The 50,525-nt window shown below is 41.4% G+C and overlaps 1 protein-coding gene and 1 long non-coding RNA gene across 2 annotated transcripts; one reads left to right on the top strand and one right to left on the bottom strand.

Annotated features, from left to right (window-relative positions):
• Positions 1–7,977: 7,977 nt before the first annotated feature.
• LOC128029285 (zinc finger SWIM domain-containing protein 5) lies at positions 7,978–47,805 on the top strand. The gene is made up of 14 exons (XM_052616980.1): positions 7,978–8,603; positions 34,887–35,243; positions 36,386–36,534; positions 36,957–37,107; positions 38,271–38,447; positions 38,534–38,710; positions 39,117–39,263; positions 39,459–39,596; positions 41,065–41,322; positions 41,903–42,038; positions 43,070–43,227; positions 43,341–43,504; positions 43,820–43,901; positions 44,301–47,805. Exons 1-14 carry the CDS (start codon positions 8,105–8,107, stop codon positions 45,161–45,163), a joined length of 3,456 nt encoding a protein of 1,151 aa, XP_052472940.1. The 5' UTR covers positions 7,978–8,104; the 3' UTR covers positions 45,164–47,805.
• On the bottom strand, positions 46,411–48,801 carry LOC128029293 (uncharacterized). Its single transcript, XR_008187334.1, has 2 exons — positions 48,392–48,801; positions 46,411–48,307 (listed from the first exon to the last, which is right to left on the bottom strand). It is a non-coding gene; the product is annotated as an uncharacterized LOC128029293 (long non-coding RNA).
• Positions 48,802–50,525: the final 1,724 nt, after the last annotated feature.

Consider the following 50,525-nt stretch of genomic DNA (forward strand, 5'->3'; position numbering starts at 1 on the left):
AACCCTTGTCATCACAAATGAACAAATGTGGAAAAACGTGTTCACTTGGGCTTCACACATATACACCATGAAATGTTCCAAAATATATAATATTTAATATGTGATTGCACATGTGAAGTTCAGTTTGTGGTTTTTCTGTAAGGGTTGAAAATATGTTTTGAAGTGGAAGAACACAGAATGCATTACCTCTGTTGAATTTCTTTAAATTACATTCCTTTTCCTGTCATCCAAACACACACACACACACACACACATACACACACATATATATATATATATATATATATATATATATATATATATATTTTTTTTTTTTTTTTTTTTTTTTTTTGACTAAAATTTTTTTCTTTTTTTAATATGGCTGCTTAAAATGTTGCTGGTGCACTGTAGAATGACCAGTACATGTCTGACAACACCCAGACTCAGTGCTTCCTCAGCAACAGCTCTCTCTCTCTCCTGTCAAACCGTGTTTCAGTCATGCAGCAGTGAAGAGCAGACTCTCAGCAGGATGAGACCTCACTGAAAAGACAGCAGAGAGCTGGAGGTATCAACTCAGAAGGTTTAACAATGGCTGCCACTTGAGTAAAGAATGTGTTCATAAATTGCACATCCTCACGATGACGAATAACAGTTTCTTGTAAAGTACTGGCAGGTTATTAAAACCACATACATCATCAGAAAAACCTAAAATGAAGCACTTCAGCCTATAAAGATGACAAAACGGTACAGAGAAATAATAAACACACAGTTTGAGCCATAGCACTAAAGGCAGCTGCACTCAAAAAAATGACTCTTTGGCTGAACATGATTCTATCATGGACAGTGGTTCCACATGTTTGTACCATGTTATTTGGACATTAATAAATCAAGTTATAAGGACTTGTCTACCTTTAGTTGAGTTTACTCAGTTTGCTTTAGTTCATCCTACATGAAATATCTGAGTAGAGATAATATGTTTACATCATGTAGAACCACTGTCCATGCAAGTTTAGCCAAAGTGTTATAAAAACATTAGCAAGTAAGATATAACTTTTATTTACACATGATGTTAATTGTTTGGAGTTTAAGGATGTTACTATGTGTACATCATACACTAGCACTCTCATTAAAGTTGCTTTTTTTAAAATTAAGTATTTTAGACGTTCTTTCAACCAGGTCCTCAACCCAACCACCAGCTCCACACTTCACCACAATGGTAACTCGCACAAAATACACCAATATAAAGTCTTTTAAAATGCCCACATAATAGAGCATTATACATGAAAAAGTCTCCTTATTATCACATTTTATTAAAAACTGCATAAAATAACACTTTATTTCAACATTTTCTCTCCCCATATCCAGTCCTGTGCAAAGCATGATGGGAAGTGTAAAACTTATTTTGAGGGACTTGATTGAAACATGTTCTTTCAAAATGAAAACTTTATGTTAAACCAACGAGAGACAGGTTTAAGTCAGTTTAACATGACACAATCATGTTGAAATGAAAAATAGCCAAAATGGCATTAATTCAACATGAATTGTTCAGGTAAAGTGAACAAAACTAAAAATTCATTTTTTTTGAGTGTGTGGATATATTAATTAATATGGTATAATTTATTCATTTTTTCAATATAAAACCAATAAAATAAATAATAACTATAACTCTCTCTCTCTCTCTCTCTCTCTCTCTCTCTCTCTCTCTCTATATATATATATATATATATATTATTATTATTATTTGGTTTTATATTGGAAAATTAGTGAGCAAATGATACAGATTTAAATTGAACACAAAAGAAACTTCAAAACTCTGTTTAAGCTATTAATATTAATTACAACGTACAGAAACAATATCTAGATGAAACATCCATCCATCCATCCGTAAATCCATTTTCCAAAACGCTTGTCCTATGTGGATGTTGGGAAGACTCAGCTAAAAATACAGACAGGAACACGAAACCTGTGTCTGTGCTGTGAGCAGAAGAATGAAGTCAGGCAGACAATTCAAAAGAACAAAGACAATGCTAATATCCAGCAGATATGTCACTGTTGTTGTAAGTTCACTTTCATGGTTATATATCTGCATTGTATCTAGTCGACTGGTATCCATAGAGACAAGCTTTGAGGATCAAGGTGATATTCCAAAGTAATATCTTCAACAACCTGATCTCATTGTCATTCATCTATAGCTTTGGCCTTTTGGTGGTATTTATTCTATTGTGGATTTTGACTTATTTGAACATGCAAATGAGGTATATTGTAGACCTGGGTCTCTGCTGTGCTCAAATACACACATCACGGTTATCGGGATGAGCACCCACCTCCCCATAGACTATCACGCTAGTCATCTAAGCCTCTTGGATTGCATGGAGGCAAGTGAGGCCTAGAGGCCTGCTGTGCGTAAAATCACCCCTAACACCATTAGAAGCATCCAAGCAATCACACTACATGGGCGTGAGACAGACAACAGTGCTTTCTGTCCATGCCATTTTGAATTTGAGGGAGAGGCTCATTTAGGAGACTGGCCATTTCCATTGACTGTTTCCTGTCTCAAAGAAGCTTGATTACTGAGAGGGAGACAGACCGTACAATTCACATGAATGTGATTGTTTTAGGAAGACATGATTTAGGAGAACTGATTAAAGAGAAAATGAAAATATATAGGCACAATTTGGGCTGCGAGGCTGGCGAACACTGGAGTTAGGAGTCTAAAAGGAGACTTAAGTTATACTTAAGAAACAGTATGGATATACTGTGTCAACATTTTTATCAATTAAAACTAAGTAAAATTAAAACATTTATTTTTACTTTAACATGATAGCCATAATTCCTTTAACAATAGGAATATAAAACAAATGTGCATTTTATGTTTTTATGCTTCAGTTTTAGCTTGCTCACTGGGGTTGGTATTTATTTGTGAAAGGCACTATACAAATAAATGTAAATGTTATAGAAATGGATTCTGTCTCAAATATTGAAATATTAAAATCAAACATTTCAAGATTTTTTAATTATAAAATGTTGTACATAATATGAAGTCTTTATAATTTCATGCTTAATTTGATCGGACAGTATAAATATGTCTTTATGCATTAAAATATATACAGTATTTAAATGTAATATTAGTTTTAAAATTGCTATTCACATTAAGTCAACAATGGTTACAACAAACAAACAAACAAAGACACTAAAATTGTGAAATATTTTTTACAATTTAGAATAACTATAATGTAATAAAATATATATTATAAATATATTTATATATTTATATAAATATATTAATATAATATATAATACATATATTTAAAATATTTATATATTTTAAAATATAACTTATTCATGTGATGGCGAAGCTGAATTTTCAGTAGCCATTACTGCACTCTTAAGTGTCACATGATCCTTCAGAAATAGTTTTAATGTTGATTTTCTACTCAAGAATAATTTCTTATTATAATCAATCTTAAAAACAGTTGTGTTGCTTAATATTTTGGTGGAAACTAATGCTTTTTGTTCCAGGATTTTTTTTTAAATAGGATTGTTTTTTTTTTAGAAACCTGATTGAGTAAAGTGATTTCAAAAGCCCTTGAGTAAAGTACAAACTCCCACAAATAATACTTGAGTAATTGTACTTTGTTATTGTATACCCAAGTGCTTTACACACCCCTGACTGGAGGATTCCTGTGGACAGGTGAAAGGGGGGCGACACAAAAGCCTTCATCCGTGCTTTTTCCTGCATCTGCATGCTCAGCACAGCCCAGAAGGACATATCAGTGCCTCCACAGTAAACACTCCTACTATTGGTCCAGGGCCATCTCATGAGACCAGCTCCATCCTGCACCCTTAAATAGCTTTAGGCCACAACAAAGAGTAAGGATTGAGGGAGGAAGAAGATGAATGAGGGAAAGAGAAGGAGGGCATGGCACAGAGGAGGAAAGAGGGTGAGGATGTGTGAAGAGGGCCTAAGAGCTTCTGTCACTTCTGGTGTGAACACTAAAAAACCGGCCAGCGACGGGGGGTTGAGTGGGCGAGGATGGACCCGGTAATAAATTTAGCTTCTGTGAGGCTGAGTGAGGGAATACACAGACAAAAGCCCCTTTCACATTGCTTGTTGGTCCCGGAAAATTGCCGGAGTGCCTTCTGTGTGAATGCAAACACGTCCCAGGATTGATTCCGAAATCGATCCCGGGTTGGGGACCTAGTAACATTGGCGGGTTCAGTTGCGGAATGAGCTCTGTGTGAACAAAAGCCAGAATCAATGCCATAAAACATTTCGCCACAAATCTGGGAACAATTGCCAGGACACATTACCCGTGTATCATCCAGAATCTCAGTGTGAAAGGGACTAAAGAGGCATAAAGGAGGTGACGCTGGCACACTTGTGGGAGGAAGCAGTTAAGAAGTAATGGCAGTTATGCCGGACCCAATACACAAACACCTAATTGACACCAATGTCTCAATCATCACACTATCAGCACAACAAATGTTCAGTCTGACCTGACCCTGACAGACATCTTATCAGCCCAATCAAACAGACCAAATGAGACTTAAAAACCTCTCACCACAGGAAACAAAGAGGCTGGGCTTTATACGTTTTGCATGCCAAACTACATGCTGTCTTCTCTATTGTGTGGGGAGAAGGCTTTGTGAAGAGATCAGCATGCCTTCAAGACATTAGCTGAGCCACACTCTGTGAGACAAAAGGCTTAGGTAATTCTCTTTCTTTCTCACATGGGTGACTTGGGCTCTCCTCTTTTGCCAAAGTCTGACTCCATTTAATGAACGCTGCAAAGAGTGATGACAAGAAGGGCCTGGGGGAGGGGGGGGGGGGGCGCCACACCACTGCAAAGATAGAAATCTGGCCCTACAGGTGGAGCTGGGTTCTCTATCAACAACGCCATTGTTCCCCTCCCCAACCGCCGCGCGGCACAGAGCCACAACCTGCCTCGATCTCGCTGACATCATTGCGTACGAAGAGGGGAAGGCGGTCAAAACCTGATACATACATATGTTCTTGCTTGTTTGGTTTGGTTATGCTGAAAATGACTGTCGTTACGCAGTCTTAATAAACCCTAGAGGCTTCTACGCATTCTTAGACACTGTGTCAGGATGAGCAACACCCCGCTTGAGTCTGCCAAGTCCAAACAGAGCCTAGAAGAAGAAGCAGACTAAAATGAATGGAAAGGTGTATTTTGAAAAAAAAAAAAAGCATGTTATTAAGTACACCTTGCTAGTACCAGGTTGGACCACCTTTTGCCTTCAGAAGTGCCTTAATTCTCTGTGGCATTGATTCAACAAGATGTTGGAAACATTCCTCAGAGTGTTTGGTCCATATTTACATGATAGCATCAAGCAGTCGCTGCAGATTTGTCGCCTTCACATTCATGATGTGAATCTCCCGTTCCACCACATCCCAAAGCTGCTCTATTGGATTTAGATCTGGTGACTGTGGAGGCCATTAGAGTTATGTCATGTTCAAGAAACCAGTCTGTGGTGATTTGAGCTTTGTGACATGGTGCATTATCCTCCTGGAAGTAACCATCAGAAGTCATAAAGGGATGGACTTGGTCAGCAACAATATTTAGGTAAACTGTTGCATTTAAACAATTCTCAATCGGTACTAAGGGGCCCAAAGTGTGCCAAGAAACTATCCCCCACACCAAGAGCAGCCTAAACCACTGAGACAAGGCAGGATGGATCCATCCTTTTATGTTCTTTATGCCAAATTCTGACCCCACCATCTAAATGTCGCAGCAGAACGTCAAACATTTTTACAGTGTGGAAGAAATGGAATTCTGTATCTTTTTGTATACTTTCACATGACGTAAGACTGACAGATGTGCTGAAGACATTGAATTGGGCCTGAAAATAGATGGACAGGAGGCCGCCGATGGCTCGAAAGGATGCAATACCCTTTATTGTATAGTTGTTATTCCCAGAGAGACCTCTTTTGATGGGGTTTTTTTCCACTCTCTTGTACCCCATCAATCTTTTTCCAATTACCTGTCTTGTCTCCCCCAAATCTGTCACAATTGTTGCCTTGGTAACTGGTAGCGTCCAGCGCCATTATATTTTGGTCCACTGTTCGATTTGTGTTGATGTGGCAACATTTCCCTTAGACGAACGATCCTGAGAAGAAATCATGGTGCGATCAGGTTGGGAAGCTCTTGAATAAGATGTAATCAGTACTATAACACAACTGCGCTGGCTTAGAATGAAAATGTTTGATAAAAATGTTAGATAGCAGAAGAATATTGCCTTCGATTCATCTCCATAATAACTGTTGTGGTTAGCATGTGGTCTGCTGTGCTAAAAAAACAAAAACACACAACAACAACAACAACAACAAAAAAAAAAAAACAATGTCTCTGCCCTCAAGGATGTTTCCCTACACTGGGAGCCCAGGGTGCTTTGAAAAACACCAGAAGTGACAAGACTCCCTCTTCCAGACTGTCATGCACATATGTATACACATACACACAGAGACTAACACACTCACACAGTGGACTCGCAGAATGCCATTAGATGCCTGGTATCCTGTGTGGTGAGCTGTCAGCTTGTCATCTTTCAGTCGGTGCACTCGACTGGACAGCAGCGAGCATGCTGGGATGTGACAGCCAGTAAAATGGAGTCCTGTCATTATTCTCCCCACACCTGCTGTTCTGGTTCCCTAAGAGGCAGCAGACAAATAAACATATAAACAAACAAAGTAACAGACATTCCCAATGTTTAGAGCCAAAAATGAAAAACATGCCCTTGTATAAATAAATGGACAGGATGTCAAGTTTCAGTTCAAGTTTTTTTTTTTACTTAATTCTTTCATTCTCGGGTTGGAATGTTAACATGACACCTAACGAAGTGCATGTCAGCAGAGTTAGACAAGATACAAATATCAGCAAGTTGTCAGTGGCCCTCAGGCCATTGTTATGTGCATGTGAAAACTGCAATAAATGCTGTGGGCAGCATTAGTATCATCTGAACTCTTGATGGTCTTTGTCTTGCAGATCTCATAGGACATTTCTAAAAACAATCCAGTAAAATTATATAAAAATTAACAATACAACATATCATTGGCCTGGAGCTGCTAAGAGAGGTGGGAGACGACAACAGCTGGCTGCAGGAGTCACTGTTATTACAGGGCATGAGGTGAAGTTCCTTAAGTGTGTCGATTAAAAGATCATGAAGGTAGCATGCAGAGAGAGAGAGAGAGAGAGAGAGATGGGGGGGGGTCTAATGAGGTGAGAAATAAACTTGCAATACAAAGGTAAAAACTGGAATGTTATATCATAAAGATTTACCCTAGTGAATACTTCTAAAGGAGCTTTTCTTTTTGAAAAGTCAATTTATGTATAGATATACTGATTTGCTGTTCAACAAACATTTCCTATTATTATATATGTTAAAATTAATTGTATTTTTGTAGAAACTGTAGAAACATTTTTGCAGGTTTCCTTGATGAATAGAAGGTTTAAAATAATTATTTGCAATCGATTGTTTCGATTGTCACATTAAATGTCTTTACTGTCTGAAATTCATTTCTAATTATGATAAGATAGATGGATCTTGACAGCACCAATAAACTGACATTATATACTTGGCCACCAGGGTGGGTAGTAGACATCTGAGTTACTTTATCATAGAAACATTTCAAACTTTGTCACACCATACTCAAACGGCAGCTGGAGAGTTCTCCGCATTTTTACAATGCTCGAGGGGAAAAGAACATGCAATGCACACTTCTTGTACATTCAGAGACTGTAGACTGTATCGTTATGATGACACGAATATGTGCCCTTTTAAAAACAAACGTCTCTGCGCTTCTGCTGGCCTTTGAGCCAACGGTAGATGTTTAAAAACAAAACACACTGCAACAGATCATATATTTAAAGTGCACGAGTTGTAAATAACAAGAAGTTTGTCACAAACGGTCCGTCCTATCAACACCGTGCCTGTCAGTTCAGCGTACACATGCGCATCTCCTCGTTGCAGCGCGACCTCGCGATTGGCTGGAGCGCGTTTGTTATTGGTAGTGACGTAAGTGAAGTGACGACCCTCCCGTTGTGCGGTGCCTCCGTCTGTGCGCTTCTAGAGACACGGTCCTCACTTCAGTGTTTATTTGGTTGTCATGGCGGAGGGACGTGGAGAGCTATTGCCTCGGCCGCCGCTTCACCTCTCCTTACCCCCAGCCAGCAAGCGTCCGTGCTTGCGTCCCGCTCCTCGAGGACCGGGTCCGGGGCCTGGGCCGGGATTTCCGAACTCTCGTTTCCGTTGCCCGGAATCTCTACTGGACTGCGCTGCGAAGGCCGTAGCGGAGAAATGGGCCTTCGAGAGGGTGGAGGAGCGCTTCGAGCGGATCCCGGAACCGGTTCAGCGCCGTATCGTGTATTGGTCGTTCCCGAGGAACGAAAGGGAAATATGTATGTATTCGTCGTTTCAGTGCCGAGTGGCGGGGGAAGAGGGCCCGGTAGTGGGCTCGAGCTCGTCCGTTGGATCTGGTACAGTCCCCGGAGGGGTTACGAATACAACAGTCAGCGCAGGGACGGGGGTTACCGGAGATGGACTGCCTTTTCGCCGGGGAATCCGGCTTTTGGAAACTGGTTGTGTGGACAACGTCTTACAAGTCGGTAAGTGCCGCTTTAACCGTCCAGAATACGTTGGAAGTTACATCAGAAATATTTGTTTCACTTTTCCAGTGAACGAAGTTTCTTGAGAAAAAATGAAGTGGTATCGATTAGAAACGGTAATGTTGCAGCTTTGTTTCTACAAAGTGATTTCTCGCTGCCAGAAAGGGAGCGTTTAAACGCTTTGCGAAAGAAACGGAGCGCACGTTTTAAAAATTAAAGGGCTTCTTCCCGTTGGGTATGTTGCAATGGCTTTAATGTGGAATTACTTGGAATCGGTGGCTGCAGTGTTCATATAACACTTAATAAAACACGTATTTGCATTATAAGATATAGAAAAGACTAAAGCTTATGCTTAATATTGTATATTTGAACGAACATAATGAGGTCTGTCGAAACGGAACATTCTTTCCCAGGTCGCGAGGGAGAAAAGACTAACGTGCTGGTCACAATGAATCTCTGTTGTAGGACACAGAGCTGCTATTTTGTTGCTAATGTTTCACTTTAAAGTTGTTTTCGGAGAATTATTAGCTTTTCTCTGCGTATGTGTTGTTGTTTGACGGTTGTTGGGTCTCTTGATATAATTAAGTCCAGGTTAATCCGCTTGAATCCAAATCCCACATCTTTTGTTTATTTGCTGGTTAGTCAAGACAAAGGACTCGTATTTGCCGTAGTAAAACGACTGATAAAACACGTATCTAGACTTCATCTAGCCCTCTGTTGTTCCATTTCGAAGACCCTTCCTTGACATAAGCGTTAATATGAGTAAAAAAAAAAATACTATTCGGTTAAGTATGTCGTTAGGTTATCCTCGTAGAGGCTACAGCACAATAGCTCAATGCCCCCTCACATCGGGCTAGTTCTTCTGTATTAGCCGCAATGGCAGTATTTATTTATTTTTTGGTACGTAAAGATGTTTTTCCAAACCATAGAAAACCTTAAAAAGCATTTTCAAACTTCATTGAAACGTACTAAATCGAAAAAATTGTCAAAGTAACTCGAAAAGGCTTTGGTATTTAGAGCACGAAGGCAGTTTCAATGGCTGCCCAAATGTCTATACATTTTCCTCCCCCACTCGCTCCACTTCAGTAAACATACTGGCAAAATACTATCGTGAAAGGAAGGTTAAAAAGTGATTTTTAAAAATACACACAGACAAATGCATTCTTCTAAAGCACAAAATGATCAATTAAGTGCTTGTTTGAAGTCGCCCCAAATCTCCTATAATTGTAGGTGTTATGAGCGTAGTGAAAGTGTGTGTGTATATATATATATATATATATACTTATTAAATAACTAATTAAATAAAGAATCCATGATTGATTTATTCTCACAAAGATCCACTGTGTCCCTTTAACATGCCAGTGTTAGTGGAAACGTGATAACCTAGCTGTAATGAAATAACATAGGCACTTATTTAGCAACCATGAAAAGCTCCCTACAGGAGTCAGTGTAGCCTCTTTTTTTAACGTTAAACAAATCTAGTTAAAGTTATTTTGTGTTTTTAATGTTACAAAAGTTTCTAGACTTTGCTGTTTTCACAGCTATTATGTTTTAAAGGCCTCTGTCTCAGTTTTTGTGTTATTCTGCATACATTATTTTGATAGTGTGACGTGAAGTAGTTCTAGTTTATATGTTTAATTCTGATGATAATAAGCAGATGACAAAAATGCACAGCATTTCAGCTTGGTTTGAGTTTTTAAACAGTAACCTTTTACGTGTGAATAACCACAGTCTTTTGGATTGTAAATGAAACAATGGACAGAATAGATCCTTGATAGATCAGTCATCTGACAGTAAGGGCATGTCACAAGTTGATAAACTCAGATAAAGCAAGTTTAATTGTATCTGTTTAGCTCTGCGTGTGTAGATTGTGTTCATTTGGTTTTGATGCATTCAGAAACTGCATCTGTCAGGGGAGTTCATTACTTTTTGTCCTTAACCATGAGCAATCTCAAAAAAGTGCAGTGTGGGTGTGTGTGTGTGTTTTTTTTTTCTTCTCACCAAAACAACTGCAAGATTCACCCGTGCATGCTTCAATATATTATTATTGTTGTAGCTTTGAGTCATCAATGCCACAGTTTCCTTTAGACCTGTTAAAAACCCTCAAATGCACAGCAACGGTGTAAACCACTTTTAACGTTTATTTGGCATGTTCTCCAAAATGCAAGCTCGCAAAGGTTCATACACAGACACTTACTCATAGTAAGCCAGGCGTACTCTGAAGTTTGCCAGAAAGTTCACAACATAATTTCTGCTCTTTCCGAAAGCCATAGCCATAGCGAAGCATCAAAGCCTGGGGATGCTTTAGATGTTAAATTCATCGTTAGCCCATGAATGGTCAGATTTTCTGCCCCAAATATTAAGGGCTGGACAGCTTGTTACAAGAAACTGATTTGATAAGAATAATTAATTCTTGTTTGTGTAATTCAGCCACCCTACCCGGCCCACAGTCTCTGTCTTATAAAGTCCTTAGAGAGTAGGTTCTAGCTTTGAGTCAGGCTTGAGGATTATTGGGTCATGCCTTGTTACCCAGCTGTAGAGCCCCCCCTTCCATTCACCGAAAGGTGGGGGGATGTCGCTGTGTGTGTTTTGGGTGGTTTAAGAGTATAGTTTTTCACAACGATGCACAAAGCTGTGATGTGAAGCCTTTAGAAAACCTTCGAGGCAGAAGTTCGGTGGAATTTTGGCTGGAAGAGCTACTGAGAGGTTGTTTAGTCCCCTTAGTGTCTCTGTAAAACCTAGGCAAGCATTGAATTGAGTTATGTTACTCTTCAGTCAAATGACTAGAGGCTTAACGTTGTTTTGGAGACTTAACTCCACCAGCTCCTTCCGCGACTGGACACAGTACAGTTCACTGTCCTTTGGTTTTAATACACATATATTACAGTATTATAGAAAGTTATTGTGGAAGATAGATTGAAACCAGTTTGTTTGAGTTTGGAAGATTGCAGCCATTAAGCATTAAGCCTGTGGCTGCTCTGTGATGTCACTAGGCCTGTTTTTAGCTCTTTGTCTCCTTTGAGTGTTGCCATCATTTTGGGCTTTGTAATCGGGACACATCTCATTCAGCACCATACAAGTTCAACAAGGGACCGCTAATTCTGCTCTATCTTTCATCAGCCATACAGACAATATTTAATCAAGGTAATTAATTCCATGCCTGTAAGTCTCAAAGAAAATCACTTAAACAAATCTCATTTTCACACTTATTAGCACTCTTAGTTTTGAAGGACATGGCCATTAACCCAACCCCCCCTTGTCTTTATCAAAGGAGGGAAATTAATTTGGAAATAGGGGAGAGGGTGGTTATCTGCCTTGTCAGCTAATCAGCAGCGACTCGAGCAAGGAGAAAAACAACTCGCCACATTCCAGGACAGAAGACCTGTCAGAGACTTTGATCAGGTCTTTGTTTCCGAGCACTGAGCTCAGACTTGATTAAAAAAAATCTGCGCAGTCCCAGATATGTTTAGTTTTTTGAAAGTACGTTCATAGAAAAGCCTGAATATCACTATGCTATATGTGTTTTTCATACAGTGTGATGAGTGTTTTTATTCCCTCAGTGGATCTGGCATCCGTCCAGGCTCAGGAAATCGATTGCGACCTTGCCCTCTTTGCATTTTGCTGCAGCCTGCTCCATACTCTTTGGTTTTAGTTTATCAGCGATGCACTCTTCAGACACGGCCCTGTCTGCTTCACAGCTGTGTTTAGGGCAATCGGTTTAGTTCAGTAGCTCTGTTCCTGCAAAATGGAGCTCCGATTTTGAGCCAGGGGCAAGGTTCCTGTCCATATCCTACCCACGTGCAGCTGGGCTTGTGAGCTCGCGAGCTCGTCTCCCTGCTGCGGCTTATCTGTGTTTTATTGGAAGTCGTTGAGTTGCATGCACACACGCTCATTCACTCATTATGCGTTATTGCCCCTCACAATCCTAGTTTAAAATTGCTGTTAAAGGTCTCTTATGATAGAAGCTTTACCTCTTTGATCTCTGCACACAGTCGGCTGATAATTTTGTGGATATTTCGTCATGAAGTAGTTGCTTTAATGGAACTTTTATGCTTTTATGCACTGGGAGGAGTGGAATATGGTTGCCGAGCCCTTAAAGCTCTGATTTACACATGATACACATGTTTCCAAGCTTTTGGAAGTGCTGTTAACCTTTTTTTTTACTTCATCGCTGGGAGGGACTTGCCCCTTTTCTCTCTCTTTTTCCTCGCTCCTGCCTGCTTCTCTGTTTGGGTGTCATTGTCACAGATAGAGGCCGCTGAGAGTTGCTCCTCTTTTAAGAAGGGGCCTCCAGACATGCCTAATAGGGCCTCATTTGGCTGTAATTGCCTAACAAATGTAAGAGAATTCCAGAGGAAACAAAAAGAGAGAAAGGAGAAGGCAAATCAGCCAAGCGAGAACAGAGGAAGGGGGAAAAATTGGTTTGGAGGTGAGACCGTGCACAGGAAATGGAATCATATACTATGCCATGCTATGTTTAGGCAGGCAGAAAATAGAGGACGGCCCCTATCTTCAATTTGTAAAGACGTGAAGGAAAATCCTTACATCGAGGGGCTGTAACACTAAACTGGGAGTACAGGAAACTCAAGCAGCACTCAGGCAGCTACCCTCCCCCACTGAAGGCCTTTCATCCAGCTGAGATTTTGTGTGCGGGGAGTTTTTGTGGCCAGTTCACATGGAAACTTAATTTTCTCAGTCTGGACGAGAGGGGAAGGATAATGTGTATTGGAGATGAGGTCAAATATCCTGCCAGAGGGTGAAAGAAAGAGGCCCCAGTCAGTGGCAGTTAGCAATGTGCAAACCTCTATGCAAATGTCACATGGGAGGCTGTGGACTTTTTAAAGCCATCACTTCATATGTGTGTTTATTCTAGCCATACAAACCCTTCCATTGCAGTTCCTGTTTTTAGCTTGACTCGATGCCAGCCACCAATCACACTGAAGGCCCCACAATTAGTGCTGTGTGCTTTAAAGGTCTTTGCGTGATTATTGATTCTAAAGTCATTTTTTCTCCATTATTTAATTCTGCATATTGAATAGCTTCATCTTGTGCTATTGATTTGTACCTGTCTGTTTCAGCAACCTTTACTTTTTATTCAGTTGGCGTCTGGCCAAAGCTCAGTCACGGGTTGCTTTCTTGTGATCTTGTTCACAGAGTACCATATTCTTGCTAGTATAAAAACAAAACAAAGAGAGCAGATTTTGATTAGAAAATGTTTTTTTTTTTTTTTTTTTACACACATTTAGGTTAATGGGTCATTGACATGACACACTTTTGTCCTATCAATTATGATTATATAAAAAAAATAAATAAATTAACAGTGCAATTTGTGCATGCAATTTTGTAAATACCCTACCTTTTATGATGGGTGTGTTTAATTTGATTTTAATTAGATTTATATTTGACTATTATGTCATTCCTTATTTCTAGGTCAGACCGCATTACATCTTTTTTAATAAAAATTTCAAAAAGAGCACATTTCTAAGAACTTGACGTGTTTTACCCTAGATTTATCCTTTTATATCTATTGTGTGTTATCACAATCTACTTGCTGCCATTTAACTGCCTTTACAATTTGCACACAGATGGTAAAAGTCTACCTGACTGTGAATATTTATTCAGCTGCAAGCAGGATCCAGTTGTTTCGATCATTTAGACATTGGGTTGACTGGTTCAAAGGTCTGATTTGATTTGATTAAAATACCATTCATTGATACCAGAACTTGCATTTTAGTTTTAGACCCCTGAAAGAAAAACACACTCTGAGTACGATTCTTTTAAACAAGCGGAGCGAGCAAGTAGACCTCAAGCTGCCTTTGCACAGATTTCATCAATTTAGCACAGCCTACATCCATTATTTTTACATTTAATTATTTGTCTCAAGTGTGCTTTAGAAGGTCTGGCAGGGGTCTTTGAAGGGCTGATGGGTCTTTGAGCATAAAGCCCAAAGTATGTGAATTCTCAACTTCAAACACCTTCACACCACTAACTGAGGTGCCTTTTGTTCTTTCCTTCTCCCTAAACTTCCAAAAGAGGATGAGCACTTGCAGTTTTCACTTTCTCCATTGTGCGGAACGGCTGAGTTATGCTAATTTGCGTCTCTCAGTCTCAGCTCCACTGAATAAACATTAATTGCCTCCAAAGCTTAGATAGAGCACTAAAAGTAGGTACATTGCCATACTTTTGATTGTCAACTGACGTTGTTCAGACTCTTTAAAATGGCCTATTTGTTTGTTGTGAGATTTTATTGAACATACTATATTGAAGATTTATTGTGATTACCACACTGCAAGGTCAGTGCATTATTCAAAAGCAAACTCTAGGATATTGTATCTTTTGTCCTAATCTCTCTGGACTTTGTTTCATGACCCCTCTTTGACTTATAAAGTACCGTGACTTTGCATATCTTGTGGAAAACATGACTCTTGTTCTTGCGTTGCCCCAGCATATTACCTCTGAAACATCCTGCCTCCCCCTCAAGTAACTGAAGTGAATAGTGCACGGCTGATATAAGTAGTTAACAGTGAGAAAGAAAGCACAGCATGCGAGGAAGCACATCAGAGAGACCGAGAGTTGAGTTTCACACGAACATCTTCCACCTCAAGATCACTGCTGGTGTTTAGCACGATATGTTCTCCGTCATGTGACCGGGGTGGAAGAAACGGGCATGTTCGTGCAGTTGCAGATGGCCGCGCTCTCTATTATGCTCGATTAGCATCAAGCATTTCCATCCCCATTCTCTCTGTCAATCATTACCCACATATGAGAGGAAGAAAAATGATTTGGCTACTGGATAATAAAAGGACTATTCATTAGCCAGTCTCACATTTGTATGCCCTTCTTGTGGACAGGACTACCTCTTTTTTTAACATTACAAAAGATATTCCTGATGAAATATTGATGGCTCTTTTTCAAAGCAGGGTTTTCAGGAAGGCGTCACTTGCTGGTCTTAGTGCCCTGCTAGGTGCACACAATATAAATATCAATGGCTTTCCGTCTCCCCATCTCCCTGCCTACTGGCTTCTTTTTCAATATAGCTTAATGACAGGCCTCTGTTTCCCTGCAGTGGCTGTGCTGATATGGCCCATTAGGCACCGGTTTCTCGCAGGCAGCTGAGTGAACAGATGACTGCAGGAAAATGGTTCGAGGAGAGAGGGGGGAATGACAGACCTAAAAGGCAAATATGAAAGGCAGAGTAAATAACCAACCTGTCATCCCCTGCTCCCCACCTTCCTCTGGAGAGAAAAAGAGAAGCACCTCATTAGTCTTCCTGCCCTCCCTGACTCTGGGACTGACGGTGAACACGTCAGTGCAGCAGCAGACATGCAAACATGCTGAGAGGGGGCTACCCCATCCCCTCCCATCCACTCGTACTCCAAACATGATTAATGTGTGCAACAGCCGTGGGGCTATAGGTCTGGACCGTTCCTCCCCACGCTCCACGCTCTTGAGAGATCTAACCCTCTTCACCCTCCCCGGGATTCCTGCACCCTAGTTCCCTGTCAATATATTTGGAAATGTAATTCACCATCTCCTCCACAACCACTGCTGTGGGACACAGAAGTTTGACTTCTGCAGCATTCAGCAGAAATAACAGTTCAGATAATTGGTTTTCGTCTCTCGTAACCCACAATAGTAAGCTATAGCATCAGCGCAAGAATCAATCGATTCACTCGGGGCTCCTTAAATATTGAGCGTAGGACGAATCAGGCTCCATAGTGTGTGGCCAACCTCCGGTTTCCAGGTCATATTCCAACACCTGACTTTGCCGAGGCCCAACGCAGAAGTCATGTGCTGGAAAGAAAACAATGTGCTGAATAGGCATGGCTCAGAGGGTGGGGAATATGTGCTTTTCAATGGGGGATTGTGGTACTTGTCATGGGTGTAACAGGATCAGCGCGCCCTCCACCCTCGAGCGCAGAGGGCAGCCATTGTTACGCTGCAGGAGAAAGGCAGTGGGGGCCGCCGACCCGGGCTGGGCTCGTCTTGTGGGGGTGATGTCCTCTGAGCCCTACACCAGAGACAAATGCAGAGGACACTTCTCAGAGGTCACTGGGGAAAACAAATAAAGCTCATCAGAGACCAAGAGAAGAGCATGGAGTAAACGTTTACAAAGTTGAATTTAACATCAAGTTTATAACTTGTTTGTCATCCTTAAACAATGCGCTTTGCAAGGGCATCCATGATACCCCTTCATATAAACACATCCATCAGTATACCACAGTCACTTCTTAAACATCTTGAAAGTAACTTCTTGGCTGTCTTTTGATTTTAAATTCAATTTTTTTTTGCCTAGTACAATTTCTCCTCAGAAGGAAGGAACACTAAGCACTTTTTGTGCTGTGGCTGCAGAATACGGCAGGCGGAGTCAGAAAGTGTAAATCAGCGTAGAAAGCGCCCTGCCTTATCTACTGGATAAAACCAGCCTCCAACAATGGCATTAAAGCACAACTCATGAAAGCCGCAATTAAACACTATCTGATCTGATTCTGTTCGAAAGACATCATTTTTCTTCTACTTCCTTCTGTATAATGAATGCCCTCCACTTTGGGTGAAAGACACGGAACTGTCAGTATAATTGGGAAGTAATCCTGGTAGAACTGAACAGAAACTGTGCAGCCTAGCAAAGGATCGAAAGCAATCTGTGGATAATGCAGTATTATTTAGGCTACTATTAATTTGTATATATATATATATATATATATTTTACTTAAACCAAATCAAAAGCTTTAATTTTTTTTTTACTGGCACCACATTTATTCTAAGCACTGTTCTGTAGCATAAGCGCTACGTGATATAATGAAGCTAATACTGGTGGCTCTTTATTTGTGAATCGTTTGTTGCTCTCGCCTTCCCTTATGTTGACTTCAGATATTGACATTGAGCCGGTGGCACAGTATTACCTTCTTTATAAAACTATTACCATTCTAAAGATATTACACAGTAATGGATTTGTCTTGCTGTATTTTGAGCTAGCCAATCTGGGCTTGTATTGAAGCACCCGGTGTACAATTTGTTTTCATCAGCAGTAAATGGTGGATCATTGTGGCTGTGACGGGAAAGCACAAAGACCAGCTAATGAAAGGCAATGGCTGAGGCCCTGGTCTCATCACCACTCATTGCACTCATGGATGAAAACAGGTGTCCTCTTGGGGCTGGGGTTTTCATGCAAAGAGGGATTTTAGAGGAATATTCATGACAGCTATCCTTCATCGGGTGGGTGAAGGGAGGAAGAGAAGAAGAAGTGGGGGGAAGAGGGAAAACGTCAGTGGGGTAGATCTACCAGTGATTGAAGAGGCCTGTCTGGGATAATTCAGTTTGATTGGAGTCTTGGTTTCTCATTACCATTCCAGTTTCAACAGTGAGATGCCCCTCAGTCACCAGTCCACGATGCTCATCTCTTTCTGAGGATGACAAAGCCTTAAGTGCAGGTGCTGAAATGAACAGAAGGCCTGGAGTACTGGTTCAGCATTACCATTTTGCATGCATTGAGTCCACTTATAACACCTTGGGGTTGTTTATTTTGTCACAGATTGGAAACTTGTACTCTTGTTGTGATGAAAAGGATCCGTTATTAATTAGAGGCTATTGTCATGGTTTCTGGTTGAGTCATAGTGTCTGGGGTCCAGACAGTCTCGGGCACAAATACAGACATTCGAAACCCTTTGTTTTAGCCAAAACACTATTACAATAAATCCTAGCATTATAAGGTTTGGTGTTTACTTCTATTGCATTGTAAAGGAACCTGGTTTCAATAAGCTGCCTACACAGGAAGTCAAGCTCATAATGCTTGTTCATGTACAGGCAACTATTTCCTCTGTGGCATCCTTGTGGCTTGAGACCACATCATCTTCACCTGTGTCATAGTTTCATACGAGCTGGCCTCTTTTTGTTCCATGTACCCAGTATAAAGGTTTAGGATTATGTTCCGCCGCGAACGCTTTATAGAGACCTCATTTAGCACCTGGCATGTCAGTAGTCACCATTTGCAAAGTCTAACCTGTCATGAACACAAGCTTGCATTGTCCTCTCAGATGGCAAAGCTAGTTCTGCAGTCTTCGGTAAACTGAGGAGGTTAGCGCTACACCTGATTACAAAAGCCCGATCTTGGGAACTCCCTAAGGCTAAACAGTCATTGGACCATGTCAACAGGAATTGTCCAATCCCACACTCCACCCCTAGATGCTTAGTTTTAATCAATAAAAAAGTCGACCAATGCAGATCTTGTATTGTTGTCATAAAAGGCTGATTTGGCTTAGCTTGTAGCACCTTTTCTAAAGTGCTAAAATACCTTTATGGTTACATCACTTACCCAGGATGCTGCGGGCCTTGACTACTGTCAAATTAAAACCAGCTTGAGTCGAAATGGTGATCCCTGATTTTATTCCTTATCCCTTTTATGTAGTTCCTGCTTTATTTCACTGTGTTTCAGCATGGCTGGAGTTGAAGGGGTTTCCCTCCTCTCCCTCAGGTGCCACAGTCTCTCGGAGTTCAGCCCGATTTCGAATAGTGTGTGCATGTGTCATAAACACACCCTGGCTTTGAAGTCAGTCGATCACCACAATGGACGGCTGCCTCTCAATTCCCCCAGTTGTAACCCTAGAAGCCTCTTTGTGCAACACACTGTCTTTTGGTTGAACTTCAAAGCATGCAGTTTGCTTCAGTCATGGAATAATGTATTCCAATGTGATGTCCAGATGAAAGTGATGCAGGTCCATGTGTGCACCTGCATATAGATGTCGTTCTCGAATACAGTATGCTTTATTTTAACCCCCGGAACTGAAGAGCACTTCTCAGGTTATTTCAAGTAGGCCAAGTCCTAAAATCTGTAGCACAAAAGCACCTAAACACTAGCAGAATATGTATTCCCGCTTGATTTCAGACTTGCCTGGCTCTTTCCATTCCCTCAAAACATGTCTTTTGCATTCTAGAGATGCACTATATATTTGAACCATATTGATCATTGGCCAACATTAAGAGATTGTGTCAGTATATTGCATGCTAATTTTTTTCTCCCCATTTTTTACATTTAGATCTAGATCACCTTTGTCATCTCCTAAACCATCTGTGTAGTAATTTCACACTGTTAAATGTTATATTCATCTCATCACAAAATGAATATTCAGTTTTCATATTGCACAATAGAATGTATACTGCCTAAATTCACTTTTTAAAAATGATGCAGTTTTTTTGGTTTCATTTTAAATTCTATTTAGACAAAAATATTTATACTCAATTTCTGTTTGAATTTTATTTTGCATGTTGTTTTCACTTGACGTTTATAAAGCAATGTTTACTTATAAAGATTTGAAGGTAACATGCTGATTTAAAGTATTATTTTCTTATTAAAATAGTTTATTTTTAATGTTTATAAAAATTAAATATTTTACATTTTCAAATGGATAAACAGTTCCTGTGTGTGTGTGTGTATATATGTATATGTATATGTGTATTGCTGCATTTAGCAGACGCTTTTATCCAAAGAGACTTACAGTGCATTCAGGCTATCAATTTTTACTTATCATGTGTTCCCGGGGAATCGAACCCCCAACCTTGCGCTTGCTTGCTTGTTAACGCAATGCTCTACCAGTTGAGCTACAGGAACACTATATATGTGCGCTATGGTATCAAAATTACAGAGACCTGTGACATTTTACCCATACTGGTACCAACTACAGAAATGTTGGTTTTGTGACAACACTGTGTTTTCCGATCAGTCAGGTGCTCCATCAGAACCGGTTGTTCTAATGTGTAAGGGCCTTAAAGTAACCGTACCAGCATCCACAAGACTTTCTGGAAAGGTGCCCTGAGATGCTCAAAAGATTTGCCTTGTCTTTCTTGATTGAGAAATGTTGTTTGAATTTACCCCAGTCTGTGCTGATGAGACAGAAAAGACAGGCCTCCCCCCATCCTTCCATTAATATTTCTTTTCCAAGCCTGCTTCCTTGCATTATTAATGAGCCCTTCCCCAATTAAGATGGATGAGACCGCTCTTGAGGGTATTTGTTCAGGTAAGATCTGATTAGCATATCTGATGGATCTGCCTTAATGCGCTGATTAAAACCTTCCTTTTTCCCTGGGGCAACTTTAAATAAAGAGATGCTCAAATGAGGACCCCCACACATACTGCTAAGACAAACCACATCAGACCATGCTACAGTGACAGTTTCATTGCTTGTATCCCTGCTATACCCGTCCCATACTTTCTCCTTGTTACTTTAAGCTTTCTTCAGAGCACAAAACCGGCTTGTCATTCATTCCCTTTATTGTTAGGGCAGATATAACAGGATTAGTCCTGACAGAATATATGAAGAACATTGCTGAAAGAATCTAAGTTAAGGAATAGTTTAATGAGCTGTGCTTGCTTAAACTTGTAAATGAAGCTGATTAACCGAATCAAGCACTCACAATGAAAACCTATAGGCTCCCTGTTTGAAACACTGAAGCCTAGTCTCAAGGACACGAAAAAGCAGCCCAATGAAGATTCATGCCCGTGACCTCTAGGTCCAGAGTCATGTTCATAACTCATGTGCCGTCCGCATAATATGTGCTAGATGGGGAGTAATGAGCTGTGTTGAACACCCTAGATACAGCACAGATGGGACTTTGCTTGAACATGAGTGGAGAATGTTGGGATAGAGTGTTTGCATCAGAACACAAGGCTTTTACTTTGTTTATATTGTTTTTAGTGTTTCAGACAGTGGCTGTGCAAATTTCATATACCATGCAAACCTGGATTTGAGCATTTGGCTGTCATCGCGTTTTCTGAACATGCCAGTCTAGTCTCTCTCAGCACTGCGGCCGTCAGAAAAATCTAGAGAGCGGACTTGTTTTATGAGGTTGTGAGGCCTTTCGGTCCTACACTTCTGAGGTCATGCAAATAAAGCCCTGACAGAGAGGGGACCGTGAGGAACCTCGTGCTAACTCTCCAGCACCTGCTTCCAGCCTTGGGAGACAGACTGCACCGGTGTCTGCTGCAGCTGGCTTGGCAGGATCATCTGTAAAACTCTATTTTTGTCTTATTCTGCAGCTGCGATTGGAAGTGCTTGGATGGGCTTATTTTTGTACACCTGGATCAGCACTTGGGATAGGGGAAGCTGTAGTGTTGTTTGTTGTATTGGTTTGTTGAGGAATATCGATTACCACTGGTGTCACATTCTTATATATTCTAGTGACAGATTGATATCAAATTTCTGCGGATGTTTCCAAGTCCAGGTGTGTGGAGGAAGAGCTCTTCAGATGTTCTTTCACTGTCAGATAATATTCTCATGTTAGGGATGCACTAAATTACAATATGAACAATACGATAACTTGAAAATCATTTTCATTGTATCCTACAGTACAATATGGCCAAAACATAACCTGAAATGAATTATCATATTATGGGTTAACTGATAAATTAATTTATGGGTGAATGACATGCAGTTCTACCTGTCAGCAACTGGGGAAGTCGTGGCCTAATGGTTAGAGGGTTGGACTCCCAATCGAAGGGTTGTGGGTTCTAGTCTCGGACGGAATTGTGGGTGGGGGGAGTGCATGTACAGTTCTCTCTCCACCTTCAATACCACGACTTAGGTGCCCTTGAGCAAGGCATTGAACCCCCAACTGCTCCCCGGGCGCCGCAGCATAAATGGCTGAGATCTTATATGGTACAGATATCCCTACCTCAAATTATTGACATTGTTAGATCCATGTTAACCTCCCTGTTCTTTCATGATTCTGCCCTTTTTCTCAGTGTTAACTGTTCTTAGGCTCAGAGCACAATGGCTCATCCTCTAGAATCTGATTGGACCTCTAGCCACACTCTGGTAATAGAATTACCACCACCTCTGAAAGAGACCTCAGGACTGCTTCCTACATCTCCTCTCTCAGCTCCCTACTCTCCTTCTTTCACTTTACTCTCTCCTCTATTGTAATACTGGAGTTTGGCTCTGTGCCCGGTTTTCTCCATTGATGTCTTCCTCCCTCCCTCCTCCCACTATCCCTCTGTTTCTGTGAAGTCCACACACTCCACTCTTTGTGGCTGCGGTAAAGGAGGCAGTGTGTCCATGGAATTTAAGTAATGCATTCCACTGGATACCCCTCCTCTGCCTCTCACACACACTCTAAAACCCTCCTGTTGCCACCCAGTGCTGTGCCAGCTGTGTGTGTGGGTCATTATGTTTGGCGCGTGGCCCTAGATTGGGTGTCCTGCCACCCCTCACCCCCTGCCTGATTCCGCCGGGCCTTGGCAGATGCCTCCTGCTGACTCAGGACCCCCGTTTATTTGAGTTGCATTGCTGGATTGACTGCTTCCATTCCAGCCTGCCACCCTGAAGAGGTCGATAAAACTCTAATCTCCTCCTCCTGCTTCTCTTTTATGTTCTAGCATTGTTGATTTTCTTTGCACATAATCACATCCACAAAGCAGTCATTTTAAGAAAAGACAGACATTTAATCTGTTGTTGGGATGTGCTTCCAGGCTTCTATTTCATAAGCTTTCTATCAGAGATCCATCTGAACAGATCCTCTGGTAGGGCAGCACCTCCTCAGCTTACCTCATGGGATAAAAGAACCTTTCACAACTGGGTTTCCACTTTACAAATGCTAGAATGTCTCAGGCCTGATATCTATATTAACTTACAAAAACCATACTGAAATGTACACCAACATAAACTCTCTGGTAGTGCAAGAGTGCGAGCAATGTAATGGGGACCCCAAAGAATGGCATTTTTCAGTGGGGTGTACAGAATTTCATCCTCCCTCATAGAGGTCAAGGGAAGGGGCCACAATGCTTTGGTTTAAGAGTGTATGTTTTGTGTTTGTTGTTGCTAGAGTGCCCGCGGTTAGTCTGAAAGCCTGCCAGACTCTGCTGGGTCCTCGAATCTCAGGCGGTGAAGAAACGCTCTTCACTTTCCATCAGAGTGCTGTTGGACCAGGTCAGAGAAAGGTGCCAGCTGTCTCTATCCTGTTTATCCTTCACATTTACAGTTTGAATGAGAGGGAGAATGTTTTTATTCTCCCTTCTAAACCACACTTGTTTTTCTCTGCCGTGGAGTTAATGGATGTTCAGGGCTTCCAGAGGCCCTGCCTTCACCTGGTTAGGTAGGTTTTTCCAGCTTGCCCGTGACATGCCAAGTTTTGAAGGGTCCAGCTGGCACAAGCAAAGCCTTTTGTTTTTACTGCACTCTGCATTCAGCCTCAGTCGCACAATGATTTGTCACTGGCCTGAGTTGGTATGCGACGACCTTGACAAAAGGGTGAGGTTACAAATTGTGTGAGCTGTAATTGTTGCCTGTCTATGTAGATACTGCATCATGAGAGTTTTATTCTCATTCAACAATTCTGAATGTCTCTAAACGTGCTTTGAATTCTCCCAAATCATGCTTTGTGACTTTTTCTCCTGTGCTTTTGAACAGCATGGCACTTTTGCAAAGTTTGACAAACTTCTTGAGAGACCACAAGTACCTTATTGGCCAGCTTTCTCACAGAGACTTTCCTTTGGTTGCCCTCTCCAAAAGGGACAGAGGGCGATTTAGGAATATTCATGCCGCTGTCGTTGGTTACTTAAAGCAGTGCTTAAATCTACATAATTTGTGTTTAAGCGCCTTTCAGATGGCCTTTTCCTTTTTTGACACTCATAAGAAAAGGAGCCATACTTAGTAATCAAGCTGTCATTGTAGGACGGATCCTAACTGTCAAAAAGCTACTCCGATGTTCTGGTTTTTAAATCCCTTCTGTCAGTGTCCAGTCTCATAAAGCCTGAATGAATTTGAAGTAGTGTTGTTGTTGTTGTTTTTACCTTAAAGGGTTAATTTATGCTAAATTCACTTTTACATGTTGTTTGAATATAAATTTGTGTTAGCAATGTATTCTCCTTTAATAATATCTCCTTTTTCAAATCAGGATGTTTACAACTTCTTGACTTTGTGAGGTCACACAGACGAAAGCCGCTTTCGCGATTGTTGATTGAGACTGCCGTTTTGCCTTAGACCTGCCCTAAGTGGGCTGTCACAGTCTGACCGCCACTGTTTCACCGCTGGATCAGATGTAGACAAGAATGGCTCCATAGCGATCGAGATGTTCTGTTGTTGGATGTAATTATAATCATAACCGTCAATATTTACTCCCGACATCTAAGTCGCTGGAGACACATTGGATTATTTCTGTTTGTGAAGGGAATGCGCCCACGATCTACCTAAATGTGTTTTATGTACGTGCAAATCATTCGCTGATCCAGCTTCACTTTCTGCTGAAGTGAGAATAAGGCTTTTTTTATGAATCTTTGCAAATAGCTGTTCTTAACCACGTGCTAGTAAGCAATTTTCACAGCAAAATGCGACTAAAGTGAAAAGTCTCTCCGAGCACCTTTCGTCACTCCACAGAAGAGAGGGGCGGGGTTAGCAGAGCTCATTAACAATTTAAAGCAAAATGCAAAAAATGGGTTGATTTCTGCAGAGATGATTTTGACAAGTAAAAAGGGTGTTTTTTTTTACACTACCATTGAGAAATTAATCAAAATATGTTATAAACTTTGCATTAAGACCTGAAGGAATCATATCAACTTGTGGAAAATGTGCATTTGATGACCGCTTTAAGACTTTTAATTTAGATTTATCATCTGTGTGTAGTTGTTTTTCTAAATTGTTAATATTCAATGTATTTCAGCTTATTCTGTGGAACTGTTGTGCCCCAACCGTTTGTGTCTTTCCTAGCTTGCCGTAGAGAGGTTGTCATTGGTGAGCTGCTCTTTTAAAAGCTTCAGGGCTGTTTTAATGAATGGCTATCTGGCAAAAGGCCTTTTCTTTGTACACTGAGCCCAACTAAAGTGCATTGTGTTGTATTGTTTACAGAGCATTTCCTATTATTCTGAATGCGAGCACATGTGAATGGCAATGAGAACCTTTAAACAGCCCAGTCTGAAACAAGCTTTATTACTTATTTGGGATGAACACGTTTGTTTTCTTAAATGAGGGACATGTAAGTTGGCATGTTGGAACAATCAATATATTGAATTATCGCACATTGCACATAACCTCAATCATTTTTGGTGATGAAATATATTGCCCATTATATTTACATAAAAATTAATGTCACCATGTTTTTTTGCATTCCACTTGTGCATGTGTCTTTTCAGCTTTCATGCATAATGTGGTGTAGTCGGTGCTAGTTCAAATGTAAAAAAATGCTTCTACAAACAAAGTTTCATCTGCAGATATGGCCTTGTTTAGGGATCTGTGCCTTTGTGCATACAGACATCTGACTGATAAGAGGGATTGTGTTTTTCAGCAATACAGTGCACCAGTTTAAATGACAGAGAAAAGGAGGTCAGCGGAAAATCTGTAGATGTAAAAATCTCTGTACAAGTTATTTGTAAATTTTTTTTTTTTGTTGCACTTTTTGTTAGTAAATGTTTATTTACTATTTATTCAAGTTGTTTTATTTTTCAAATTTCAAATATCCATGACCTAAATATTCTTAGGAATTAAAAGTTTGTTTGTCATTTGAAAGTGTGTAAGCCGCCTTGCATTTTATGCTGTTAAATTATGATTTTATATTCAGTGGCATAAAATGGCCTTGAAATGACAATAATATCATTTATCGCAGTTATTTCTCGGGCAACACATCGCACAACAAAAAGCCGTTATCATGACAGCAGTCCCTTCCATTCTCAGCGTTTTGGTTTTAATGTGTCAATATAATTGCACACCTGAACTAAAGAATCAATTTAATGTGATTTTATTCAGTTACTTTTGAACTTTAATGAATTATGGCAGCTCTGTCTTGCCCAACTGGCTTAATTAAATTAAAGCATGTGAAGAATCTAATAATATTTGTATTTTAATAGTATTATTTATCTGAAATGTTTCATTCTAGCTTTTTGCCTAATGTTGGTAATTTGTCCCTAAACTGGAAAAACTATCATCACAATGCACCGGGGGCAACCATTCTGCACTTACAATAAGGCATTGTCTCGCTTTGAGAGAACACCAATGCACTCCAGGCCTCTTGGATGCTATAGTTTTTGCTGGCAGCAGTGTCCCTAGTCTACATTCCTCTATCTCCTATCTGTCCGTTCCTGTCCTCCTCCTCTCTTTTCAGTCTGGGCCACCGATCTCCCAGCAGCGGTGGTCACACAGGACTCTGCTTCCAAGCTGACGCCTGATAACTGCTGCTGGCTCTTTGTGGGCAACAATGGCAGGCCAGGCCCCAGCCTGAGGCCTAGACAGACCCATCGACAACAAAGGGGGCCTGTGAATCGGAGGCCCAGTGGGCAGCCGGTGCAAGGGGAATAAAGCAGGTCAGGGCCAGATTAAGAGTGCTGAGGGGAACACAGCGCAGGGCTAACGGGTGCATGCCAGCTCAAAAGGCACTCCTGAGAGAGATGGAGGGAGGGAGGCTACAGACAATGGGGAGTTTAAGGAGGAGGTGGGGGATAGTTGGAGGAGGAGTGTTTGTAATTAGAGATGCTGCCATTGCGGTCTCAGCTGATTCCTTAGCTGTGCACACCTTCAGGGTCTCATCACCGAAATGCATGCAACAGCTAAGCTGGAAGGGCTCATTGGGAATAATTCCTTTGTGTTTGCATTCCCCCTCCCTTGTTTTTTGTCCCTGTCCATATGCTTTGGTTTGTTGAGAATTTTCTGCAGGAAATCGTAAGGAGGGGCTGATTGGATGTGGTGTTTTAGTGCTATTTAATGGAAAACTTGAAAGGTAATATAGTATTGTTTTATCAGCACAGTTGAGGCCTCTTTAATAGCAGTACATTGAAATAAAAATTGTTGTCTAAAACCAAACATTGTGGCAGAAAACTGAATATATATATACCCTAACCCTAACCATTGGCCCATACATCTGGTTGAGAAAGTTAGCAGGTTATTTATTAAGGGTTTCTCTGTCTTTTCAAATGAGAGACAATCTTCTCATGTATAGGATGAGATGTTGCACTAAATGGTCCAACATGGGAAAATATTCTTTATTAATACACTAAACCAAGAGAGTGGTTGCTTCAGTGTATAGGGACTTGTAAAACTAGGAAACCCAAATAGGGGTGTAACGGTACGTGTATTCGTACCGGACCGTTTCGGTACAAGGCTTTCGGTACGGTGCACGTGTGTACCGAATGACGGAATGCAATATTTTGTGCGCGGAACATTTTCGTGTTTCCAAACGAACATATTAAGTGGCGTAAGTCTCTGCGTCCAGCACTAATCCCGCCCTGCAGCTGAGGCCGGCGACACTGGTTGCGTGGCGTGAGCGTCTCAGCTGCGTGGCATGTCTGTTTTTAATTCGGCTCCAATGTTAACAGGTTAGAGCTTGCAGACTGCCTGCGTCTCAGGCCACGCGGAAAACGTGTGCATGCTAGAAATAGAACTGACGCCTATTTTTCACGCGACACGCAGGCATGTTTGAAGCGTTTCCAGGCAAAATAGAATAAGAAAATATGTCATTTTGTACACAAATACATATTAATTCATGACACTTTGATGTTTGAAAGTCTATAGGTTGACATAAATTCAGATATAAATGTAATTTAAAAAATAAATTAATAATTATCGATTACCTGTCAAACATAGTCTATTTTGCAGTCAATACTGTTGACGGTGTCCTTTATCAGTAGGCTTTATATTTATGCTCAACATGAAGTATAGATATTGTTGTGATGAAGACAAGAGCCTGGTCTGTCGGCGGTCTCCCTGTCACCTACAGCAGCAGGCACAGCACGGTTCTGGTGAAGCAGGCCTACAAGCTGGGATTGGTAATGCTGCACTGTAATCATAGTTATTTATTTATATTTTTCATTATATTTTATTATATCATATTGGTCTAGGAATGAGAGTATTTTATTTAGAGGATAACTTTGCAGCAGTATTTTATTTCTTTTTTTTATATATATATATATATATATATATATATATATATATATATATATATATATATATATATATATATATAATATATAATATATAATATATATATATATATATATATATATATATATATATATATATATATATATATATATTTTATTAAAAAGTATTTTTTTAAAAAGTGTATAGTAATAAACAACCTGCAGTTTAATGTTTGCATTCCTTTCCCTTACTGTACCGAAAATGAACCGAGGTACGTGCCGAACCGTGATTTTTTGCGTACCGTTACACCCCTAAACACAAATATGAAATAGTTTTGCTATAAACATTTATTAGATGTTAAAGGTTTCTGGTCACAATTTTTCTTAAGTCACTGAAATATCAGTGCATCCCTGCTTTATATGAGAGCGAAGGAAGAATAGTTTAGTTTATAAGGCAGCAGGAGAGGAATGAAAATGCATGTAAGTATTGCTGCCGGGACAAGCCCAGAGTACATATTGACATTTTCTTACCTTGTAGATGAAAACACAAAGCACACAACAGATGTGAGCTTATTGGTCCTCACTCTCCGAAGGTTTTTTCCATCTTTTATCTGATACTGGTTTTACAGCTGCAGGGCAAACTGAAGTCATACCTCCTCGAAGGAAACGGTTTAAGATGGAATGCCTTGGGAGAGCAGAAAAGAGTCTTGACGCTGTGAGGCCCGCACAAGTTACTTGCAAAGCCGTTTCCTCGGTCAATCGGTTTTCTTTCCTTTTCAAGTATTGATTGGGGATTTTTATTTATTTCTTTGGTTTTGAATGGATGAGTCATGAAGTATAAGCTTCTTAAAGCATTATCTGTCAGTGCAGGCTATGCTTCTAGTGTGAGCAGAGCTCAGAAGAGCCATTGTGTCCTGCAGACTGCTGCTTGTCAAATGCAAGCCAGCAGATGGTTTGTACATGTTCGCATATTAAACGGAACCAAGTCTGCATTTAGGGAAATGAGCTGTAAAAGGCCAAAGTGCTGTAGAAAGTCTTGGGAGGGCACATGCTGATGCACAAGGGCTGATGGTGGTTGGCTGTTCACAAACAATCCATCAGTGATCAGGGAATGTGCAGGCCCGGTGACCTTTCCTAGCTGTCAGATTGTCTTATACATGCAGACTACCCTCAAAACAATACCAAACCTCTGCTTTCTATTCATGCACAGCATCTAGATGAGGCTTGATACTGACTGGAGTTTAATAATATGGCTTATTTTGCATGAGAGAGTCATTGTTTGATCATCTTTTCAATCCATTTAGCAAAAGAAAACACAACGTTGTGTTTGAGTGTTGTTCTTTTGTGCCATGTTTTTGCAAGGCATATTTGCTTTCTTTTATAGGAGCTGCACAAAGACGAGAATTACAGTCTTGTGCGCTCTGTGTACTGAATACTGTTTTGAACGAGCATGCTATCCCTATTGTGCAGGCAAATGGAAACGTATGCACAGCTAGCTTTTTTAGATGCCATAGAATAAAACCTTGAACAGAAATAATGAAAGGATATCCCCCGCCTCTCTTTCCACACCGCACGGTTTCACTTCAAGTGCATCTGCTTTTATCTCAAGCAGGACATCTGGTTGTGCTTTCGGCCTGTCCAAAAGTGCGATTCATCTCCTCCTTTTTTGACCCGTTCGCCTTCAAATTCATCCACCTCTCCGGCTTGTTTTCAGGCTTCGCTGGCTGAATTATCCGAGAATAAAGGCTCTTCAGCCAGGGTAGTTTTCATCAGATGCTAAATTGTTGGTTTTGAACTACCTGGTGCTGTATGATTAGCCTAGCTTTGATTCCCCCCTTCAATTCACCCATAATGCACACGGCTCGGCCTTATGGAGACCACATTCTCCTCTCCGGGTCTTATCTGCTATTTCCACGGACGTCAGACCCGCTGCTTGGTGCTAGCCGGCTGAAAGGGATCCTGATTGACCCCCACGCACCTCTTTTTCAAGGTTCACAATTCAGTGGATCAGAAATCAATTATGTGTGATCGTGACAAATGACTAGGGGGGCCTGCTGTTTGAGGGAAATCACAATTGAATCAATCAAGCCTTTATCAGGGCAAATAAAACCCTCTGTGCATGCACTGAATGTGTGTGCCTGTGCAAATGCATGTCTGTTGTGTGGGCGCTATATTGGTGGGGGGAGCTAGGATGCTGATGCGGTGTTAACCATATTGCTGCTGGGACAGATGGAAGATGGAGAGGGTGGTGGTGGGGGGAGGAGCATGCGGCGTTGGCTCAGTGCCTGCCGTACAGGACCCCGTTTGGCCTCCACGGCTGATTAGAGGTTAATGGCTTAAGAGTGTGTGGAGACTCTGCCGTGATTGGCCAAAATGCTCTTGAGTGGGCGTGTCCGAGGGGTGGCAGATGGCGTGGATAGAGCGAGGCTATAAGTAAATGAATGAAAAAGGGGGACTCCTCTCCTGTTCCCTGATCAGTGGCCATCGCAGCGGTGTGAGTTCCCCCTGTACGCCTCCCTCCCCAACAGATGGCCATTGGAGCGCAGTGGTTAAAATGACTCCAAACGCCCAGGTTGGATGAGTGGGCATTGCCAGCGGATTAATTATGACTGTTACACATAAACAGAGAATCGTAACGAGGCCGGCTGACTCTGTTGTGTCGTGATGATGCTACGAAGCTTGGCGCAGTGATTAGAGTCGGCCCAAGAGGGGTAGTTTCCTGAGAGAAAAGCGTCTCCTGTCATGTGGACGGTGACACAGAAGCCCACAATCCTTCCACTGTTTGATTGTCTAAATGTGTAAGAACCTCCATTTGAAGTTACTTTAAAATGTTTTTGTGTCTCGTGCATGAGGAAAGGATGCACACCTGTTTTTATCACTTTTTCTGCCGTTGGGGTTTCGGTTGATCTAGTTTCTTCTACTTTGTCACTCACCTAGTTTTACTTTGCTGCCAGTTTAAAGTTCACATTACTAGAGGTTTGGCTATTGTTTGTCATTGTTCTTTCTTTTTCAATGCTATTCTTTTTACTGCCATTTAAAATAATCTTTAGTTGTGATATGGCATAAAAAACCTCGTTGTTAATAACAATAAAATGATTGTTGTTTCAATTCTATGAAAATACCAAAATTCACACCATAACTAGAACAATAGCATCACCGAGGAATGTTGACGGTCAAGCAGAATCCACCTGGCATTAAAGATCTTGAGCATTTAAAGCAACAGACGAGATAACTGCAACACACTTATAATAAACATATTGTTACTGTGCATTGGTATGGACACAAATATAGTTATCTTTTATAGTTAGCATTCTTGGTGTGAACTGTCCTTAACGCTTGTGTACAGTTTATCAAGCCTCTGGAAAATGGTGAAATCATGTGATGTGTCTGGTGCAGAGTTTCTTTGTGTGGTCACAATGACTGATATTAACTACAGCAGTTTGATTATTTCTTCTAGATGGCTAATTTTGACTGAGAACAGCAGCACTCCATGTGCTTATGACATCCATCCTCAGTCCATTTCCCAGCACAGTTTTTCTTTCTCTATCCGTCCCCCTTCCTCTTACCCACGGAGAAAATGATCGAAAAGCCTCTAAAGGTGGGGGGAGGGTCTGATCTATGCTCACCCCATGATGGAGGTTAGCCTGAAAAAAGCAGTTGTGGAGAGGATGGTGGAGCAGCATTTATTGCTGCATCTGAGCAACAAAAGGCCAGCACTATGAGAGAGAGAATAAAAAGACAAGGAGGGCCCTTCATGTCCATCAGTAGCAGATGCACGCTCTCTCCAATGTAACCCCTGTCACATGAGCCTATGGGCTCATCTGCTCTTTCCATAACCCCACTGACAGATCATGTCATAGATGCCAGTCATGACCGATTCTAACATGTCACACAGAAAAACACAGTCAGCATATTTTATAAAAGCTGTGCTTACTAAGGCTGTTGGTGTTGTTGTTGTTATTATTATTATTATGATTGGTACTATTACAATATTTAAACAAACCACCTAAATGTTAGCATTAAATTTCAGTATAAAGTGTGACTTTGTACTGTGGACATTAATGATATCTGTTTACTTGGACCAGTAATAATATAAAAAATTTCATTTCATAGGGCCCTAAACATGTAATTTCTTGGGGACGTAACTATCCCCTCAGCCTTGCTGGATAAATGGATACATTAATTGTTTTTATTATATATATATCTGCATAATTTTTAATAGATGTTTAATTTCATAAAGTAAAAGTTAAGTTCAAAATGCACCTACATTTTTTTGGCATTGTGTTTTTCCGTTGAATAAAAGAAAATCTTTCCCTATATATTTCATCATTGAGAATTTCTTAAAAAAAAAAAAAAAGTCTAAATCTCGTCTCATCTTGTGGGATAAGTGTCTTGTCACACCTCTAATAACTATACATAAAAATGTTTTTTTTTTACTAATAGATGTGATATAAAAGGAAGGAATCACAAAATGTTTTGGATTGTGGAAAACATTTAATTTGCACTTCAACTCTTCTCTCTTTCCCTTTATTACGAACATAAAAGCCCCAAGTCATCCCTCTGAAAAAGCAGATTCTGTATCCGATAAGGGTTGACACAGAGGAGGAGTGGACCTGGACAGCACAGAACAGCAGAATGACTTCTCCTAAAAGCAGCTTGGAAATCAACTTATTTCAGCCACCATTGCCGTTAAACATTATCATTGTAGGGAGGCACGATGGGCTCCATTTGATACTGGGTGGGATGTGTCCTTCATGTGACTAATGCGACTCGGCGTTTGGAAAGATCAAGCAAAACTGATGGTGATAGCCAGTTCAAATTTAGCCCTGCTTAGTCTCAGCTGTAGTTTTTGCTGTTCAAGATAATGCATGATAATGCAAAGTTTCACATAAAGGCACCCTCATTACCTGGGGCATTTTTGAAATGTAAAACAATTCAGTCTTTGCATACGTTGTGGTAGGCAAGATGAGCCATTGTTTGCCTTGCAAACATGAACAGGGTTTGACACGTGTTTGAAAAAACCCTTTCCATACATCATGTTTTGCAAACAGGATAAGCCTTAAAGCACACTTACAGTCGATGCATCAGAGCCGCGCCAGCTCCGAAAAAAGGGGTTGCGACACCGTCAGTTGCGGTCGCAGTGAAAACGCACAGTTTGAGCATTCTTGCTGTAGTCCTTAAAAGAAAAATGAACCTTATATGTGCACTTCCTCCTTACACACATCCTGTGGACAATTGTCTCTCTAACCAAATTCACGTTGAACTCCGCATTGTGCCAAAAGTCATTTGCAACACATAGGGGCACTCCCTCTCCTTTTCTCTCTTTTATCAAAATGAAAACAGACATCACTGTAAACTCCCCTTAATCAGATGGATCTGTTGTGTTGGCTGTGCCTGAAAGGGTTTGGCTTCTCCAAAATCTCGGGGCTGAGGAGGGGGCTGACTTCTCAGAAGAACTCGTCTGGAAAAGCCTTTTGTGGGATTTCGCAAGGGAACAGCCGGCTTTGCTCATGCTTATTAGACACCCCTGTCGCACCAGCCGAACCCTAGAATGAATTGTGATGTGTGCAGTTGTCTGTTTCCCTGCACATGTGTGTGTGTGTATGTGGGCGCATGTAAAAACACCTTCTAGCTCTGGTGTGGTTTTTTTTCTGTCACGGAGGCTTTATTTGTCAGCTGGACACATTTCTGGGCATATGGGGTGGAAACGAATGAGACTTGCCCTGCCTGTTCCTGTAGACCGCCTGTTCCTTGAATCATTTCGGCTGTTGACTCTGCAAGGATATATGGCATCCTGATTCTGTTACATGTAAGCTTATATAGTGATTTGCGAAGCCATGTAGTTTCCTGTGGATTGTGATGAACAGCTCTATTGCAATGGTTTAGAATGATACAGTAATTCTAGTCCCCCAGCCCTCTTCCTTTGGCGTCCATCTTTAATAATTTAAGAGTCAAAGTGAAGAATGAGCCCTCCTATTGGCCGCAGAGACATGCATAGTCTTTCTTCCTTAATGCTTTTGGTTCTCTAGGATGTTGTGTTTTGGGGATTTTGAGTAAAGTGATGGATTTTTTAACATTATACATTGTAAGGGAGTTTCACAGCCAGTATCCTATAGGGCTCTATTGTAGCATGGACTACTAGGATTTGGAGATAGCACTCTGCTGCAATTAGATAGCATTTCACATATCTTGTGGTTTGGTAACCATTAACTACCAAACTAGTCTCTTGTACAGTCAAACAATCAGATGTGGATTTAGTAGCAGCCTCATTTTCCCTTTAGTCATTGCTGGTAACCAATCTTGACTTGCAACCTCCAGATCGATTTACATTCATGCAGTTGAGAATGAGATTTTTTTTTTAGGACCAATGAAAGACATAGAATCAATGTTGCTCAAATCACATCAAATGTCATTGTTAACTTAAACTTTTCTCTCTGGCTCTTCCTATGCAGGTTTCCACCTCAGCGGCACAGTCACCGAGCCGGCAACACAATCCGAGCCAGAGACGACGCATAAGGTGGCCATCAGCTTCGACCGCTGTAAGATCACGTCAGTAACATGCGGCTGTGGCAACCGAGACATCTTCTATTGCGCACACGTGGTGGCGCTGTCCTTATACCGCATCCGCAAACCCGAGCAAGTCAAACTGCGGCTGCCCATCTCAGAGACACTCTTCCAGATGAACAGAGACCAGCTGCAAAAGCTGGTGCAGTACCTTATCACAGCCCACCACACGGAAGTGCTGCCCACCGCCCAGAAACTGGCAGATGAAATCCTCTCCTCCAACTCTGAGATCAACCAAGTACATGGTGAGCAGCATAAATGAAGAATCACATGACCAAAATGCCTTTTCAGCAGTCGAATGTTTCATAGATTTTTAGAAAAATAGCAAGTATACACCCTTTTGAAAGCTTTATTCAACACATTGTGCAAAAATAAATTCCACCTCTTCCTGATCGCTTATCCAAGGAACCTCCGAAACCAGGAAGTTCCATTTCTTGCCCTCTGACCTTGTTTTAAATATGAATATAGGGGTCAGGCAGAAGCCCCTTATCAATGTTTAATCAGAGGCTACACTTTAAATTTGGAATGTGCAGAATGTGTTAACCTGTCGGTGCAAAAGTGCAAAAGCACACCTACGTCCTGCTTATACAAGGACACACGGCACCTTCTGTTTATAGCAGTTTGTGCCTCACTAGCCCATTGCAGCCATTATAAAGCCATTAAGTACACTAATAATTTACTATTATACTGAACAGGGTTACAGTCTACCGCAATCTTAAGCATTACAACAAGTGCTCTTATTTCAAAGCACTTTACAGCTGGCTCCATAGATATCCTGTACATTGTAGATACACTCATAGTATATAACACCGATGCTTATGTCACACTGATGATAATCTACTGTATGGAAGTTATTGTTGCTCCCCTAAATCCACCCAAGCCCTTTAAGAGCTAATCTCTAACTCAAGATGGATCTTATCATATAACACATGGCAAGGGCAGGGAAAAACAGTGTATCGACATATTGGAAATACAGTAAGACCTTCCTCAGATAAAGATAAAGTGATTTCTTCTAATGCTTTTTGCTTTTCTTCCCTTTTTTTTTCTTTTGCAAATCACAGTGGAAATCGGAAGCAGTCTTTTAAGAACTGAGCTTTGATATCTATAATTTGATTTACCAGTCATATTATAAGTTTGTAATGGTAAAAGAATATATTGGTATTCTGCCAAAAGGAAGTGATTTTATTGATTTTGGCTGTGGTTTAGAGTAAGCAGGTTTGGAAGTGCCGTTTTTCAAGGTGTTGGTGTGTACAAGCAGATTTTTCTGTCTATTGTTGAATTACATAAGCTTGTATCCGAAGCTTCCACTCTGTTTTTCTACCGATAAATGATCATATATGTTATTGCTGAAAGTATCCTAAATTAACCGGGTGTATTTCTCTCCCAGGGGCCCCGGATCCCACAGCAGGGGCCAGTATTGATGATGAGAACTGCTGGCACCTGGACGAGGAGCAAGTGAGGGAACAGGTCAAGCAGTTCCTCTCTCAGGGAGGATACTATGGCTCGGGCAAGCAGCTCAACTCCATGTTTGCCAAGGTGAGAAGTTTTCTGAGTATGTGTGTGAAATGCTCAGTGCGAAATGTGCTATTATGGTGAATTATGGGCCCATGAAATCATAGGAGGCCCATTTAAATCAGTATTTTAATTAAATGTCAAGCTGCCTCTTATTTTCAGTAGCCAACACCGTTCATTGCTTTACCTGTCTGCCATCTGAAGATTTGAAGGACTGCAATACAGCCTTTGAATCTAGTGCTCAAACACATACACATGCATTCTAAACTCACAGTCCTTTCAGCTAAAACACTTGTGCTGTTTTCACTGTATAAGATGCTTGTACTAATTGATAGGTGTACGAATGACTTGCTTTGTTCTTCAAAATATGATGCTGGTTTTATTAGATACAGGTGTGTGGTAGTCCTGTACGTGATGTATTAGGCTAAACCAGGATTTTTGTGCAGGTGAGGGAAATGCTGAGGATGCGCGACTCAAACGGGGCTCGGATGCTCACGCTCATCACGGAGCAGTTCATGGCTGACCCGCGCCTATCTCTATGGCGACAACAGGGCACGGGCATGACCGACAAATGCCGACAACTCTGGGATGAGCTGGGTAAATTGTTTTCTTCTCAACATGTAGGGCATGTTTCTCAGTCATCATTCTCATTTTTTCTGAAACAACATTCTTATCAACCAATCAGCGATATTATGGGTTAGTTAGAAGGTTTGGCCTATGGCTGTTTAATAGGATGTGGTTCTTTTATCAACAACACATGTTGATCTGATCCAGGATGTGGACGTGTCCTACTAAGCCAAATCACGTTTGAGCAACATAGAACAATTAGCCCAATTTCATATTTGAACACTTGCGTACATCCTCATCTCTCTTCTTTATTTTTACAGAATTTAACTTTAATCATTAGTATTTACTCTTCTGCTCCTTGGTTCAATATCCGTAACTTAAAGCACATTTGTGCATGTGCACTGTCTGACCTGTAGCAGTTCAGTCAGGGCAAGTGGATCAGAGCACAACTGACTTAGTCTGCGGCACATGCAGAGGACCGGCCGGCTGCCGCTATCGGGATGGCATGAAAGGGCCAGGATCAATGAGCTTTAAAGCTGCCTCCTATTGATCGGGCCATTTAAAGAGGTTGATGAGAGCACATCCTGAAGAGACTCATTTGAGAGCTGCGTCTCGGTCTTCCTCTTCCTTCGAAACGGTTGTAGCTGTAAACAAGGCAAACCTGTGGGGTTGACCACGCATTCTGATTTCGCAAGAGCAGGCACATCAGTGTGACCGGAGCATCTAATAAATGTGCAAGACAGTTCAGCGTTTTAGTTGACAGCCATGCTGATTGGCCGGAGCTCAGCAATTTGGCCAATCAGGGCTGCGTGTACATGACCGCAATGGAAAAAGATGCAGGCCAGCCATCTGTTACCTAGATACAAAAAGGCATCGGCAGTTACACGAGCCCACCAGACAACCGTACACCTTCCAAATTTCATATGCTCCCCAGTGCCAGTGAATGACGTTTGTGCGCTAGAGCCTGATCTGTTAAATGCGCTGATTTTCCATTTCACATTTCGAAGCACATCAAAAGCTGCGTTTAAGACTAAACGGTTTAAAAGTGTTTAAAAATGGGGAAAGTGGCATCCTAAAATTCTACATCTCCTTTCTTTTTCCTTTTATGCTCATTTCACCTTTTTAGTTTCTCCCTCGCTCATTTATAAGCCACACTTCAGTTATAAAGACGTCTGTGCACTGTGGGTTTACAGGTGCATTGTGGGTGTGTATCGTGCTGAACCCGCACTGTAAAAGTGAAGAGAAGAGCGGCTGGCTGAGACAGCTGAAGAAATGGGGAGACATGGACATCTGCCCTCTAGAGGACGGCAATTACGGCAGCGAGCTGCCCAACATCACCAATGCTCTGCCACAGAGCAACCTGGCTCAGGGTGAGCCTCCGTTCAGTTGATCTAAACCGGAGATTACCCACTTATCTCGATGTCTGTTGCTTATATAACTGTTTTGCTCTGTGTAGACTCACTGGCCCGGCCTAGAAGAACGGTGTTCACGAGAGCAATGGAGGCCTGTGACCTGCATTGGCAGGACAGTCACTTGCAGAGAATCATCAGTAGTGACTTCTACATGTCCCCGGCTTACCAGAGAGAGGGAGAGAGCCTGCTCTTCAACCCCCAGGGCCTGCCACTGTGGCTGGGTACGTATTTTATATACTTCTCAGCCATTTCAAGCTATGTTTTTCCATGTTGATTCTGTTCAGAGCAGCCAGTCGATACTATCGAGATTTTCCTACATCATTCTCTTAAACAATAAAAAGGCAATAATTCCATGAGAATAGGGAAGTCCACACCACAGGTATAACACCGAGATATGATATGGTTGCAATCACTTTTTCAGCTGGAGAACAATCTTTGTTCTTGCTGTTAAAGAACCTTAAGTCTTGGAGGAATTTTTCACTCTCAGTGAGACCATCCCTGCTGTGTGACTTAATCTGTCTGATTTCACTTCTGCATGATCCAGCAGCTTCCATTACAGTTTGGTCTGAAATCGAAAAATCTGAAAGGAGCCCCACCTTATCTATACTGTCATGTGACTTGTTCCAGATCACGTGCCTACAGCGTGCGCCAGGGTGGATGCTCTGCGTTCCCATGGTTACCCCAGAGAAGCCTTGCGACTGGCCGTTGCCATAATCAACACCCTCCGGCTCCAACAGCAACGGCAATTAGACATATACAAGCATCAGAAGAAAGGTAACGCACATTGATCTGCTTTGGCTTTGCTCCCAAGTTCTCATGACGAATTCTATCGTTAATTAGAAAATTGCAGGATTTTTTTTTTTTTTTTTCTCAGATAAATTTTATGACCAGGTTTCATAGTCATTTAAGTACTGACGTGTTGATTCATATGTCCCTAATACAAGTCAACATCATCTGTTCTGTCCTCAGAACTGCTGCAGAGGGGAATGACCAACACCACCAATCTGGAGGGCTGGGTAGGCCACCCCCTCGACCCCATTGGCTGCCTTTTCGCCACTCTCACAGAGACGTGTCGAGTGGAGGATGACAATACCATGGATACCGGAGGTACACAATTATAGGCCGTCATTGGGGTTCTGGCGTTTTACGACTCTCCGAGACGCCTTGGGCATTATTCGGTTCCTCGTTCAGCAACTGGCCTGTGTCTTTGAGAGCTTCATTCAGTCTGCTGGAGCCCCATGTCCTCGCTCTTTACAATTGCCTTCCTTTTCTGAGCAGTGTTAAGGGCTGCTATTCTATCACAAAGGTCATTCTGCCCACTCAGTGGTGTAAAACGTATAAAATCAATCAGCATTTGCATTCCATACATCCCTCCCAGCTCAGGCCAATGGAAAGTGTCAGCCATTGTATTCCTGTAGTGAGGAACCCACAGAGAGGCATTGTGTCCCTGAATAATACTGGCAAATGGTACGGTGACTTGGAAGAGTTTGTGCATATCTGTGTGCTTGTCCCGTCGTAGCGGCCACGCCGCTGTAGTGGTGGTGTTGGGTTGTGTGTGTGTCTGTTGTGCATTACTCTGTATGTTTGTATGTGTGCTAGAGAGCATAGCTCTTTGTTTGACTCTGTTGCACAGTTGGAAACATCTGGCATGTGCTGGGATGGGGGCGGACTCTTGGTTTTATCCAATCAGAATGTCCGAAGGTCAGGATCTTAGCTTAGCAGGACCAGCAACAGCAGCTGTAGCGGTGGCAGCAGCAGTGTGGAAAGCCAAAACAATGCTCTCTCTAACCCCTCTGCTTTACTACTTATGAGGTTTACTGTAAACCAAATCACTGGATAGAACAGAAGAACTTGGTTCAGTTGTTTAGTGTGGGGTTTTTAGGATTAGTGTGTGATACCAGTAGAGATGTTGTTTTCCAGTGTAGCGAGATCATGGTGAACCCATTGATCCCTGTCCGTTGCCCACTGTACAAACAGGATTGGCCAACAGGATAAATTTGCCGGGGGGATTAAAGTGAGCTGGTGATGAGGGTCTAAATTCTCACCAAACAGATGGTGTTTTTCCTCAGTTTTCATGTTGATACAAATGACTTGGTGTCTGTGGTGTTTTTAAATGCTATACCTAAGTGTGGGATTAGTACATTTTTTTTTTTTTTTTAAAGAAGTACTTCTATTCAGCAAGGATGCATTAAATTGCTTAGAAATGTAACAGGAAAGATGTTTTAATTGTTACCAAACTTTGAAATAAATGCTGATCTCTTGAACCTAAAGAATCCTGAAAAAAAAAGTATCAAAAATATTAAGCAGCTCAATTTTCATCGCTTATAAGAAATATTACTTGACCACCAAAGCAGCACATTAGAATGATTTCTGTAGAATCATGTGGCACTGAAAACTGAAAGTTCACCTTTGCCATCTCGGGAATAAATTACTTTCTTGCCTTATTCTTAGCATTGCATGTTTGTATTTGCAAAAAAATTTCTTTATGGCCTTTTCCTTACAAAAAGCGAACAAACAAAACATTTGCAACAAGCTGTAAATAGACACTGACAAATGCCACTTTGTGTGCTAATAGATTCCGGTGAGCCCAAGCCTCCAGTGTACCATCATGTACCAGTGTGGGGATGTCCAGATGGAGGAGAGTCGTACCTGGCACTGGCCCTAGAGGTGGCGCTGATGGGTATGGGGCAGCAGCGGCTAATGCCCGAGGGCCTGTACGCACAGGACAAGGTGTGCCGGAACGAGGAACAAATTGTAGCCAAGCTGCAAGAGATGGAGCTGGATGACATATTAGTGCAGACACTCCGCAAACAAGCCATCCTCCTTTTAGAAGGTACAGACTCATTGTTCTCAATTTCACGTCTTCGTTTTAAACTTTTGCTCTTGTGATCACCCCATAGTCAGCACTGTGTGGAGTTGTTTTCTCTCCTTACCGTTCTCTTGCTTTTCCCACAACCTTTTTCCCCCTTGTGGATCTCTGTCTACTTTTATCTTTTCCTCCTCCCCATCTCTAGCCTGGATATATATTTATGTGTGTGTGAGAGAGGGAGTGCTATGCCTGTAAAAAGATCTGCAGCCTGGCCTCTGCAGTGTCCCCAACTCCCTTCCCAAAACAGGCCACCCTGCATCTGAGCCTCCCACTGACACGCGGTGAAACCTTAGAGCAGACATCTGCGCTGCTACTAGGGAGGACAGACTCTGTCAAAGCCCATGAGGCCTAGCCGCCTGTTTGCCTTCTCATCGTCCTCCCCAGCCGCCCCAGTGATACGCTCCACTCAGATTTCTCTCTCTCACTTGCTGTGCGTGCCCTCACTGACTCTCCAGCCTCCTGTCCATCAAGCCTGACTCAACCCTGCATTTGATATAATGGACAGCTCAGTTCTAATGTGCTGTGCCTCTCTCTGTATGTCCAGGTGGTCCCTTCAGTGGTCTGGGGGAGGTCATCCAAAGAGAGAGTGTTCCCATGCACACGTTTGCCAAGTACCTCTTCACCGCTCTCCTGCCACACGACACAGACCTGGCGTACAAACTGGGTCTCCGTGCAATGAGGTGAGACTCTCTCTCCATCCAAAGTCCATGTGTATTAGCTTCGAGGTCTATATATGCTAAAATCCTAAACGTTTACAGCATTAACTTTTAGCACATTTCATAAAATGCATAGTGTTTCGTATGTAGGAAAACTATTGTTGACTCATCCTGCACTGTACTGATGTCCAATCAAATGCTCTTTAGGATGAGAATGTCCCTTCCCCTAAACACCTGCTAATTACTAGCAAGTAACAAATGTAATATTTGGCTGTGACCTAAATTAACTCTGTTTTTTTCCTTTTAAAAATATGGATGGGTGCTTTTTAACGCTTTGAAATGATATGATTTTAAACGATCTTATGCTCACCAAGGCTGTATTTGTTTGATCAAAAATATAGTTTTAACTTTTCTATTTTAATATTTTTCCTGTGACGTTAAAGCTGAATTACTCCATTACTCTAGTCTTCAGTGTCACACGATCTTTCAGAAATCATTCTAATAATAATACTGATTGCTCTTATTATAATCATTGTTGAAAAGTATCAGGTTTGAGCAATTTAGTGCACACTTGCTGAATATAAGTTAAACTTAAAAAACAAACAAACAAAAAAAACCACTTACTGACCTAAACAGTAGTACTTTGAGTTTAAACATCAAAATTGGAAAGAAAACTTGGTTTTATAAATCACACCATCATGCAGCAACTTGAAAAAAGTGTTGGATATTCTTTTCTGTCATGTTTTCATGTTCATTTAAAATGTGTGCAATTGTTTTCACCATTAGTTATTGAGCACATTTTCTCACATTACACTGAATCTCCACATGATGTGTTACTCTCACTGACAGCCTTATAAAGACTCCTTGAGACCTTATTACATACTTACACATTACTCATTACCTGAGTCTAGCTCATCACAGTCCTCACTAATACACGATCAATAGCACATCTCCCTTTGTGCACAATGCGCAGCTTCTGAATCAAAAAAGATACAAATTTGTCTTGTTAAAGAATCTTATGTGTGACTAATCCAGAATAATCCTGTTCGCTGTAGGCTTCCAGTACTGGAGTCCACGGCTCCCTCAGGTGACGGAGGACACCCTCACCATGGCATCTCCATAGTGCCCAGCAGATATCCCCGCTGGTTCACACTGGGCCACCTGGAGTCTCAGCAGTGTGAACTGGCCTCCACCATGCTTACCGCTGCTAAGGGTGAGTGCTACACACCCGGTAGCTCACGACGAGTCACATGTGAGGTTTGCTTTAAACAAACATTTATGTTTTGTGCCAGTGCTTAGCTAAGAGAAATCTGTGCTGTGTCTTAGGTGACATGTTGAGATTGCGGACTGTTTTGGAGGCTATTCAGAAGCACATCCACTCCTCTTCCCTCATCTTCAAACTGGCCCAGGATGCCTTTAAGATCGCTACTCCTGCAGATAACCCTCCTGATATCACGCTGCTAAATGTAGCGCTGGAGCTCGGTCTTCAGGTAAGTCTAAATTGATCTTGTTTATGTTGTGTGTGGTTTATTTATCAATGAGTGTGTTCACATACGTGTCCTTACACCAATTCTGCATGTTGTGATCACATGAGGTCACCCTAATTTGTTCCTTTATTAGACATTCAATGACTCAAGTAATATTGGGAAATGTCATTACAATTTGAACCTTTTGAAGCTTCTATTGTCTGGTTTTATATGATGCTCAGTGTTTTTGTGTACATGGAAATTCACTCGCTGTGTATTTGTTGCAGTTCACTATTTGGCATTTTTGTGTGTCTAATGCAATATAACATTTCTCTGCAGGTGATGAGGATGACTCTGTCCACTCTCAACTGGAGGCGGCGGGAGATGGTTCGCTGGCTTGTCACATGTGCTACTGAAGTCGGTCTGTATCAAACTGATGATATTTATTTATTTATTTATTGGTAAATGTTTTTTTCCCCCCTGCTAGGTTAAATGAACAAACATTTATTTCAATACAGTGGCATGTTAAATAGTTTAGTATTTTTAATATGTCATGTAAACCCTGCAGTTTGATTAAAATCCATCAAATATCTGATCTAGATAATGCGACTTCATCTCAGCTTTGTCCAGCATGTATGCACAATATTCAGACTACAATAGACTTCTGCGCATGCTCCGCCAGACTTCGTGTATTTATTCCTTCAAAAACTTGATTGTTTCTCTGAAATTCGAGATGAGTTGAATAGCTTGGGTGGTTTGTCATGTGGTTAGATAAATGCTTGCAAAACTTGTTCTGATTGATTCTTTTGTCTCATTGCAGGTCTGAGAGCTTTGGTTAGCATATTGCAGAGCTGGTACACACTCTTCACCCCCACCGAAGCCACCAGCATAGTGGCAGCCACAGTGATGTCCCACAACACCATCCTGCGCCTGAGCCTCGACTACCCACAGCGGGAGGAGCTCGCCAGCTGCGCACGCACCCTGGCCCTGCAGTGCGCCATGAAGGACCCTCAAAACTGCGCCCTGTCCGCCCTCACCCTCTGCGAGAAGGACCACATCGCCTTCGAGACGGCTTACCAGATAGTCATCGACGCCGCCTCCACGGGCATGACCTACTCTCAGCTCTTCACCATCGCCCGCTACATGGAGCACCGCGGCTACCCCCTTCGAGCTTTCAAACTGGCGTCTCTCGCCATGACCCACTTGAACCTGGCCTACAACCAAGACACGCATCCGGCCATCAATGATGTGCTGTGGGCTTGTGCGCTCAGCCACTCGCTGGGCAAGAACGAGCTGGCCGCCATCATCCCTCTGGTGGTCAAGAGCGTTCACTGCGCTACGGTGCTCTCAGACATTTTGCGGCGCTGCACCATGACGGCCCCCGGCCTGGCCGGCATCCCTGGCAGACGCAACTCGGGCAAGCTTATGAGCACTGACAAAGCCCCGTTGAGACAGTTACTGGACGCCACCATCAGCGCCTACATCAACACCACCCATTCCCGCCTCACACACATCAGCCCGCGCCACTACGGAGAGTTCATAGAGTTCCTTAGTAAGGCGCGCGAGACCTTTCTCTTGGCCCAAGATGGCCACATTCAGTTCGCCCAGTTTATAGACAACCTCAAACAGATCTATAAGGGCAAGAAGAAACTCATGATGTTGGTACGGGAACGTTTCGGTTGAACCTCGCTTGATTGCAGGGGAAATGGTTCTTTTTTTCATTCTTCGTTTATTTAAAGCATTATTTTATTCTTTCTTCCTTTGGTCATCTTTGGTGAATGTTTCCGTTTTATTCGTTTGTTTTGATCCGTTTTTTTTTATTATTATTATTGTGAACAGTTCCTGTTCACCAAGTTATTCTACCAGGTCGAACCTGTGGAGGGGAGAACAACAACTGTAATCATGACCATTTATGTTTTTGTTTTGGCTTGTTCTTGATTTAGTTTGATCAAGATTTTGTGATAAAAATGTTAAAGTGGCACATAAAGAGACACCAAATGATTATGTGGTACATTTTGAGCATGGGGGAGGCATTTGGTTGGTTTTGGAAGGGGCTTGAACACACTCGCACACAGTGTTATTTGTCATACCTCGATTGTAATTTACGGATCAGCTTTAACTCTCTCTCTCTGGAAAAGGCCTGATTTGAAGAGTGAGACGGGCACATCACCTCAAATGCTCTGCCGAATGTCCTAACCACGACTCAAGCAAGCCACAACACATGAGCCCTTCCCTCTCTCTTGTGTGTGTTACTATCGGCTCATCTTAACCTCTGTTCGAAAATTCAGTGCGAGGAAGACGATGGCATAAGAGAATACCTGTGTGCTCAGTCCTTCCGTACTGTTTCCTGGTCTCGCTGAATATGAACAAAACAGAGATATTTACCCATCAATATCAGCCATATAATGTGTCTCTGTTACCTCTCAGTGAAAAACAAAATTTGAAAAGACTTGTGTGAGATTGAGAAGCAGTAATAATATATATGTACTAGCACTTCATTAAATTCCATCCCCCTACACGACGCATTGGGATCAGCAATGACTCGCTGTGTATAAATTAGGTAAATTTTATAAATGCATTTGACAAAAAACGGCTGTATTGGCAGAGCAAAGAATTAGCTGGCTTTAAACTGTATCGTAATATCTTCCACATTCCATGACCTCCGACCCTCCACAAGTGCCCCAGTGGATCCGAACACTTAGAATGCACTCCGCGGCTTCCATCTGAAGGAAAACGAGAAGAGAGGAAAAGAGAAACAAGATGCTCAACTCCGTTCTCAGGGAATCACTTAAAGAAACGAAACCGAAAAAAAAAAAAAAAAATAGTAGCAAAAGCATTTAAGATATTGTAAATATGAAAGTGTCAATTAAAAAAAAAAATTGTAAAGTTATAATTATTTATGATAACTGTATGTTTTTCTTTTCGGATACTTGAATTTGTCGGGCTGGGAATGTGACGACCCCTAAGAGGAAAGACTTCAGAAACATTTCTCAGGTGCTCCTGTGTACATTTCTGATTTACGTTTTTTTTGTAATACATTTTTGCAAGAGGAAGCATGTAAAGAAGAAGAAGAGGAGAAGTCAAATGTTTATGAACAGACTATGCAGAACCACTTCACGATTTGCCCTCTTCACCCCGATCTTCCTCCATCTTTTCTCCTCGTTTGGCTCGGGGGTTGGGGGCGCGCTCCCAAAATTCAACCGTTTGTATTTTATAAGTAATCTGCACGAGCTTCGAGTTTGGATGGACTTTGCCTTTGATCTACGTACAACTCTTTACTTTGAAGCCTTATAGTCTTCTCTGAAAGCACTGCATGTGTTTCAGGACATTGTGTTGCCAATGGAGTGGAGTACAGCACAGAGAAAACGGACCTACACCTTCAACTGGCCCGAACAAGGAAACGGGGCATCTGCTGTTCTATTCTCCTTCGCTTTGACACGGTCCACATACTTTAGGGTCGTGATTATCTTATATTGGGGCTTTTTGAGGGCAATGAGGTCTGTTTTGAGGTTGCGACGTACCATTGCCTAATCGAGACTTTGATAGATGCTTCATTAATGGCTAAATCTTGAGGAGATTTCTCTATGTTGCTGGTTAGGGTTGGTCACTTTCATTTAAATGGTTTGCTGGTTTCCACTTTTGGTCCGTGGTTTTTTTTTTCTTCTCAAAATGCATTCTAGTTGCATCAACTGTGGCATACTTGAACCACAAGGTGTTAGTTACATAATGCAGCCTTTATTTCTCACCCGGCTCTTTCAGGGAGCCCTAGAGAAAGCTCACAGATTAGGGATTTTTTACTTTGTTTTTTTTTTAAGACATCTGCAGGATGATAATAGTGCTGCCTGTTAAATTAAAAATATATAAATATAATAAGAAAAAAAGCGAGCATCTTCTGTAGCTAACTAGTTGGTCCAATGGCATTGCAAAAAGAGAATAACCTCCTCTGGCTTTTGATTTCTCTCTTCCATACTCTTTAAGTGTCTGTATGTGTTAACTGTACCAGTGTTTTGATCTGTCCTAGAGTTTAGAAGGAAAAAAAAAAATAACCGCTGGTAGAGATTGTTCACTAGTTCATCTACTGTTTGATTTTGTTTCGTTTTAATTTAAGGGAAAGTGTTTGTCGCCTCTTTGTGCTACTGAATTATAAAAAGGTATCCAGTATTCGTTGCCACAAAAGTATAGTTCAACAACACTTTCTGTTTGTGCAACCTCTTGAGCTAATGTCTATAAACAAAAATTTATTACTATTTATGTAATGCTACTACCATTTTATATGATTTGTGTTGAATTTCAGTGCTTTTCTATGAATAAAGTGTGAAACACAACTTTGCCTCTTTAAACTTACTATGATATACAGCTAGCTCAAATGCAACTTTTCCTCTTAAAGCAGGAATTTCACATATTGAACGGCTTGTATATTTTATTTTATTTTATTTATTAGTTAATAGTTGTGCGTAAATGTCTGCAAATAAATTGAAAACTGATCAAAAGTGACAGTGAAGACATTAACAAAAATCTATATTTCAAATAAATGTTGTTTCTTTGAACTTTCTGTTCATCAAAGCATTCTGTAAAAGAAAGAAACGCCAGGAAAACCTTGTGTCAGAGTGATGGACTGTGTTAGAAATGCAGTCGACAGGAACAATGCTCTTTGGGCCTGCTTATACAAACTATCCCATCCATCAGGGTCCCTCACAGCTGCTCCTCTTCATTGTGTCTTGGACCCGATGCAGCGCTGCGCTCCTGTGAGGACCACTGAGGAAGTGTTTGTCAAGCCTGGCAGTGCTGCCCGCTGAAATATGGATGGGGTTGGCTCAGTTAGACACGCTGCAAAGAGAAGGCATTTCCTTAGCTCAGTGATTTAGCAGAAGTGACACACCAGGAAAAGAGATGAGTAATTGGCTTTCCCACCTTGTTGTGAGCTTCCAGCGCGGACTGAGCCTTTCAGATTGGAGCAAAGAGTAGCTGATGAGCTTGGTGGGGGAAAACGAGCATTGTTTATAAGAGTAACAATGTAACTCGGGCTGTTCTTTCATTAGGACCCAACTCCTCATCAGAAGAAGGATGTCTGGACCCAGTCATGGAGCACACAAGCCTGTCAGGCAACTCTGAGAACTGTTGTGCTTCTGGGCAGGTTTGTACAGCGAGAGGAAGCTTTGTCCTTTATACCCTGCATGGCAGGTTCTGCTGTCAGCGTAATCACGCATTGTGTTCATAGGGGAGCTGATTTACAGAGCTTCGTTCTGCTGCTCTGATGTTCCCAGAATCCCTCTGTAAGAGGGGTAGGGCAGCTTGGGAGTTTTTTAGGTGGGAGGTGGGGTGGGCCGAGTGGGAATGGAAAGCTGTAGTGGATTACAAAAGAACACATTTTGAGATGAACAGCTGTGATGTAACTGGCTACACACATCACTATATATATAAAATGACAATTAATTAATGGTCATAATATAGTGGTTTATACATTAATACAAGTTACTTCCGGTCTTTGAATTTTATTAGCTAAGGGCATTACTGTTTGAAAAAAATTATCTTTTCAAACCGAGGGAAAAATTGAGAGATGGTTAACTTTTCAGCATTGTAAACAACATTGTAATGTAGACTTTTGATTTTGAGTAAGCCATATTATTCACTCGTGGAATGTCATTTGATGGTGAAGGATTCATTTTGTGACTGATTTAAGTTGGTCACGCATTTGCCGCATTGACCCATAGAAACCTGCTTGAATTGAAAGTGAGTTGTGTAAGCTGCGCTCCATACATTTCTACTATACCCTACTGACAACAGCCAAACCTTTTTTGCCCAACAAAAATTCATCTATGTGAACAGACCTTTTGTGAAATTCGGGTTGTCAATGTGGAATTGTAAAAGTAAAGAAAGAGACAATCAGCCTAGAATCAACAAATTATTACTGATAATTATTACACCAACTTGAAATCCGTACCCAAAATTTCAAATCAATCTTGGCCAAGCCCCCCAAAACCCTCCCATATGATAAACAGTGATAGTGCCAGCCAGGACCTGACAAATAATGTACGACCCGCTGTCTTCAGGAACATATTGGATTTTCAGGCCTGCTGATTTGCTGAGAGATTGAGCCCAAACCCCCACTTTCATCCCCCTTGTGGTTTCCAATAAGAGCTTTAAAAAAAAAAAAAAAATATATATATATATATATATATATATATATATATATATATATATATATAGTGGATTCATTGTTGCAATTAAAAATATTGCCAGGAGCCCCTTGAGGTATCATCGAAAAAGTGTGTGCACATGTGCGCGTGCTTGTGCCTCACTAGGAAACAGGCCCAGCCCCCAAATCACTGCTGTGCTCCATGGACACAAACTAATGGTGAGCGACAGGGGCTTGAAAATCCAACAGCACTAATCAGCAAATTGATTACAGGACATTTCTTCTTTCAGCAGGGCTTACAGCACCTAACACACAAACAAGGCCAGACGTATCCTGAATTCACACCACACACTGGAGGATGAGGGTAAAAGAGGGAAAAACATCCATCATGTGGTTGCTTCTAAAACAGACCGTAAACAACTTTAACCAAAACTCAATTAGTAATCATTCTGTTATGCTAACAAATGATGGATTTGCAAGCCCACATCAAAACCATGCAATTTGACACACACAAACGGGCTTCCGAAAGCACTAACATGATTGAAAAATCTATAGAAATCCCAATAAATCCTTGTTTTGAAGTTCAGGGTTCTTCAAAACATCTCGCATATGTCACATCACACGGGGAATCCCACTCCCACCCTCCCAAAAACAACTAGATTTAAGGATTTGCTTAAACCTTTGCTTGGTATTACGTCCTCTGGGATTAACTTTTCTGTTACTAAACATGAGAGGCAGTTAGAGAGACAGTAATCATAGATCAAGAGAATGAACCCCCCACAGAAAAACTCGTGCAAAACAAAGGGAATGAAAAAACAAACCAGGTTGCACATGATTTAGGTATGTGATATTCAGACCGGAGACATTGCCTTGAGGGATGTTTGTCATTAAAGGAATTACTCTTTATTG

This window comes from Carassius gibelio, chromosome A2 (genome assembly GCF_023724105.1).
Source record: "Carassius gibelio isolate Cgi1373 ecotype wild population from Czech Republic chromosome A2, carGib1.2-hapl.c, whole genome shotgun sequence".
NCBI lineage: Eukaryota > Metazoa > Chordata > Actinopteri > Cypriniformes > Cyprinidae > Carassius > Carassius gibelio.

Excerpts from the sequence above, each read along its gene's own strand:
- LOC128029285 (XM_052616980.1), top strand. The coding sequence starts at position 8,105 with ATGGCGGAGGGACGTGGAGAGCTATTGCCTCGGCCGCCGCTTCACCTC. Across the intron at positions 37,108-38,270 it reads ACAACTCTGGGATGAGCTGG|GTGCATTGTGGGTGTGTATC; the intron begins GTAAATTGTTTT and ends GTGGGTTTACAG. Across the intron at positions 43,228-43,340 it reads CATGCTTACCGCTGCTAAGG|GTGACATGTTGAGATTGCGG; the intron begins GTGAGTGCTACA and ends GCTGTGTCTTAG.